A 72,089-nucleotide genomic window follows, 5' to 3' on the forward strand; every position below is an offset into this window, starting at 1 on the left:
CAGAGCCCAGCCTGAGCGGGGAGGACCGGCAGGACCAGCAACTGGGCAGAGCATGCCCTAGGGCCCTGATTCAGTGAGCTGCGGCAGTTACGAGACTTCTCAACCGACAAACACCAAAGACTGCTGAGAAGGTTAGTGGGAAAAGCTGTGGGAGTGGAAGGAGTTTGCGGTTCAGCTTCCAGCCCCGGGGGCAGCGGAAGTGGGGCAGCCAAGGCTGTTGTTGCTTCTGGTCCCAGGCCCACCTGGTGGGAGGAATTAAGTGGCGGATCAGAGCAGGAGTGCACAGCCTGCTGAAGATCTAAGCCCAGTCCGGGTTGGGGTTGGGGCAGGAGCAGTGCTGGTGTGGCAGAGCTGGCACCTCCCCCCCAAATGTGGAACACATGAACTCTCTAGTCTACAAGCAGTCATACCCCACTGAAAAACTCAAAGATCAAGTTAGTTGGCTGGGAATATGGCCATGCAGCAAAAACGCACCGAGATTCAGTCTCAGACTTTGGATTCTTTCTTTGCTGACAAAGAAGACCAAAACATACAGCCTAAAGAAGTCAATAAAGTGCAAGAGCCTACACCAAAAGCTTCCAAGAAAAACATGAACTGGTCCCAGGCCATAGAAGAACTCAAAAAGGATTTGGAAAAGCAAGTTAGAGAAGTAGAGGAAAAATTGGGAAGAGAAATGAGAAGGATGTGAGAAAACCATGAAAAACAAGTCAATGAATTGCTAAAGGAGAGCCCAAAAAATACTGAAAAATACACTGAAGAAAACAACACCTTAAAAAACAGACTAACTCAAATGGCAAAAGAGCTCCTAAAAGTCAACGAGGAGAAGAATGCCTTGAAAGGCAGAATTAGCCAAAGGGAAAAGGAGGTCCAAAAGACCACTGAAGAAAATTCTACTTTAAAAATTAGATTGGAGCAAGTGGAAGCTAGTGACTTTATGAGAAATCAGGATATTATGAAACAGAACCAAAGAAATGAAAAAATGGAAGACAATGTGAAATATCTCATTGGAAAAACCACTGACCTGGACAATAGATCCAGGAGAGATAATTTAAAAATTGTTGGACTACCTGAAAGCCATGACCAAAAAAAGAGCCTAGATATCATCTTTCAAGCAATTATCAAGAACTTCCCTGACATTCTAGAGCCACAGGGCAAAATAAAAATTGAAAGAATCCATCGATCGCCTCCACAAATAGATCCCAAAAAGAAATCTCCCAGGAGTATTGTCGCCAAATTCCAAAGCTCCCAGATCAAGGAGAAAATACTGCAAGCAGCCAGAAAGAAACAATTTGAGTATTGTGGAAACCCAATCAGAATAATCCAAGATATGGCAGCTTCTACATTAAGAGATCCAAGGGCTTGGAATACGATATTACGGAGGTCAGTGGAGCTAGGATTAAAACCTAGAATCACCTACCCAGCAAAACTGAGTATCATGCGCCAAGGCAAAATATGGATTTTCAATAAAATAGAGGAATTTCAAGCTTTCTCAGTGAAAAGACCAGAGCTGAATAGAAAATTTGACTTTCAAACACAAGAATCAAGAGAAGCATGAAAAGATAATCAAGAAAAAGAGGAAGAAAAAGAAATTGCAAGGGACTTACCAAAGGTGAACTGTTTTGTTGACACTCCTACATGGAAAGGTGACAAGTATGATTCATGAGACCTCAGTTTTAGGGTAGCTGAAGGGAATATGCATACATATATGTCTATGTATATATATGGGTGAATGTGTATGTATGTATATATCTATGTGTATATATATATATATGTATATGTGTGTGTGTGTGTGTATATATATATATATATATATATATATGTATATATATATGGAGAGAGAGAGAGAGGGGGGGGGGGACACAGGATGAGTTGAAGATGAAAGGAAGATATCTAAAAGAAATAAAATCAAATTAAGGGATGAGAGAGGAACATACTTAGAGAGGGAGATAAGGAGAGATAGAATGGGGTGGATTATCTCGCATAAAGGTGGTAAGAGGAAGCAGTTCTGTGGGAGGAGGGGAGAGGGCAGGTGAGGGGGGAATGATTGAACATTGCTCTCATCAGATGTGGCCTAAGGAGGGAATACCATACATACCCAATTGGGAATCTTATCCCACAGGAAAGAAGAGGGAAGAAGATAAAAAAAAAATGGGGGGGATGATGGAGGGGAGGGCTGATGGGGGTGGGGGTAGTCAAAAACAAACACTTTTGAAAGGGGACAGGGTCAAGGGAGAAAATTTAATAAAGGGGGATGGGTTGGGAAGGAGCAAAATATAGTAAGTCTTTCATAACATGAGTATTGTGGAAGGGTTATACATAATGATACACGTGTGGCCTATGTTGAATTGCTTGACTTCTTAGGGAGGGTGGTGGGAAGGGAAGAGGGGAGAGAATTTGGAACTCAAAGTTTTAAAAACAGATGTTCAAAAACAAAAAAAAAATGTTTTTACATGCAACTAGAAAATAAGATACACAGGCAATGGGGCATAGAAATTTATCTTGCCCTACAAGAAGGGAAAACGGGATGGGAGGGGAGTGGGGTGACAGAGGGGAGGGCTGACTGGGGAACAGGGCAACCAGAATATATGCCATCTTGGAGTGGGGGGAGGGTAGAAATGGGGAGAAAATTTGTAATTCAAAGTCTTGTGAAAATCAATGCTGAAAACTAAATATGTTAAATAAATAAAAAAGAAAAGAAAAAAAAACATACGTTTCCTTTATTTTTTGCTTTGTGAGATTTTTTTCTTTCTGTAATGAAATGTGTACATTGACACAAACTCTTAATCTATGTTGATTTATGACTTAGAATTTTTTTAAAAAGTTTTTTTTTCTTCAGCCTATCAACAATTATTAGGAGTATCAAGCTTAACTATTTTTGCTCATGCTATTGTTTAGAAGTGGGGATAAATAAGTATGCATTTTATATACATACCTGGTTCAAATCTTTTGTTTTAAGATTCTACACCTAATTCAATAAAGTTTTAAAATGAATTTTACTCAAAATATTATTGATGATCATCACCTTGAGAATTCCATAGTATAAAATCCTATTCTTTAGGTAAGGAACACATTGAATATTTAACACAAGGGAAAAAAAATATTTTGAGATAGAAATATTCCCATTGGTGACAAATTTCTCTAATTAAACTCTTTCTTTGGTAGCACTTGGAGCTCTTTAGAGGAAAATTGTGAGATATATCTGTCGTATAGGTTACTATTTATTATTTTAGTAGACAAATGGAACAGAACTGGAAATATCATAAATGTCATGCATATGACTTTTATAGGCAGGAGTAAAAGACTTTCATACAAGGGAAAGACAATCCTGACTGATATAAGTTTCAATGAGGAGATAGGGTTAGGGCTGCCTCAGATCCTCCCCTTTTACAACATCATAGGAAGATGAGATTAGTGCTAAAGTAATGGGATCATTGCACATATTTACCACCCTTCCCTGTGGGCTCCCTGGCACTTATCCCAGAGGACTGGCAAAGTAGAAACATGGGGTCACTCGGACTGAATGGGCTGACTCTGTACAGGAGAATGCTATGAAACTTTAAAAAAGCTAAAAGTTAACTACAAAATTCATCAAATATTGAGAAAGCAAACATTTTTACTTAACAAATTTATCAATACAGATGAAGTCAAATACTTAAATCTTGGAAGGATAAAGCAAAAAAAAAAACTTTTAAATAAAATCCACTCTTTCCCCACCCTTCCAAAACACAGCAATGCATTTTTTTATATGATACAGATGTATTTATACCTGAGAAGTAAGAATGGTTTAATAATAGGAAAAAATGATTAAAAAGAAAAGATTGAGAATCACATAACTATCTCAATATATTCAGAAAGGCTTTGATAAAGAATAATACTCATTACTACTTTAAATTCTAAAATACATTGGTCCAGACTAGTGATATTTAACATACATGCATACACACATATGTACATATATATACATACACATACATGCACACACATACCTATTATCTATATATCTATACCTATATCTATATCTATATGTGTGTGTGTTTTCAAAAGTAACACCAAAAAGTAAGTGTTATTTTCAATAGGGAAACACATTTTCACAAAGAATACACGAATAAAGAAAGTATAACATTGAATTATCTGGACCCTACTGTCTGAAGGATAGGTGTATTTCATTTCTACTCTTTCCAATTGTTTCTCTTGTACCTGAGGCTGGTGGAGGGTAGAATGTAATTCTGATTTCTGTCATTGGCTCAAACCCACACTGATCATGTTACCCATAATTCTGAGGTTTCAAATCATCCTGGTCTGTTTAACCACTAATAGTTCGATTAGGTTTTATAAGTGAACATTTACTTCAAAGGCAGAGCCAGAACAAACATTCAAACACATTCCTTGCAACACATGGGGTGAGGGAGTGAATGAGGCCTACTAAATCACTTCATATCTGAGGGAAAAATGTGCATTACATTCATGGTTTAGCTTAGGGATGTCCAAAATGAGGGCAGTGGGATTTATGCACCCACCTACAAGCATAGAAATTTGCATAAATGCTTTAGTAAAGGAAGCTGAGCTACTGCAGAGCTCTCACTAAATGGCAAATCAAAATATATTGTCTATTGTTTCAATAAAAACCTAAGTTTGGGCAGCCCTGGTTTAGCTCATTTCCTACTTAACATTAGTACCAACAAGTTCCAAATCCAAAAGTTTTACCCTCCTCTTCTCTCCGGAGACCCTGACTGCTCAGGACTTCCCTGCTAGGCTGACTGCAAGATCTGGCCTGCTCTCCTGGGTTCTAAGCTCCCCATGTCTCAAGCTCCCATGGGACAGCTAGTCATTGTGAGTTCAAATTCAGCCTCAGATGTTTACTAGATGTGTGACCCTGGACAAGTCATCTAACCCTGTTTACCTCAATTTTCTCATCTGTAAAATGAGCTAGATAAGGAAATGGCAAACTGCTCCAGTACCTCTGCCAAGGAAAAGGACTCAACCACAATAAGCTCCTGTTTGAGAACTTGACCCCCAACATGTAAACCTGAAAAACAAAACCAAAAACAAACATACAAAAACAAATGAAGTAAGATCATAACCTCAATACTGAGTAGAGGATTATAAGAAGATGGAGGAGTAGGTCAGAAAATTCCAAAGTCTCAAGATTTTCCCCCACTAAAGAGATAAAATAGCACCTTAGGGTGAATAAAGTGCTACTAAAAATAAATAAGAATGGGAGCACAATAGGGGTCTTCCTGGGACAATTCCAGAAGATCAGAAGAAAAATCCCAGGATGAGGTTTGGTCCTAGTGAAGAGTAAACACCTCCAGGCTAAAGTCCCCTTTAACAACAAATAGCAAACCCTGGGGTTAGTTGGTTTAGGAGACTGCCTCAGACCCACCCACAGCAACTTTTGCTTCCCAGAGTTAGAGAGGGCAGTTGGGCCTTTGAGCTGGGGAAGATCAAGGGAAACTCTGCTGACACTGAATGCCAGACCCAACTAAGCTGTGGGCAAGAAGAGACCAGCATATGCCCTGTGAGTGCAGAAGCAGTGGGGCAGAATGTGGGCACTTACAGAAGGTTGGAGGTTTGACTTTGTTTCCAGGCTAGAGGGGAAAACTGAAGATCTGGGACAAGAGGCACCCACCCCCATATCCCAGGGCTAGAGGTGATTACAAAATTAAACTATTACCACAAAAAAAGTGCACAGGCAAAGGAGAAAGAATCCAACTATAGAAAGCTATCATAGGAACAGAGAAGACTGGGGTTCAAATTCAGAAAAGGATGTTGAAGCAAAGAAACACCCCCAACAGTAATGTCAAATGGTCACCTGCCCAAAAAGAATTCATAGATGATCTTAAAAAATGACTTTCGAAATCAAAAGAGAGAGATGAAGGAAAAACTTAAAAAAAAAAAAAAGAATTATCCAAGAAAAATAAGAAGATTTTGAAAGGAAAGCCAACCAACTAGAAAAGGAGATCCAGAATCTAAAGGAAGAAAATGACACCTTGAAAATTAGAATTGGGAAGACAAAGCCAGCAGGATTTATAAGAGATCAAGAAATAATTAAAGAAAATTTGAATAAAGAAAAAAATAGAAGAGAAAGTGAAACACCTTGTAAGAAAAACAACAGATCTGGAGAAAAGATCAAGAAGAAAAAAACATAAAAATAATTGGACTGACTGAAAGTTATGATCAATAAATGAATCTTGATATAATAATGCAAGAAATAATTAATGAAAATTGGCCTGAAGCTTTAGAACAATAAGGGAAAGTAGAAATAGAAAAAAATACATTGATCACCACTTAAAAGAGATCCTGTGAGGGAAACTCACAGGAGTATTATAGTCAAATTCTGAAACCTCAGCTAAAGGATAAAATATTAAAAGTAACAAAATTAAAACATTAAATATGATGGTGCCACAATTAGAATCACACAAGACCTAGCAGCAGAGATATTAAAGGACTGCAGGTCTTGGAACACTATATATCAAAAAGCAAAGGAACTGGGGTTCCGAACAAAAATGTTATACCCAGCAAAGTTAGGCATAATCCTTAATGAAAAAAAATGGATATTTGATCAACTGTCAGACTTTCAAGACTTTGTTAAAAACAAACAAACAAAGCTGAACTTAATAGAACATATGACAAAAAAAGAGCCAAGAGAAACATAAGGTACATACAAAAGAGTGATTACAAGGGATTTAATAAGGACAGACCTTTAACTTTTCATATATGCAAAAAAGACTACAACAACATATGTTTAAGATTCTTATTAATACTTGGGTAGCTCATAAGAAAGATTGGGGTAAACCTGAGTATGATATGACTTTAAAAAGCAAAACCATTTAGGAACAGCTAAAAAGAATAATTATTTTATACAAATAAAGTCTAAGAGGAAGAATTGATACAAAGGAATTAGATGGGGGAGGAGGGCTGGTAGTTCTGGTAACCTTTCATCAGGAACAATACATATATATTTAGAAGAGTACAAAAGTCTTCTAAATTCAGAAACAATAAGATAGTAAGGGGATAGGGAAGGGAGAGAGCACAAGGGAGGGACATTTAGAGGGAAAGGTGAGGGAACAGGTAAAAGGGGGATATAGAATGGTGTTTAGATGAACGGGAATGAGAGGATAAGGGAGGGACCTGTAGAGGGGAGGGTGGGGGAATAGGTTATAGGGAGTTATAGAAGGGTTTTTAGATTTATGGGAATGGGAGGATAGGGGAGGGATCCTTGGAGAGGGATAGACAAGTAATAGGAGGGCAAGGTAGCCAGTAGAAGTACAGAAAGCAGGACAGATGGGAAACAAGAGATATGCATGAACATAAAAACAAAGATCAGGAATAAACTGTATTTGGGAAGGTAAATGTCTGTATATGTATGTATATATGTATATGTATATATCTATAGATATAGAGAAATATATCTGCACTTAATTGGAGCCATCTGGGGGTGGGGAGGAGAAAAACAAAGTAAAACAATGCACAGCAGAGAAGAGAAGGAAACTTACAAGGAAGCAAAGAAAAGATGTACAGCTTTCTTTTTTGCTTGTTTATTTATTTTTGTTTCGAGCATCTCAGAATATAGTCTATTTTTGCCTTTTTTATAATTAAGATTTTTTATTTTTGGTTTACAACACTCAGTTCCACATAATTTTGAGTTCCAGATTTTCTTCCTCCCTGCCCCCCTCCCTCCCCAAGATGGCATGGAATCCGATATATTTTCTACTACATATAACTTGGCATTGAACTTATTTACACAATAGTGAAGTTGTAAAGAAGAATTGGGACCAATGGAATGAATCATGAAAAGGAAGAAACAAAACCAAAAAGCAAAACAAACAAACAAACAAAAAAAGCAAAAGAGAAAAAAAAAGCGGGCAGGGGTGGGGGGAAGGCGAGCATAAAGTGTGCCTCAGTCTGCATTCAGACTCCATAGTTTTTTCTCTGGATGTAGACAGCTCTCTCCATCATGAGTCCTTTGGATTTGTCTTTGCACCTTGTATTGCTGAAAAGAGTGAAGTCTATCAGGGTTAGTCATCGCAGAATCCATGTATTTGTGGTTGTGTATAATGTTCTCCTGGTTCTGCTCTGCTCACTCAGCTGTATATCGTGTAGGTTTTTCCAGGTTATTATGAAGTCCGTATCATCCCCACTTCTTATAGCAAATAGTGTTCCATTACCTTCATATACCACAGCTTGTTCAGCCATTCCCAATTGATGGGCATCCCCTTGATTTCCAATTCTTTGCTTCTACAAAAAGAGCCACTATAAATATTTTTGTACATATGGGTCCTTTTCACACTTGTGAAATATTTTTATACACTCCCAATTATTTTATAGTGTCTACAGTAACTTTGAATGGAATTTCTCTTCCTATCTCTTGTTGTTGGGCTTTGTTAGTAATGTATAGGAATGCCAAGGATTTATGTGGGTTTCTTTTATATCCTGCAACTTTGCTAAAGTCTTTTATTATTTCAAGTAGTTTTTTTACTTGATTCTCTAGGATTCTCTAAGTAAATCATCATATCATCTGCAAAAAGTGATAATTTAGTTTCTTTGCCTATTCTAATTCCTTTGATTTCTTTTTCTTCTCATTGCTACAGCTAACATTTCTAGTATCAAATTGAATAATGGGGTGATAATGGACATCCTTGTTTCATCCCTGATCTTATTGGGAATGCATCTAGCTTATCCCCATTACAAATAATGCTTGTTGATGGTTTTAGATAGATACTATTTATAATTTTATGGAAGGCTCCCTTTATTCCTATGCTTCCTAGTGTTTTTAAAAGAAATGGGTGTTGTATTTTGTCAAAGGCTTTTTCCTCATCTATTGAGATGATCATATGGTTTCTGCTACTTTTGTTGTTGATATGATCCATTATGTAGATAGTTTTCCTAATATTGAACCAGCCTTGCATTCCTGGAATAAATCCTACCTGGCCGTAATGTATTACTCTTGTGGTAAATTGCTGCAATCTTTTTTCTAATATTTTATTTAAAAAGTTTGCATCAATATTCATTAGGGAAATTGGTCTATAATTTTCTTTCTTTGTTTTAACTCTTCCTGGTTTGGTTATTAGTACCATATTTGTGTCACAGAAAGAATTTGGTAGGACTCCTTCTTCCCCTACTTTCCCGAATAGTCTAGAAAGTATAGGAATTAATTTTTCTTTAAATTTTTGATAAAATTCACATGTAAAACCATCTGGCCCTGGTGATTTTTTTCCTAGGGAGTTCATTGATGGCTTGCTCAATTTCTTTTTCTGAGATAGGGTTATTTAGGAATTTTACTTCCTCTTCTGATAACCTGGGCAATTTATAATTTTGTAGATATTCATCCATTTCCCTAAGATTTTCAAATTTATGGTCATACAGTGGGGCAAAATAATTCCTAATTGTTGTTTTAATTTCTTCTTCATTGGAGGTGAATTCACCCTTTTCATTTTTGATACAGGTGATTTGATTTTCTTCTTTCCTTTTTTTAATCAAATTGACCAAAAGTTTATCAATTTTATTGGTTTTTTCATAAAACTAGCTCTTTGTTTTATTCATTAATTCAATAGTTTTCTTAGTTTCAATTTTATTGATCTCTCCTTTGATTTTCAGTATTTCTAATTTGGTATTTAATTGGGGATTATCAGTTTGTTCCTTTTCTAGCTTTTTCAGTTGCATGCCTAATTCATTGATCTCTTTTTTCTCTATTTTATTCATGTAAGCATTTAGTGATATAACACTTCCCCTAAGAACTGCTTTTGCTGCATCCTATAAGTTTTGGTATGTTGTCTCATTATTGTCATTCTCTTGAATGAAGTTATTAATTGTTTCTTTGATTTGTTCTTTATCCCACTCATTCTTTAAGATTAGATTATTTAGTTTCCAATTAATTTTTAGTGTATTTTTCCTTGGTTCTTTATTACAAACACTTTTTATTGCATCGTGATCTGAAAAGGATGCTTTGACTACCTCTGCCTTTCTGCACTGGATTGTGACAATTTTATGCCCTAGTACATGGTCAATTTTTGAGTATGCACTGAGAAAAAAATATAATCCTTTTTATCCCCATTCAGTTTTGTCGAGAGGTCTATCATATATGCCTTTTCTAAAATTCCGTTTGCCTCCTTACCTTCTTTCTTGTTTATTTTGAGGTTAGATTTATCAAGTTCAGAGAGGGGGAGCTTGAGTTCTCCCGTTAGTATAGTTTTGCTGTCTATTTCTTCCTGTAACACCCTTAACCTCTCCTCTAAGAATCTGTATGCCATACCACTTGGTGTATATATGTTAAACAATGATATTGCTTCATTGTTTATGATACCTTTTAGCAGGATGTAGTGTCCTTCCTTATCTCATTTAATTAGATCTATCTTTACTTTTGCTTTGTCTGAGATTAGGATTGCTACCCTTGCTTTTTTTTTTTTTTTTACTTTAGCTGAAGCACAATATATTTTATTCCAGACTTTTACCTTTACCCTGTGTGTATCCCCATTTCAAATGTGTTTCTCGTAAACAGCATATTGTAGGATTATGGTTTTTAATCCATTCTGCTATCTGCTTCCATTTTATAGGAGAGTTCATCCCACTCACATTCACAGTTATGATTACTATCTCTGTCTCTTTCTCCATCCTATTTCCCCCATTTATGCTTTTATTTCTCCCTTTCCCCTTCCACTCCTCAACAAAGTTTTGCTTTTGACCACCACCTTCCTCAGTTTTCCCTCCCTCTTGATTCCCCTCCCTTATCTTACTGTTTTCCACTTGCTACTTCTTCCCTCCCTTCTGACCACCCCCCTCCCTTTTCTTCCCGCTTTCCCCTGATACAGCCTGTAGGACAAGTTAGATTTCTATATTTGTCAGGGCTTGTTATTCCCTTCTTCAACCAAATCTGGTGACAGTAAAGCTCAAATACTGCTCTTCTCCCTCCCTTCTTTCCCTCTACTATCATGTATTTTTGTGTCTCTTCATTTGATGTAATTTACCCTTTTCCATTACCTCCTTACCTCTTCTTCCAGAACGCTCCCTTTATATCTCTTAATTATGTTTTTTTCCATATATCAGTTATTTTATACAGACATCCACAGTCTATGTGTACCCCTTTCAATTGTCATAATAACTGTACTATTCTCAAAATTGACATATATATGCATATATATGTATATATAGATTAATAAGATTTGTGGGGCTTTCCCCCCCTGTTTTATGTCTCTCTTGAGTTTTGTATTTGAAGATCAAATTTTCCATGGAGTTCTGGCCTTTTCATCAGGAAGGCCTGGAATTCCCTTATTTCATTGAATGTCCATCTCCTTTCCTGAAAAATTATGCTCAGTTTTGCTGGGCAGTTGATCCTTGGTTGTAGTCCTAGCTCTTTTGCCCTTTGGAATATCATATTCCAATTTCTCCTGTCATTTAATATAGAAGCTGAGAGATCCTGCGTGATTCTGACTATAATTCCATGATATTTGAATTGTTTCTTTTTGGCTGCTTGCAATATCTTCTCCTTGACTTTGTAATCTGAAATTTGGCTGCATTTCTTGGAGTTTTCAATTTGGGGTCTCTTTCAGGGGGTGATAGGTGGATTCTTTCAATGGCCATTTTACCCTCTAGTTCTAGGACCTCTGGGCAGTTATCTTTGATAATTTCTCCAAAGATACTGTCAAGGCTCTTTTTCATTGTGGATTTCTGGTAGACCAATAATTCTTAGATTGTCTCTCCTGGATCGATTTTCCAGATTAGCTGTTTTTCCAATCAGATGTTTCACATTTTCTTCTATTTTTTCATTCTTCACATTTTGTTTTACTACTTCTTGATGCCTCATAGAGTCATTAGCTTCCACTTGCTCAATTCTAATTTTTAATGAGTTGCTGTCTTCATTTTGCTTTTGAGTTTCCTTTTCCAATTGGTTGATTTTACCTTTCAGGGTGTCATTGTCTCTCTTTAGATTCTGAATCTCCATAGCCATTTTGCTGATCTTGTTTCTTAAAGACCTGATTTCACCAGTGTTTTCATTTCTATTTTTTTCAGTTTTTTTTTTCTTTTACCTCCCTAATTTGTTTTTTAAAATCCTTCTTTAGCTCTTCCAGTGATGCTTTTTGGGCTTGAGTCTAGTTCACATTCCCTTTTGAGGTATCAGATGTAGGTACAGTGTCAATGCTATCCTCTTCTGAATTGGTATTTTGATCATCCTCCTCTCCATAAAAAGAATCAATGGTCCTCAGTTTTTTCCTGTTCTTCTTCATGTTTGGTTAGCTTTTTCCTGGGTTTATGGTGGATTTATGCTTTGGGGGCTCAGGGATCTGTGTCCAAAGTTTCTTGTTCTGGGGATTGTGAGTCTAGTTATTGACTTTGTGTATTATAGTCTTCAATTTCCTGAGGTGTGGGGGAAGTGTCTGGCTGCCTGAAGTCTCCTTTTCCCCTCGGGCTGCTCTCCAGCACTGTTGCTCTTCAGCAATGGTCTCAGCTGTTTGTTGTCTGTGCTGGTGTCTGCCACTTCCCCTGGCTGTGCAAAGGTATGTCTGGGCTCCTGGTGTTGACCCCTGCTGGCTCTGCTCCTCTGGGAACTCTCACTGCTCCGCCACTGAAGCCCCATTTCTGTCTCCTCTATTCCAGCATTTTTTTCCTGAGGAATTCTCTGAGTTGGGGTGGGGGGGGCGGGAAGGATTAGAGCCATTTACCTGGCCATTATGTCTCCCAGAAGTTCAAGAAGGTGCATTTCAAATCCTTTGGGCTGCAAACCTCAGGAGTAGATGTCTCATGGCCAGAGGCATTGCGCTGCTGCCTCTCATCACTTCCACAGACTCTTGTCCTGTGTTGGGAGGCCTGGGCATCTCTGCTGGTTTCAGGTGCCCAGGTTTCTCCAAGCCTGTTTTGCTGGCTGGTTTCTGCAGCTGCTTCTGCTTTGGTGCTGTCTGCTGCCACTCTGCACACTGAGCACTCTCCCAGCCTACAGATCTGTCCTGTCGACCTTTCGCACTCTCCTGGCTTGGAAATTTGCCCCACACAGACTTCTAGTGCCTTCTAACTCTCTCAAATCTGCTCATATTCATGTTTTTAGAGGACTCTGACAGAACATGTGAGAGAACTCCAGTAAGACGCTGCTTTCACCTGGCCATCTTGGCTCGGCGCCCTGCCCCCCCAGATGTTCAGTTTTCAACACAATGTGTAGTATTTATCACACAGGCTTTCTTGAAATGAAAATTTATTGTTACATATTTTTAATCCTCTTTTAAGGTCTGTTATGCATATGGTATGCTTCCCTCCCCCCACCCCTTTTCTCTTACTTTGTATTTAATTTCCAATATTTTTGTGATATATTTTTGTTTCTTTTCACAATTCTGTATTTGTGTTCTGATGTTTGAGTCTAAAAAAAATTTAAAAAAATTGAAAACATAAAAACCCCTGAAGAGTGTTTCTCAGGGTACATGGCCTAAGAGGAGGGAAAGATGGATAGCAGTACCTTCTGTGCCCACTGCATGATCCTTGGTTGGAGCAGGAAAGAGAAAGACTGTTCATTAGGTAGATTTAAAGATCTAGGAAGTTTTGTCTATGCAATTAGTGGAGAAAGGCTACTATCAGTTATGTGGGAGGTCATAATAGAATATCAATTCATGCACAAGATCTGCTTCAAAGAAATCGCTGGTCTCCAGGACATGGGTGCCTCCTTTTGAAGTGGTTTGGGCATGTGCCAAACCCCTGCTACATAAGGATGGCTATTTTCACAACTATCATTTTATTTACCCCGAGAAATTCAAGGAACAAAATTTTTAAAAGAGAGAAAGAATTTAAAACCATAAATAAAGATGACAAATACAAAACAAATCAATTTCTATTTGTGATATGTTGGTTTATTTTTAAAAATCCCACAAAATCATTAATGAAATTAATTGAAACGAAGTAGCTTAAACAAAGTAATAAATTATGAAGTAAAACAACAATCAACCACATTTCTATATGGTAATAGCAAGATCCAAAATGAGAATAATATGAAGGAAAGTTCCATTTAAAATAAGAGAACTATTCATAAAATTTCTGACAGTCTACTAGAGGACAACTCTGTATACAAAATAACAAAATAGTCCTTAAAGAAATAAAGAATGATTTAAATGCTTGGTTTGGAGAAATAATATATTCATTTTGGGCTTTACAAATAAAACAATACTACCAAAATTAATTTACAGATTTAATGACATACCAATCAAATTACTGAAGGAATATTTTTCAGAGCAAGACAAAATAATAACAATTTATTTGGAGGAATATACAACCTAGAATATCAAGAATTAATAAAAATTTGGAATAAAATGGGAATAGAACTTCCATAAATCAAACTATTATATAAAGCAATACTCATTAAAACTATTCAGTTCGATTTGAGTGGAAAAGCAGCATAATAAAACAGATACGACATGGAAGAATCAGAAATAATTGAACTAAAAAACCCAGAATGGAATAAACTTAAAAAAAAATAAGTCACCTAGATTAGAACTTCTTACTTGACAAGAATTGCTAGGAAAATTTGCATGGGATCTGACAGAAATTTGACAGAAATTTTAACACAAAATCAAGGGCCATAAATCATAATATATTTGATATGAATATATGACCTTTATAGTAAAGATCATATTATCTTTTAAAATTAAAAAGTACCAGAAAACATGAATTTCACAGCAATGCATTAGCAATGAATTCTTAATCAAAAAGAATGTATGAGTCATTCAGAAATACAATGTCGATAATATTGATAACTTGAAATTGAAAACTTACTTCATGAACAACAGCAAAAAAAAAAAAACAAAAAAAAAACAAAACTAGAATAAGAAGGGAAGCAGTCTATTGGAGGGGAAATTTTAATTGGCTATGTCTGACATCAGTCTAACAAACAAAATGTAGGCGCCCAAGAGAAACATATCAGCAAAACAACCTTTTCCTAGTAGATAAGTGGTCAAATGATACAAAATATTCTTAAAAGAAAAATCATAAACTATTAAAGACCACATAAAATGCTTCAAATAATTAAGTAAAACATCCGTCAAAACAATTGTTTGGTTTCCCTTCATAACATCATAAAATAAAACATTTAGAGCTGAAAGAGACTTTCAATGTCATTGAGCTCAAACTCTATCATTTTATAGATGAGGAAACTTAGGCTTAGAAAAATTAAATGACTTTCCCAGGGTGATGCAACTATCCCAGGGTCATGTCTGAGGCACAACTCAAGCACTGGCTTTATGACAAAAGTCCATTGCTCTTTCCACTACACCATGCTGTGAATTAGCAAAGGTGCACTATTGTGTGTGGGTCCAAACATTCTGGAAAAATAAAATGAAACTTTGCAGGGAATGTACTAAATGGATAATCATTGATTCAAAGATTCCATTGCTAGGCAAATATTTCCCACGGAGGATAATGACAAAAAAAAAAGATCCACGTATATTAAATTGTTTATAGTAACTTTTTTTCAAGTGGCAAAGAACTAGAAAGAAAATAAATGCCTATTAATTGGGAAATCATTAAATACACTATGGTTAAAAGAATTTTACCATGCTACAATAACACATGGATGTGATGAAGATTATTTAAACTAATGCAAAGAGCTATAAGCGGAACCAGGAAAACTATATGAAATGACTATTACAAGATAAGTGGATAGAAAAATATTAAAAATAAATGCTCTGAATTGTTAATAATCAAGCTTGGACCAAAAGAAGAGATATAAGAAGTTATCTCCTTTTTTTTCCTTTGGGGTACAATGGATATGGAACATTGTAGATAATGCCTGACTTTTTGAATGTGCTAGTTTTTCCCCGATCTTCTTTCTTTTGTTCTTTGCTATTAGGTATAATTCTCTATGAGAAGAACTAGGGAGGGATACACTGGGAAATGTTGATATGTAAAAAAATAACAAATCACTAGAGATTTATTTTTAAATGTTTTCTAACCAAGGAATAACACAGTGGGAATAATAGCTCTCTAGTCCTCCATGCTATGCTTTGTTTAATTTGGGCTAAGATCCCGTTATGTTACTTAGCTGCTATCTTATTATTTTCACTTATATTGAGCTTGCAATCCACTAAAACTCTCACTTTTTTTCCAGACAAATTATCTATCCATGTCCAAGATACATTAACTGACTTGCCCATGATCACACAGTTAGTGATTATCTAATGTGACATTCAATCCAATGTCTTCCAGGCTTCAATTCAAACTCCATCAACAATAACATGATTCTTCTTAATAAAGCTTTGGTATTAGTAAAATGTGGGACTCCTCTTACATATCTAAAAATAAGTTTTATTTGATTGGTAGAACTATGTAGTGATGGACCTCAACACATTTATCTAGGTAGATCTTCACATGGTAGAACCAACCCACCCATACTGTGCCCATACCCATCACTGTGCCCATAGTGGAATGGGCATTATAGCATCTGCAGGATTATGTTCTTTCTTAAGATATCATACTAATGATAAGGCATAAGAGAAGACATGTGGTAAGTTTTTATACATTCTACTATTGAATTTTTCAAAAACTAAAACATTGTGTTCTGACTTCACAGGGTTCTAGCTCCCTGATCTATGAAATTACTAACAATTGTTTTGTGACAACTTCTGTGCTTATTCTTTAATTCACAGATTATTTTTAATTTTTACATTGATCCTCTTAATGATACTCCTTATAAAGTATTAAATACAATTTAGAAGAACACAAACAAAACAAGACAACCTACTAGCTTTAACTTGTTTTTATTCCAACTTATTTCCAAGTGTATAAGGTATCCGGTCATGTATGTGATGATTATTTCACCATGATGTGTGGATCTTCCATTAAAGTACTCTTCTGATGACTCATTCTTATATCATGATGTCTCAAAATATATGAGACAACAGAGAGTAAACTCTGACAGAACCAGGATACTTGAGAAGATCACAGTAAGGGCTACATATTGGATCAAATTTCTTTTCTCCAAGGACAAGCCTAACTAGCATGGAGAGACTCGTCATTAGAAACTTGGCTACCAGGTGGTTATGATTATCATTTTTTTTGGTGGGGGGTGCAGCTACTCATAAAGACATTCTTCTAGGGTGTGGAGGAGTTGTGATCTATTTTTGGAGAAGTTTAGAAATATCTACATAGATGAAACACTGACTATTGATGCTATGAATTATAACATATAACCAATATGAATTCTGGGAGTCCAAATCCCAACTCAAATTCAAAATGGTAAGTCATGACTCTTGAGGGTTACTATACCTCCCCATAAGGATTCTAAAGTCTTCCTGATGGTTTAGGGTTCTTTTCTAATGCTATCAATTTGAACCCCCATTATGGCATGTTCTTCCCCTTATCAACTAATCAACTAAACCACTTATACCTTTGATACCATCTAGCAATCTATTGACACACTAAATATCCATATATTTGATAATCAATAAATATATTTAACTTTTACAAAGGAGTTTTTCCTGAAACTATGTATCAGGAATATAAATGTATCCTTCTAAACCAGGACATACTCTTCCATCTACCACCTCAGTCTTTAAGGACAGCAGGCTTAATCCTTAAATAATTTTTATAAGCATTTACACTACCGAAATCATTTCTCGGTACACGATAACCAATGTACATGTCTTTGTTTATGTGACTGAGTGTCTTGACTACCAGAAAGACATATTTATACCCTTTAACAAGCAGGTCGTTCCTTGTGGCTAGATCATTCTTGGGCTTGGTTGCTTGATATCTGATGGCTTGTCTGGCCTTTCAATACCTCGCAATGTCCTGTAATAAAGGAACATGTAAACAAGAGAATGATGAAATGTCTTCCTCAGAGACCATATGCTCATTGGACAACATTTTGAAAATTATTGGGAATTATGGCATCATAACACTGGCTCTTTGAAGTTCAGACAGTCATTCTTTCACATGGTGTCCAACAGGAGAGACGTTGATTCCCTCTGCTGGATAAATTTTTGTATGTACTTATTTCACAACTTAACAGCCAACTAAAAGACTTCATTACTGTGCAGCAAGTGGAGAGGAAACCATTACAGAATACTTTTGTGTGGGCTGAATCAAAGGCAAGGTCCCTACCATAGACACCAACATGCACTTGTTTGGCCAGTTCCTCCATCACAAATGCGTGACCATATTTACATGATATTTTTAGAGTAATAAGATTTATTTGAAGCCTTGGGAACTATGTTTGTGCCATATTTCCCTTATGTCAAGTAAAAATTCATCTAATAAAACTTGCTGAGATTCATTTGACTACTTTTCCTATGACTTTTCCAAACTTCGGTGAAATAACAGAGACCGTCACTTTTCTGTTGATGCTTTCTCTTGACCTGATGAGCTTTATTGCTTCGACATGAATTTTTGCAAACTCAGACAAAAAGAACATACCCCTCTGTCAAGTGACATATTTATTTTATTGCATGACTTGTTGAGCTTACCACTTTTACTAGGAAATAAACATTATAGAAACATATTTGAAAAACAATTCAGATTGAATTCATGGGCTAATGGATATCACAATGTTCTGAGTAACTGATGGCAAAATGTATCAAAAATGTTTAGAAGAATTCTATTTTTTATGAAATTTCACAAATTAATTAGCTAGACAAAACTGTCAACTTTCAGTATAAAAGTATTTTCAAGGGGAAGATGATATTTCTATGAATAGTTAACATTAAAATGAAAAACCAAATTATACCATTTTTAGCCTATCAAGTTCTACATGATTTTGCCCTTTGTGAAGATGCACCATAATTGTTATTTACATGTGAGAGCACATTCTGTCAATCCTACTTCTTTATGCAAATGACAGGTGGAGAATACTACTTATTGCCAAGCATAGTGTGAGCATGTACTTGGCACATTTTCAAAAATAATTCTCCTTGGGGTCATCAGAATTTTTTCAACCTTCTGTTTCTCTTAAATGATGATAAAAAATTCAGTGCCTATTTTCTAGAATACTTTGGCTTCAAGTTAGCAGATAAATGTGACCAGAGTTTGGAAATGGCACATGTATTTGAACTTCCTGTCCCCAAATTAAATTTAATTTAGGTGTCAAGATGAAGTGGATAACCTGATGTGCCAGCTCTGATTTTTCAAGGACAAATATTATGACTTTAAGGAATATATCATCAGTACTTGATGCTAGAAGTGCTCTAGGCATGCCTTACTTTAAACAATTCATGTGTCCCTCAAAACTGCCTAAAAATTGTGTAAATTGAATTATATTTTACATGTATTGAGGAACTCACTATTTAAAGAAACCCTGTAGTGAATTAATCCTTTAGCAATGTGGACATTCTTAATATATCTTTTGTAAGTTTTATTTTATTTATTTTTGGCCACTGATTTACACACACTAATCATAATCTATAATTTGGAAAAGAGTGCTGCTCTGAGACATAGATAGGAAATTGGGTTCCAGTCTAGATGTTGTCATTAATTATCTATAAAAGTGTTTTGATACAATATGTGGTATGAAAGAACACTGAATTTGAAATCATAGAAGCCTAAGCTGCAAAACTGGATATCATCAAATTTAACCCTCCTCCTTTAGGAAAAAAAGAAAATAAGATCCAAAGAGTTTATGTGACTTGGTGAAAATTATAGAATTAGCAAGGGACTCAGTGGAAATAGCTCTAGACCTAGTGCCAGAAAGATATGAGTTCAAATATGAACACAGACATTTACTACTCATGTGACTCTTGACAAAATCATAAACTCTGGCTGCTTTAGCTTGCTCTTCATATGTAAACCAGGCATAATAACAGGACTCAACTTTCAGGGTTGTTATGAGGACAAAATGCAATGATATGTTAAAAGCACTTTGCAAAACTTAAAAGCTGGTAATGTTGTTGGTGATGATGTAACAAAGACAGAATTTAATTCCAACCATAGAATAATGCTGCAAGTATTGGATTAGGAGTCAAAAGACCTGAAACCAAATCATGCTTTTGCAATTTACTACATGTATTAGCTTGAGCAAGTCACTTCCTTTCTCAGGGTTTCTGTTTCTTCACTTATAAAATAAGGGAGGACGGGTAAGAATATATGATTTTAAAGACTCTTTCTAGGCCTAACATATCATGAATATTAATATGAGGAATAGTATGACATTCCTCTGGGGAAAATACAATTTACTGAAAAATCAAATTAATTATTTGATAATAAAGGCTTTAACTAAAATTTAATGGGAGAAAGATCTATAAAACTGGAACTATAGAAAGAAATTGCGAAAAAAGATTCATAGTGGATGGATGCCCCATTAATTCTTAGGAGAGAACAATAGGAGAGAGTTCTGATAAAAATTCATATCTGCTTTCAAATGTCTATAGCACAATATTTGGAGTCAGGAAGGTAGAAAGGTCAGAGTTCAAATCTTACCTAAGATTCTTGCTGAATGTGTAACTATGGGTAACTAGAGGTTTTCTATCCCCTCTGACCCTGTATTTCTAAATTTTAAAAAGTGTCAAAATTAATAGTATCTTCCAGTGTTGTAAGGATCAATTAAGATCATCATCATCTCAATGTACAGGTCTCATAGATTTGATGATGTGGTGCTCATGCCTAAAGAATGACAACAAACAGGTAAATTTTATTTTGAACAAACAGATAAGAAATGTGGAAATAATTCATGAAGATCAAGAAAGCAGAGATTCTATATACCTGCAGATAAATTCATGAAATTGAGGAAGGAAATGTGGTGATCTTTGGGATGAGCATAAAACAAAAGAAAATAGAAGTGATATTATTGTGTATGTCAGATTGATTTATTGATACATTTAATAAATATTTCTTGAGAGACTGTTATGTGAAAGGCACCGTGCTAGAGGCAAAAGTGGTAAAAGGCATTGCACTCATCTTGTTATATTTGATAGTCTAAATGAGAGATAAATTTTGGACAATTATAAAAATATGAAATGCAAATGGTCAATAAGAGAGGAACAAATTAAATATTATTAGAGTTCAGAGTGGGGTTAGATTATTTTGGTTTCAAGAGAACATGGAAAATTTTATGGAAGAGAGGGTTTTGGAAAATGGGCTAAAATTTAGGTTTAATAGAATATTAGGGATTCTATCAGTAGAATTTGGGACCAGGTTATAGGAGCTGAAAAAAGTCATGCAAATTTAAAAAAGAAGATACTGCTATTAGGGGTATGGCATGTAGTCCAGGTTGAGTGGAATGTAGATGCAACTTGTATGGTAATGGGAAGCACAAATATACCAGCTAGGCTGTGACTAGTTAACTGGGGATCATTGTAACTGTAATTGGTGATAATAGTAGCTGAGTTTTGATGTAGTTCTAATAGGCATGTGTGTGTTGGCCAACCCTGTGCCAGTTTTACCAATTAACTAGCCAGACTGAGTTGAATACCTAGTTAGACTTAAGAGAGATTTTATCTGTATCTTTAATATCTGAACTATTATCATATGGATGAAATTCAGATTTCTTTTTTATAGTCCTGGAGGGTAAAACTCAAATTCTTGGATGGCAGATTTTGGGAAATCTCTATACTCATCAGGATTTTCACAAAAGAAAATGAGGTGTATCGTATAATAGTCCCTATTACAATCAGAGGCTATATGATTTTGTTAGAGTTTTTGGGTAGTGATTCCAATATTAGGAAGAGTGTTATATAATATTCAATTACATTTTCAATTTTATGATTCTATAATTTTATTAGCACCATACTTTTAATTTATGGAACTAAAAAAATCTGTGAACACTATATAAATCCTCTAAATAAAAATATAAATTATTAGTAAACAGTCTCATCTTATTGTCTTTCTCATAAGACCTAACACATTTCTGGATAACAACTAGATTTAAAAAAAATTAAAATCCTTTTAATGTAAGTAATTGGGGAAAATTTTTAACATTTCTCAAAGCAAATTTGTCAGAAGGTAATATTTAACTATTCAATGCTGCATTAACAGAGAGGAAGCATAAAAGTGGATACTGTCCTGGCATCTGAGTCAACAAGAACTGACTTCAAGTTCTGACTCAGATATGTACTGATGCAAGACTCAGAGCATGCCAGTTAACCTCACAAGACCTTAGCCAACTATCTAAAATTGTCATTTCCAAGCTATTGTTGACTTGTATTGGTATAAAGTTCAGAGGAATCTGCCTTGCCAAGAGTTAATTCTCTATTTAAAGGAAATAAGAGGGAATTATAAAGGCTTTTTCTACATCAGCAACAGAATCATAGAGAGGGTCATTTTACCATAATGATTATTTCTTTACTTCAGGAGACACACGCTCTCTAGCTTAAAAGAAGAGGTCAAAGTTTGCCTTGAAAGAATTGTTACAATGAATTTATAATGTATTAATGAGTTGAGTTCTATGCCAGGTGTATGAATTATAAACACTTGTATGATTAGAAGTATTATAACACTTGGGGGAAAACAACAACAAAATGTAGAGCTGATTTAGAAATATATATATATATACATATGCACATATATATCATTATGTATCATTAACATTTAAAAATAGGTATACAACTAGGAGATATGATAATAATGAGAATATATAACAACAGAACTAACAAATTCAATAATTAAGTACAAATATGAATTAGTGTTTTGGGGAACAATACTCTTTCATTTTGATTTTAAAGCCTATTTAGTCTTCAGTATTGGGAAAAGTATTACTATAAAAAGTCCCTTTGAACAGCATGTAAAGAACAAAAAAGATGAAAATAAATGCATACACACATATATAATTTCAGTTTTGTGATTCAGTATGTTTGTTTCACTGTTTTCTCTACTACAATAGGGACATGGTATTTGTCTGTTGCAATAGCAATTACTATTAATACCTCTCCTATGCAAGAGGTATTAAAATACTTTTACTTTTGAAAATTCTGAGAAAATTATACATAAATAAAAACCAAAAAGTAATAATTAGTGGTCACATTAGCTTAATGACACATATAATGAGGCAGATACATTTCAAAAAGTGGAACAAGAGTTCAAGGTGAAAAATAAAGTCATCTCTTCAGTGGACCAGTGATAATAAACATTGTTGGAGTGAATGAAGCTTCTGAGACAAGAGTGAAATAGAGAAAGTATTTAACTATGGCATACAGAATAAGTCTAGGAATGTCATTAGAATGTGACCCCAAATTATGGAGACCTAGGACAAGTATAATGATTTGGATAACATGGCAGGAAATACAGTATTTAATAATTATTTTGGAATTGAATTGAACTGAGAAATCAAAGAGTCTCTGAGGAGATAGGATAGTTGAAAAAAAAAGGTGTAATTAGGTGAAATAAGGGAAGAGGGAAATGAGGCCTTGAGCTTTAGTTAAGAGATCATTGTTGAGGAATTTAAGGAATATAATTTATTGGAATTTAGAGTAGAGAAGCCTTACTGAAATGGACCAAGAGTTGTCACAAGAAAAATATCAAAATTACTATACTAAAATCACATTCTCAGTATAAGAGCCTAGCTGCTCTGCTATTTTCCACAGTTTTGAAAAGTATTATCAACATCTGTGATGGTATGTAAGTAGCACCTTTTAAGGGAGTTGGTATAGATATTAATTAATGAATTACTGAATGCAAAGATGAATTTCCTAAGGAAATTTCTTCCTTTTCACCCCTGATCTTGCTTTATGTATAATTTCATAGGCATAAAATATTCTAAATTTTAACTTAAAATGGAATATATACATAATTTTTTCTAGGCAGCAAGGTGAAAACAGTGGATATAGTGGTGGGCTTGAAGTCAGAAAGTCATGAGTTCAAATGTGGGCCCACTAGCTGTGTGCCCACTAACTGGGCAAGTCATTTAATCATTGTCTACCTCAGTTTCCCATCAAGAAAATGGGGATAATAATAACACCTATATCCATGGGTACCTTCCTACCAAACATGAGGACATTAATGACCTAATCAACCAGCATTACCTTATGAGCAGATTCGGTGGCCTTTTATTAGTCCTCTAAGATCTCTTCTAGTTATAAATCTATGACTGTGATCCTTATCATTTTAGCCCTTTCTACAATTTGGAAATGATTGATCATGGTTTTCTGGATACTGTGTCCTCCATCATAACCGGTTTCTTCTCCTGGAGAATTAAGCTCTCTTTTTTTCCTCCTTCCCTAGCTATAGAGCCTTGTTCTCTTCCTTTTCCCCTCTCCTACTCTACCACCATTTGTACATGCCTAAAATTTCTTTTTCCTCTTCACACTCTGCTCTTCATACTTTCTCCAAGGGTAAGCTTATTCACTGCTACAGCTCCAACAATGACCAAATCTTGACCTCCAAATCAAACAAAAAGTACCCAGCAAGCATGTTCTGTGTGCCAGACTTTACCGGGGCACTGGGAAACAAAGGAAACAGTTCCTCTCCTCAAAGAGATAACATATATAACAGAGACAACATAAGTATATGTATATTCATGCATATGCACTTATACTCACATATATATGTATCAAAGTAAATTTGGGGCTTGTGAAGCTGTTGGCACCAGCAACAGGAAGTATCAGAAAAGCCTTGGGCACTCTTCTATACTCTAAATGCTTACAAGGCATCTTTACTGAATGTCTTGCTGGTAACTCCAACTCAGCATGTCTAAAATTGAGTTTGTTATCTTTCCCCAGAATCCTACTCCTTACTTATGTCTTCACTATTTTTGTTAGCAGCACCTCCTTTTATCCCGGCTTCTATTTGAAAATCCTTGGTTTTATCCATTTATTTTCTGTCTCCACATTCTATATCTAATCAGCTGCCAAGTTCTATTTTTTTTTTTTGCTATCTCAGTAATATCTCTAATAGTCTCCTTTGTTTCATTTCCCTCTGAGATTATCTATGGCCTTTATTACCACTAGCCCATTTTTCCTGTCTCTCCTCTCTAACTCAACCCACCCTGTATATTTTTGCAAAACAAATCTTGTACAAAGATTTAGTTAAACTTATAACAGGTTTGATTAGCTTTCTAATGTCTAAGCACATACAACTTAACCTCTTTGTCATGTTCTTTAAGAACTTCTCATAATCTGTTTCCAGTGCATCTTTCTAGTCTTATACTACTGCCCTCCATCTACTCTATGAGTGAGTCAAATTGCATTCTTACTAAATCCACCTTCCATTGTCTTTTCTGACATTGTTCTTCAAGTCTGAAATGTCTTCTTTTCACAATTACCTCTTGAAGAATCCCTATTCTTCAAATATCAGATAAAATACCTCCTCCATGATGGGAAGTATCTGATTATTCCAGTTAGTTGTAACTTGACACAAGCCTTGCACTGAGTGCAATACCTAGGTTTAGTCTCTCTTCTTTCCACATCAAGCACTATTGTTTTGTCTCTTAGCTTTTTCTGTGTGTGTGCATGTGCCACATTCTCTTTAAGCTCCAAGAGGGTAGATGGGAGTCAAAAGCTTCTTTCAATGTTGAATTTTCCTCATTGTCTGTACCCAATAGAAATTTAATCTATGGTGAATAACATTGAATTTTTATTCATTTATATTATTTTAATATCTTCATTTTTACTGTAACAATCAAGTGAATATTGTTATTCCAATATCTAATGCCTATTTATTTCTGTAGTTCTTAAAGCATATTTCACTTTAAGCTAACTAAGACAGGCTTTTAAAATAATTTAATGTCATTCATTCTAACTTTCTGGAAATTCATAAGGCAATAACCACTTTTTGTCAGTGATAGCAAGAAACTAAAAACCATTTTGCTAAGACATGAAAATTTCCTGATTTTTATCATGATTAAATTTATAGATCTAAAAGGTAGTTTTAACAGAGTATCTATTGAAAATTATGGAACAGAAATTCTTATTCCATCCTTACTTTGGTGTTTAATTTCAATATATAAGTTTGTTAGATAAAGAAATGGGGTATTCATGGAGCACAAGTACTTTTGACATGAGGGCTTGCAGAGCCCTTTTCTGGGCTGTTCATTCACCTTTGGTGTCCACTTGTTATCCAGTTCTCACCTTTGGTTTGAAAAAGCTATAGCATGCATAGACCACACCCCAATAAAACCAAATGGGATAAATCATCTTGAGGGTAAATAACAGACCTTGCACTGATTGGTGAGTTAGGGAGATGTCTGCCTCAAGCATGACTTCCCCCAGTGGAATGGGCAGATGAGAACAATTTGTTCCACTAGCCATGAAGCAGGTATTGTGGAGTGCTTAGAGCCTGGTCAGACATCAAAGACACCAAGGTCATCCACCATGTCCAGGGCCACCGCCAGTTGTTTTGACTTTTGTTCTGCTGCTGGACTTTAATGACTCTGGAAGAGAGAGTGACAACTTTCTGTAACTCTTTCTCACTTAAATTCATTTCCTGTGCAAGTCAAGACATCACCCCATGGTGTCATTGATTCTCTTCAAAAAGGAAGGAAGAGTAACACCAACAACACCAACATATACACATTTTATAGCTACATACTCTCTCTCTCTCTCTCTCTCTCTCTCTCTCTCTCTCTCTCTCTCTCTCTCTTTCTCTCTCCAGGCACACACACACATCTATACATATCTGTCTATATCTATGTATCTATTGTCATTTGGGGATCATGGCTTATTACAATAGTAGAAAGAAAATGTCAGCCTCTAAGTTCAGGAAGACATAGGTTTAAAATTCATTGCAGATACATACTGAATGTATGACTCAGGTCAAGTTACTGAAATTTCCAATGCTCTAGAAAGATCTCTGTGATTATAAGTGGCAGAGAATATGGAGACCTTCATAGGTAGACAGAATCCCTTTCCTTGAGAGTTCCCCATGGTAATGAAATGATAGGTCCAGTCCTTATCCTAGGATTTCTTTCTTTTAAATTCATCCCTCTCCAACCACTTTTGGGAAAAACAGTGTCTTCCACTTAATGATGAATATTCTTACTCATAGTCATACCCTTCATGTCTCGGTGATTCTGAATTATTGTAGATTTTTGTCTAATAGCCATTCCTCGACCCTCATATCTAATTTCTTATTCCCTTCCCCATCTACCCCCCCCCACCCAAATTTCAACCTAACACCACCCAGCCCTTTCACTGTACCCTCCGGAATGCCTATTCCATGGGCAACAAATATCGCTTCATGCTAAATCTTTTTTTTTTCTTTTCTCACTCCTTCCATCTCACTGGGTCCAGATGGCTCTGAAGGAAAAAGTGAGGCTGGTGATTTTGCACAGCCTTCCCTGACTTAAATCCAACTTACTTGTAAGTTATTGCATTATCTTGCTGATGCCATGGTCCTCTTCAAGAACAAAGGACAACAACAACAACAACAACAGCAATGACATTTTACTCCTCATCATGTACTCTTTGATCCAGTGACACTGGCTTCCTGGTTGGTCCCCAAATAAGATATTCCATCTCTCTGCTCTGGGGATTTTTTTAAGCTCTTTCCTATTCTTGGAATTGTTTCCCTCTTCACATCTACCTTTAGACTTCCATGGCTTCCTTTAAGTTCTAACTAAAATCCCATCTTTTGCAGGAAACCTTTTCCAACCACTTTTAATTTGAGTCCTTTGCCTCCATTAATATTGATTCTTTCTATTCTATCCTATATATATTCTGATTTGTTTATTTTTGGTTGCATGTTACAACATCTTCCATTAGATTATTAGCTCCTTGAGGGCATGAACAGTCTTTTGCTTTTTTTTTGTATCCTCAGGACTTAGCACAGTGCCTGGTGTATAGTAGATGCTTAATAAATGTTTGCTGATTGATTAATTAATTGACCTCACTATCAAGAGGTGAGTAGTATATTTCACCTTTATTTTTTTTTTGGATTTGTGGTTTACATTTATCAGAGTTCTAAATCTTTCCAACTTATTTTTTCTATAATGTTATCACTGTACAAATCATTGTTTTTCAGTTCACTTTGCTTTGTATCAGTTCATAAAGGATTTCCCAGTTTCCTCTGGAATTGTGCATTTCACTATTTCTTATGATATGATATATCATTATATTCATGTACCATAATTTATTTAGCCATATCCCCATAGTAGACAGTCTCTTAGCTTCCAGTTGTTGGTTACCACAGAAAGAGCTGCTATAAACATTTGTGTATATATTTATATTTTTCTTTCTTTCTTTTTTTTTTTGATTGCTTGGTCATATAGACCCAAGAGTGGTTTAGCTGGATTAAAGTATATATACAGTTTGATACCTTTGACATTTTTGTCAGTCTGATAGGAATAAGCAGGGACCTCAAAGTTCTTTTCATTTGAATTTCTCTAGTTACTAGAGATTTAGAACATTTTTCCTATGATTGTTGACTACTTGGATTTCTTACTTTGAAAACTACATGTTCATATATATTGACCATTTATATCTATTGGGGAATGGAACTCAGCTCTTTCAAATTTGAATTAGTTCCTTGTATGTCTTTCAAATGAGACCCTTATCACAGAAATATTTTTGCAAATATTTTCACAATTATTATTTCCTTTCTATTTTTAATAATTAAATTTGTGTGAAAGATTTTAAATTTTATATAATTAATGTTGTCCATTTTGTTTTATGTAGGGCTATCACTTCTTGTAATGTCACTGCAATGGGAAGATCTTTCTTGCCCATTAATTGGCCTATGTGACCTGCTTTGAGCCTGAGTCACATGGAGCCTGTGGTGGGAGGAGCTTGTTGAAAGGGTGAAGCAGGAAAGAGTGGAGATGAGAGAGAGTGAGGCAGAACTGAGAGCAAGAACTGGGAGAGCTGAGGCAGAGTAGCTAGCATAAGTGAGAGAGAGGGGAATTTTGCCTAAGGGAGCTTGTTTGTGCAGAGGCCTGATGGAGGGAAGGCTTACGGATAGCGGTGTTCCCTGCATTGGTAATGTGTACAGATTTCTTTGTTACCATAGTGGATTTGCTTTCTGGTATCTGAATAAATTTGAACAACATGGCCAGCTCATTGGAGTTGCACTCTCTGAAGCAGAGTTTGAATGCTTGGCGATTTAGTTCAAGTAAGGACCTCAGTGTCTGGAACCTTATCCTGCCAGGTGATCTTCAGAATCCTCCTAATTCAAATGGAAGCCATTCAATTTCCTGGCATGGTGCTGGTAGACTATCCAGGTTTCACAGGCATACAACAAAGAGGTCAGCACCATAGTTCTATAGACCTTCAGTTTGGTAATCAGTATAATACCTCTTCTCTCCCATACTTTCCTTTGGAGCCTCCTAAACACTGAGCTAGCTCTGGCAATGCATGCGTCAACCTCATTAATCAATGTGTACATCCCTGGAAAGTACATACCCAAGGTAAGTGAGCTTATCCACAGCATTCAAAACTTCTTCATTTGCTATAACTGATGGTTCCACTTATGGTTGGTGTGGAGATGTCTGATGGAGCACCTGTGTTTTCTTGGTGTTGTTAGGCCAAAATTAGCACAAGCAGCAGAGATTTGATCCATACTTCATTCCATTTCAGTTTCAGAGGCTGCGTTGAGTATGCAATCATCTGCAAACCGAAAATCATGTACCAGCATTCTCTCCACTTTGGTCTTGGCTTAAACTCACACAGGGCAAGTGTTCACATGGTGGCAAGAAGAAGTGATACAAGGACACTCTCAATGTCTCTCTCAAGAACTTTGCAGTTGATTGCCTGACATGGGAGACGTTGGCACAGGACTGTTCATGGTGTTTCCATATCGGAGAAGGTGCTGTGCTCTATGAGCAAAGCAGAATTGAAACAGCTCAAAGGAAACACAGAAGACACAAGTCTGGCATATCCACCCCAAATGTTCACATGGAATATCTGTGCCTGACCTGTGGTAGAGCATTCCAAGCTCCAAGCTCATATTGGCCTGATCAGCCACAGTCGAACGCATTGAATCCTGACTCAAGTATAGTGATATCATTTGGGTCCTCTTTGAGAACGGACAGCAACCAACCAACCAATCTGAATTAATATCTTGGTTTCTTTTTTTGAGGAAGAGAGATTGTTATATTTTGCAATTCAAAGCTGTAAATATGCCTGCATGTTCATAGCAGCTGCTGTTGGTATCACATGGGCAATATATTTGGGATCACAAACAGGATTGGAAAATATAAAACCTCTACTTGGAGACAGGAAGGCTCTAGGGAAAGAAATGGGTATCCTGGGATGGAAGGATTTACCTTATTCCTCTCTGGTGAGAGAATGGGCTAAAAGAGGATTTTGTGGAAACTGGGAATGGAGGCTACAGAAGGGAGAACCCAGAGGTTTAGAAAGATGTTTGCAAGGAAAACCAATAGAACTGAGTAAAAATGGCAGGAGTGTGTAGAAGAGGATGAGCTTTGTTAAAAAGTTATCATTTTATATGTAAAAGCAGAGATAAATTGCTGGAGGAAAGGGTTCAGATGAAAAAGGAGTTAGCTAATTTGCATGAGAAGCTTTCTATGCTACAGCACTCAAATTTTCCTTTAGAAGAGAATGCAGCTGGGAGTTTAGCTCAGAAAAAGAAGAGAAAAGTAAACAAGGGTATGGTGCATATAACCCTTTCACATGCTGGGCCTGATTGGGACCCAGACACCTGGGAGGAAGATGCTTGGGAGGAAAATGAAACAAAGTTAGATGAGGAGGCTTCTAGGAATGCAGACATTTGTCCATTACTATGAAGGACACAGGAGAACAGGGCAGGGGTGGCAGGAGGGGAGGCACACAGTGTTTAAGGAAGTAATTGAGGATTTTACTCACCAGGAAGTCATAGATATATTAAGTTGATTCACCCCCCAAAATGGGAGAATCGTTAGTATCTTGGATGGTGAGAATCAGTGACTAAGGGGCCTGAGGAGTAGCTATAGATAACAGAGACCATTTGAAATTCATAGGTATTAGAATAAGTTTGTACAATAAGCTATTAGGGATTACCATACTCGAGGAGGTAACAATGGAACTAATGTGTTAGCTTTAGCTGCAGAAGGATGCAGTAAGCAGTACCCCACTGACTCTATGTGGCCTAGTTGAGACAGCAACTGATATATGCTTAGAGACTGTATGAGAAAGTTAAAGGAAGAGGTAATGAAAACTGCAGTTATGATTGGAGATGCAGATGCATATCACAACACTCCCTTAACAATTTCTCATAGCAATATAATAGTGAAGACTCCTCCTCCTGCTTATAAGCATGTAATTCTGAATCTAGTAATTGGGGAAATAGGGCACCCTCTTTCAGAGGTGCTAGATAAGATTGCACAGTTAGGTGACTTAGGGGAGTGGGGAAAAAGATAAATTTCCTCAAGAGAAAAAGCGCAAATATCCAGTGGATCGAAAGTCAGAATAGATTAGTAAGAAAAGAATTGTTTACTGCTTTTTTAGGAGCAGTGATAGATTTTGGAAGAATAGATGGCATTCCAACTAATGAACTATATAAGATGTACAGAGAAAAGGTACTTAATATTAGACCAAATAGGGAAGTAAGAACTGCCCCTACAGATCCTCCTGAATCATTGTATCCAAGTTTGTCACACCTTCAGGGAGAATAGGAAATAGGCTGAACCACAGCACAGATTAAAGAAATACACAGATGGGATTACAGAACCCATATCAGTTTAACCATATACTGGAAAAAATGGATCAACTACTGTAACTAGGACATTGATAGATACTGGGGCAGAGGCCTCTCTTATGTATGGAAACCCTAATAAATTTAAATATGGAACTCCTATCACCATCACAGGACTGGAAGGGGCTGAAATATAGTCAGACAAATTAAATTTACAATGAAAATTGGACAATTACCTAAGAAAGAATATACTGTGGTAATTGTACTCATTCCTGAATACATCATTCGAATAGATATATTGAGAGGTATGGCTTTAAATTTATTTGAGGAGAGATACAGAGGAATTAATACAATTAATACAATTTTAGTGGATAAAATAAAAATGGACCCAATCACTTCATCTGAACCTTCTGAAGTTATTACTTTAAAGTAGTATCATGTGCCAGGTGAGCAAAATGAAATTACCAATACTACAAAGGAATATGTTGAGGCAGGAGTGTTAGTCCTTACAACCACTCAATGGAATAATCCTGTCTGGCCAGTATGAAAGTCAGATGGGATGTGGTGGATGACAGTGGATTATACACAATTAAATAAGGTGACTCCTCCCTTGTATGCTGCTGTTCCAGATACTGTTACCTTAATAGAAAGGATCAAGAAATATGATGAGACTTGCTATAAAGTTATTGATTTAGTCGGTGCTTTCTTTACCATCCCAATAGATTCTAAACAATGGGACCAGTTTGCTTTCAATTGGAGGGCAGACAATATACTTTCACCCTCTTGCCACCAGGATATCTGCATAGCCCTACTATTTGTCATAGGATTGTGACTGAACATGTGGATGAATTAGAACTACTACATCAATGATATTACAACACAGGGAAAAAGTACAAAAGAAGTGAAGAAGAGTTTGATGCTTTTAATTGAGCATATGAAAAGCAAAGAGTAGGAAGTTAATCTTGCAAAGGTTCAAGGACAAGCTCAAACAGTAAAATTCCTAGGCATACAACGGAATAAAGGACTGCAAGAGATTCTCCTACAAGCCTGACAAAAGATTCAAGATTTTCCTATCTCTACCAATAAGAAAGAGGCCCAAAAGTTTATAGGATTATTTGGATATGGAGACATCGCATTCCACATTTAGAACAGATTTTGAAACCCTTATGTAAGGTTATTAGGAAGAAATATGAATTTGATTGAGGACTTCAGCAGAGTAAAGCTTTTGAGGAAGCCAAGGCTGCTATATAGGTGGCCCTAGTTTTATGGTCTATGCAAAGTGGCCCAGTGGACTTACAAGTGACTATACTGGATGAATATGCAAAGTGGAGTTTATGGCAAAAACAACAAAGCCAAAGTGTATACTCAGGATTTTGGTCTAGGAAACTCCCTTCATTTGAAGTTGAATATACCCCTTTGGAAAGCAGTTGTTAGCTGCATATTGGACTTTAGTAGAGATTGAACAATTGGCTCTAGGCCATGAAGTAATATTAAGGCCTGGAATTCCAGTTATGACCTGGGTAATGAGTACTACAGTTTCCCACAGAATTGGACATGTGCAAGAGGCTAGCATAATGAAATGGCAATGGTACATTCAAAACAGATCTAAAATAGGCAGAAGTAGAGTTTTTGCTTTACATGAATCTATAGCTAACATAGATACTGAGGGAAATGATATACTCCCTGAACCAAAGCAACAGTTGGTACAGTCCTTGGTACAATGGAATGACAGCTGTGATGGACTGACTGAAGAGCAAAAGAAACATGCATGGTTTACTGATGGGACAATAAAATATTTGAGCCATAAAAGACATTGGAAAGTAGTAGCCTATAACCCATGCACTAGGCGGACTTTGGAAAGGTGGAAGTAGTCAATATGCTGAACTTATGGCAGTACATAAAGCTATTAAAACAGAACAAGTAGGACAGTGTCATATATTTACTGATTCATGGGCAGTAGCTAATGGGTTAGCTACATGGATACCCATGTGGAAAAATCAAAACTGGGAAATTCATGGTAAATAAGTCTGGGGTAAAAAATTATGAGAAGATGTATGCAACATGGCTTTGGTTACAAATTTGTCAGTTTTTCATGTAGATGCTCATGTGGCCCTCACCACACCAGAACACGAGTACAATGCATATGCTGATCAACTAGCAAAGATTGCTACTCAACATATTGCCCCTACTCTGAAACCAACCGAACATCTGGTACTAGGAAAATGGGCCCATCAAACAGCTGGCCATTTAGGGGTCCAGGCCACACACCAGTGGGCACAAGATCAAGGTACTAGTATCTCTCATTCATTGTTAAAGCAGGCAGCAGAGGAATGTCATATATGTCAACTGGAAAAGGAAAGAACTGTTCCTCAGGTAGTAACTGGAGAGACAGCAAGAAGAAAAGTCCCAGCCAAAATTTGGCAAATAGATTACACTGGACCCCTACCCCAAGATAAAGGATGCAAATTTATATATACTTGTGTTGACACCTATTCAGGTATACTAGTGGCTTGTCCTTATAAGAATGTGACCCAGAAAGACACCTGCAAAACTCTAGATATCATAATTTTATGTTATGGAACCCCAATACAGATTCAAAGTGATAATAGGTCACATTTCAAAGTTAATGAAATGAAGAGATATTTTAAATTAAACAATATAGACTGGATATATCATATTCCACATTATCCACAAGAATCTGAGTTAATGGAAAGAATGAATGGATTATTGAAAGAACAGTTAAGGAAGTTAAGTTCTAATAATTCTTGTCAACTTTGGAAAGATAATTTCTTCACTGCTTTATGTAATTTGAATAACAGACCATTGGGGAAAAGTACACTTCTAGCCAGAATGATGACCCCAAATCTGCAAATTAGAAAACAGCAAACACATAAGATCCCAAATATTGAGTATTGCACTGTGAGGCAAGATGTACCAGCACTGTATCCAGAAACACCTGGTTGAGCAGGATATGATTTACATTGTATAGAAGACTTTTGGTTGGATAGAAAAGAAATAAGGAAAATCTCTACTGGCACATATATGAGAATCCCTAAAAATAATTTATTACCTAAATCAGGATTAGCAGCTTGAGGAACACATGTATTCGCTGGAGTAACAGACTGTAATTATCAAGAAGAAGGTATTGTGATATTTCAAAATTTAGGTAAAAAGCCTATGCAGTTTTGTAAAAATGATAGAATGGTTCAAGTGATCATTATTCCTTGTGAAATAGTACCTCTTGTGAAAACTGACCCTCCTTCCAAAATAACTATCAGAGGGACTGAAGGGTTTGGTTCTACTGATAGAATAAAATTGGGTGCTAAAGTGTGGGTAAAACAGAAGACAGATGATGTTTCAAAGGCTGTGAAGATTATACCACATGGAAAAGATAATACTGTAACTGCTGTTTATTCAGGAGAAGATGATTACCAAATTGTGCCCTTAACTCATACATTTTACCACGAATAAGGTTGTGATAGTGGGTTCATAGGCTCTAGAAGCATGGCTGATACTATATCAACCCTGCTTCTGGTTGTTGTCTCTTTATTCTTTCTGGCTTTTCAACTTGTTTGCTAGATTTATATCCTGTAGGCTTAGTGCCCTCTGCTTATAGAAGACTGACTGCTTAAGCTGGATGTCACCCTCTGTCCAAGACTCTGATGCATCATCTCTGGACCTGGCATCACCCAAGCTCCAGTTGCCAGATAAAGAACTGACCCCTTGAATGGGACGTCTTAGGGCAGGGACAGATTTACATGCAATCTCAGCAGGAAGTCATTACAGAAGAAGAGACCTTCATCCCTTACCCCAAGGGATTTTGGGTCCCATTCTTTTGAGGTAGAGATGATAGGGTACTTTTTCTCAAGCCCCCACCCTAAGATTTTGTTTTATGTGTCTATTTTGTATTATCCCTGTTTTATTGTTGTGAAGTTACATTGATACCAGTTACCCCTAAACTCCCATTGACCCATGTAATGGACATGAAAGATGTTGGGCCAAATGTACTGTTAATACAATGGGAAGATCTTTCTTGCCCATTAATAGGCCTATGTGACCTGCTTTGTGCCTGAGTCACATGAACCTGAGTCATATGGAGCCTGTGGTGGAAGGAGCTTGCCAAACAGGTGGAGCAGGAAAGGGTGGAGCTGAGAGAGTAAGGCAGAGCTGGGAGAGAGAGCTGAGGCAGAGCAGCTAGGATGAGTGAGAGAGAGGGGAATTTTGCCTAAGGGAGCTTATTTGTGGGGAGGCCCGATGGAGGGAAGGCTTGTGGATGGCAGCACTCCCTGCAGTGGTAATGTGTACAAACTTCTTTATTACCATGGTGGATTTGGCTTTCTGATATCTGAATAACTATTTTGGTTTCTTCTTTAAAGAAGAGAGTTTGTTATAATTTGTGGTTCAAACCTGGAAATAAGCCTGCATATTCATAGCAGCTGCTGTGGGTATCTCCTTGACAATATACTTCTTTAGTCATAAATCTGAAAGCTTATTTCTTTTTTTGACTTGCTAATTTGTTTATGGTGTAGTTTTATGTTTTAATCATGTAAACATTTGGGAAATATTTTGTTACATGTCGTGTGGTATTGATCTAAACCTAATTTCTGCCCCACTACTGTTCAATTTTCTCAGTTTTTCTTAGCAATTAATGAGTCCTTCCCCATTCCCCCTATAAGTGATCACTGTGTTTGTTAAATACCATGCTATTATGTTTATTTATTTTAGTGTATTATATACCTAATCTGTTCCCTTTGTTAGGCTTTCTTTTTTTAACCAGTACTCAATCATTTCAATGATTATTACTTTGTTAATACAGTTGGGATCTGGTACTGAGAGAGGTCCTTCCTTCCCACTTGAAATTCTTGACTTTTTGATCATCCATATGAGTTTTATTATTTTTTCCTACTTGCATAAAACATTGTTTTAGATGTTTGCTATAAAGATCTTATATATCTCTAAATCCTGTATTCCTGTGTAAAGGTCATCTATTTGGAATTTATGAAATGCTTTGGCTCTATGCTGTAGAGGAGTAAGGAGATGAAGCACTTGTTTTTCAAGCTAGTTTTAGCTGTTGGACTGATGTCATGGAAACCATGAATTGGAAGGGATCTCTGAGTTTACATAGTCCAACTATTTTCCCAAAGCATTAGATTAGTAGTAGGAGAATTAAGTGGGATGGACCAAGTGAACCTGAAATCTAGGCAGAAGAGAGAAGAAGGCAGAAAGAAGGCTCCACATGGAAGGCAAAATCATCAAAATTTATATTTGCTGAGGACAATCAACTCTTTACCTTCCATATAAACTAATTAAGACTAATTTTTTTCAGTTAACTTGCATATAACAATAAATATTATTACACAATAGTCATGGGCATTGTTAATTTTTTTAAAAGCTTAGTCTTCAAGGTAACTAAAACACTGTCCCCTTAAAAATAAGATTACTCAATGTTTACAAGTAGAAGGTAACCTATGGTAATGATAACTGGGTTCATAGTCACACAACCATATTTTGGGGATAATGAGAAGCCAATTTGCTTTAAACTGAAGTCCAGTGGTTGGTAGATTAAGCCTGTAAAAGCTCTTAGAAATAAGTTATAAGAGGGGGCGGAGCCAAGATGGCGGCTGGTAAGCACGGACTAGAGTGAGCTCCGTACCCGAGTCCCTCCAAAAACCTATAAAAATGGCTCTGAACCAATTCTAGAACGGCAGAACCCACAGAACAGCAGAGGGAAGCAGGGCTCCAGCCCAGGACAGCCCGGATGGTCTCTGGGTGAGCTCTATTCCACACGGAGCTGGGAGCTGGGAACGGAGTGGAGCAGAGCCCAGCCTGAGCGGCATGGACGATCCAGACCAGAGGCCGGGTGGAGGGGGCCCTAGCGCCCTGAATACGTGAGCAGTTACCAGACCCCTCGACTCACAAACACCAAAGACTGCGGAGAAGGTTAGTGGGAAAAGCTGCAGGAGTGGAAGGAGTTCGCAGTTCGGCTTCCAGCCCCGGGGGCAGCGGAGGTGGGGCAGCTACAGCTGTTGTTACTTCCGGCTCCAGGCCCACCTGGTGGGGGGAAATAAGTGGCGGATCACAGCAGGGGTGCACAGCCTGCCAAAGATCTGAGCCCAGTCTGGACTGGGGGTCCTTGGGGAAGGAGGAGTGCGGCTCTGACAGAGCTGGCACCTCCCCCCCAAACGTAGAACATAGAACTCTGTAATCTACAAGCAGTCATACCCCACTGAAAAACTCAAGGGTCAAGTTAGTTGGTTGGGAATATGGCCAGGACGCGAAAACGCGCCCAGATTCAGTCTCAGACTTTGGATTCTTTCTTTGGTGACAAAGAAGACCAAAACATACAGCCTAAAGAAGACAGCAAAGTCATAGAGCCTACAACCAAAGCCTCCAAGAAAAACATGAACTGGCCCCAGACCATAGAAGAACTCAAAAAGGATTTGGAAAAGCAAGTTAGAGAAGTAGAGGAAAAATTGGGAAGAGAAATAAGAAGGATGCGAGAAAGCCATGAAAAACAAGTCAATGACTTGCTAAAGGAGACCCAAAAAAATACTGAAAAATACACTGAAGAAAACAACACCTTACAAAATAGACTAACTCAAATGGCAAAAGAGCTCCAAAAAGCCAATGAGGAGAAGAATTCCTTGAAAGGCAGAATTAGCCAAATGGAAAAGGAGGTCCAAAAGACCACTGAAGAAAATACTACTTTAAAAATTAGATTGGAGCAAGTGGAAGCTAGTGACTTTATGAGAAATCAGGATATTATAAAACAGAACCAGAGGAATGAAAAAATGGAAGACAATGTGAAATATCTCCTTGGAAAAACCACTGACCTGGAAAATAGATCCAGGAGAGATAATTTAAAAATTATTGGACTACCTGAAAGCCATGATCAAAAAAAGAGCCTAGATACCATCTTTCAGGAAATTATCAAGGAGAACTGCCCTGATATTCTAGAGCCACAGGGCAAAATAGAAATTGAAAGAATCCATCGATCGCCTCCGCAAATAGATCCCAAAAAGAAATCTCCTAGGAATATTGTTGCCAAATTCCAGAGCTCCCAGATCAAGGAGAAAATACTGCAAGCAGCCAGAAAGAAACAATTTGAATATTGTGGAAACCCAATCAGAATAACCCAAGACCTGGCAGCTTCTACATTAAGAGATCGAAGGGCTTGGAATGCGATATTCCGGAGGTCAATGGAGCTAGGATTAAAACCTAGAATCACCTACCCAGCAAAACTGAGTATCATGTTCCAAGGCAAAATATGGACTTTCAATAAAATGGAGGACTTTCAAGCTTTCTCAGTGAAAAGACCAGAACTGAATAGAAAATTTGACTTTCAAACACAAGAATCAAGAGAAGCATGAAAAGGTAATCAAGAAACGGAAATTGCAAGGGACTTACTAAAGTTGAACTGTTTTGTTTACATTCGTACATGGAAAGATGATGAGTATGATTCATGAGACCTCAGTATTAGGGTAGTTGAAGGGAATATGCATATATATATATATGCATATATATGTTTATGTATATATATAAGTGAATGTGTATGTATGCATGTATCTATGCGTATATGTATGTATGTGTATGTATGTGTATATATATATATATGTAAAAGAAAGAGAGCAGACATAGGGTGAGTTGAGGATGAAGGGAAGAGAGCTAAAAGAAATAAAATGAAATTAAGGGATGAGAGAGTAACTTACTGAGAGAGGGAGATAGGGAGAGATAGAATGGGGTGGATTATCTCCCATAAAGGTGGTAAGAGGAAGCAGTTCTAGGAGAGGAGGGGAGTGGGCAGGTGAGGGGGGAATGAGTGAACCTTGCTCTCATCAGATTTGGCCTGAGGGGGAATACCATACATACTCAGTTGGGTATCTTACCCCACAGGAAAGAAGAGGGAGGAAGATAAAAAAAAAAAAAATAAAAGGCAGGGGGATGATGGAGTGGAGGGCAGATGGGGGTGGAGGTAATCAAAACAAACACTTTGGAAAGGGGACAGGGTCAAGGAAGAAAATTCAATAAAGCAGGATGGGTTGGGAAGGAGCAAAATGTAGTTAGCCTTTCACAACATGAATATTGTGGAAGGGTTATACATAATAATACATGTGTGGCCTAGGTTGAATTGCTCAACTTCTTAGGGAGGGTGGGTGGGAAGGGAAGAGGGAAGGGAATTTGGAAAAAGTTTTAAAATCAGATGTTCAAAAACAAAAAAACTTTTTGTATGCAACTAAAAAATAAGATACACAGGCAATGGGGCGTAGAAATTTATCTTGCCCTACAAGAAAGGAAGGGAAAAGGGGATGAGAGGGGAGGGGGGTGATAGAGGGGAGGGCTGACTGGGGAACAGGGCAACCAGAATATACGCCATCTTGGAGTGGGGGGGGAGGGCAGAAATGGGGAGAAAATTGGTAATTCAAACTGTTGTGAAAATCAATGCTGAAAACCAAATATGTTAAATAAATAAATTGCATTAAAAAAAAAAGAAATAAGTTATAAGAAAATTACTTCTCATTCAATTGCACCAGATTTCTGACATATACAAAGCCATAAAAATACTGGAATCACATTCTAGGGGCCAAGGACAATGTGTTTCATTTAAAAAACTTTGTTTTTTGACTATGCATTTATCATTTAATTCACTGGATTGAATATATATGTAATTATAGATTCTGGCTAGCTACACCCAGAACTCTCTCAAACATAAGAAAATGCCCACAACAACAACACAGACCTCAATATTTTAGTAATCATTAGCCATGGCACATGTCCTGAGGGAGATATCAGAATGTGTAGTTAGTATGCCTTACTTTCTCATTTTAAATTGGATTTGTTAAATTATATATAGAGTTTAGCTGCTTCTTTGCTGTCTTCCAGATTTCATTGTGGGGGCTGAGCCTACCTCTGGAGGGATGAGCATTTGAAGTGCCAGAGTATGAATGACTGACTTTAAGCATAAGTAATTCTTCTGTCAAAGCTTTGACAAGTCATTTGTTGGAAAACCTATTCTACTGATTGCAATCTACACTTAACAGATGTGCCATCCAGGGATATGTCAGCTCTATACCAGAATACCAATTAATGCCAGCCAGAAGGAAAGAAACAGTAGTTTTCAATAGCCTTATTTAAAATGGTACTATAGAGTATATTTCCTTTTGTGGAAACATAAATTTTTTTGTATTTCCCCAATTCAAATAGAAGCACTTTTCATCACCTTTACTGACCTCCTTCTAATTTCCTTCCTCCCAGTACTTCCTCCATGTCACTTTTTTCCTCCTTTTTTCTTTAGTTTGCAAAAATGCACTGCATTAATCTATAAAAGATTTATTATAAAACAGTATGTTCTATAAGTATTTTTTAAGTTCTCTACTAATAATTAGCTTATAATTATCTACTACATAGAGAAATCAAGTCAAGAAAGAATTTGGGCATTGAAACTTTTACAATAAAAACATGATAGACTTTAAACAGGACCAGTACTGTCTTTCCTTTGTGGCAATGAAGGGATAAATATTTTAAAAGAAATTTTGAAGGATTACTCAAGCACCAATCTATGCTCTTCCTGTTACGCACCAGATGAAAATGGTTGAGCCTAGGAAGACTACAAAGAGATCATCTCAAAATATTCATGGTTAGAGGTACCATGTGCTGTTTTTGGCACTAGACAAAATCAGTTATGAAATGAAACAATCATAAATATCATTTTTGCTGAGGAAGAGTTATTCAATGTATCAGAAACTTACAAAGATTATTTCATAGTATATTTTATTTTATTCTATATTTTCTATTTGATATCCAAAACTAGTGACCTGAGAGAACCTTTTTAAGAATAAAAGTTAAAAAAAATACCAAAGGAAAAAAAAGATAAATATCAGTAAATATGGATTCCAGAATCATCTGTGTGTGTGTGTGTGTGTATATATATATATATATATATATATATATATATATATATATATATATATATCATGTCTTCCTCTGTCTCTCATCTTTATCTCTCTCTCTCTCTCTCTCTCTCTCTCTCTCTCTCTCTCTCTCTCTCTCTCTCTCTATCACTCCCTCTGCCTCTATACCTACATCTACATCTATCTCTATTTATCTATGAACATCTATCATTATATTTATCTATCTCTATATAATCTTTGTCTACATCATCTAGTCATCTCTCTCTCTCTCTCTCTCTCTCTCTCTCTCTCTCTCTCTCTCTCTCTCTCTCTCTCTCCCTTTGATAAATTGAATGAGGGGCAGTTTTGGTATTATGGATAGAGAGCTGGCCATGGCATTATGAAGAACAAGGCCCAAATTTGGGCTCAAATACTTATTAGCTATGTGACTTTTGGCAAATAATTGAACCAAGAAATTATCAAAGGCATTTATCAATATTGGCAGAAGGAATTTTCACCCTGGGACTTACCAATACCAATTAAATCATATTTTAAGCTTCTCTATCTCCCCCAAAGAGGTGGCAGAGAGGCTAAAAAGGGAGGAATATACATGAAGTAAAGCTCTTTTAGTGGTATATCTATATGGTCCTATTGCCTGATTTGAAAGACATATCATTCTACTCTGTCTTTGGCACTGGTGAGATCAAGGATATTCTCTACAGTGACCATACTGTTTCAGTTGCTTAAAATGAATGTATAGGCAATCAATTGAATGATAGATGTTAAAGGGCAGAGAATTTTTTTGTTTGTTGGTTTGTTTCCCTTTGCATCTCTAGGACCTAAGCCTGGCAACCATATAATAAATGCTTCCATTGTTCTTTTGAGGTAGCAATCCAATAGCATATTTCTATGGTGAAAGATGCCAGCAATATCCATATTTCTTTTTCTTCCTAGAAAAGCACTTTGACAAATATTAGTTTCACTGGTTTCTCATCATCGAAATGCAACCTTTCCATAGGCACCAGAGGGAACCTCTGGTGCATTATCAAACATGGTATCTCTCAGAAATCTGGGTATTTTGTTTCCCTCTTATCTAATTCTTTGAGACTGGGGGAAAAACCTCAGTTTCCTCATCTGTATTATCTCTATGCCAACACAGATGGGGTGGAGGAGGATAAAAGGAAAGTAGAGAGGAATTTGTCCACTTAAACTCCAAAATGCTTTCTAAACTTCTGAAATATATATTTATTTTTAATTCTTAAAATTGTCATTTTAAGCTACTAAAGTTATCAGTAAAATCCCAGCATTTATATCAAACCATCTGATTAGGGTCAAGATAAAAAAAAACTAGGTATGAGCATGTCATAAAGAGAAATATTTGGGATGTGAATATAATATTGCAAATAAATTATTCAGTAGGCTATGAATGACATAGCCTATTGACCTTTTCTCTTGATACAAGACACATATTTTTTGGTGTCAGTTGTGGAATGGTTGAAAAATCATGGTATATGATTATAATAGCATACTATTGTGCTGTAAGAAATGAAGAAAACAACATTTCCAAAGAGACTTGAGAAGACATATGGAATAATGGGGAGTGAAATAAGCAAAACGAGAACAATTTCTTCTATAATATTTATATCATAAAAGTGACCAATTCTGAAAGACCTAAGAACTCTGATCATACAACGCTAAAAGAATTTCAGTGTATTAATAAGAAAAATTCTACCATTTACATAAGAGTGAGATAATGGAGAAATGTGGAAAATAAGAAAGATATGTATTTAGATGTAGATGATACAGGAATTTTTTACTGTATTTCTACAGAAGCCTTTCCTCTCTCCCTCCCTCCCTCTCTCCCTTCCTCCCTCCCTTCCTTCCTTCCAAAGGGCAAGTAGGAGGGATTAAAAATATGTTTGACAATTGAATTTAAAAATTAAAAAAAAATAGAAGAATTTTAGAAGTTCAGAAGTTTTTCTCCTTAGCCATTTCTGTGATGCTAAAAGGATTTCTATAGGCTCACTACAGATCACAAGTTTGTAATTCAGAATTTTATTCCAAGTTTCAAAACTATTATAAATATCCAAAAGGATTTTTGAAGAAAGATAATATCTGCATCCCGAGAAAGAACTGATAAATAGAAGTATGTATAGAAGAATTATATACACACACACACATATGAATACATATATATACACACATACACACCTATTTGTGTCTTATAGTAGCCATCTCTAGGATGGAGGGGAGGGTGAAGGGAGAAAAGAGGGAAAAATTTACATGATAATTTTGTTGTATATTTGAAAGAAATAGTATGTTTTGCACAGCAGATTTGCAGTTTCATGTGCAATCATCTTTTTTATTGTACTATGTTATGGAAATGTTTGTTTTATTCCATAAATTTAAAATTATAAAAACAAACTAAAATAAGATTATGTGATATAGGATCAATATACTCCTTCCCCCAGGAGAATATAAGCTCATAGAGATTAGATACTGATTTCCAAATGTACAGTGCTTTGCATATAGTAGGCATTTAATAGATATTTATTAATTGAATCTGAATTAGTAAAATAACAGAAATGCAAAGTCTTATCTGTACAGAAAGTTTATATAAAGTCGTACATCCCCAATTGTGACTTTTCCCTGTAAGAATTTGGGGGAGAGAAGAGGAGGAGGAGGAGGAGGAGGAGGAAGAAAAGAAGAGGAAAGATAGAGACACAGAGATAGGCAGAGTGAGACAGAGAAATGGATAGAAGGAGAAAGAGGCAGAGAAAGACACAAAAACAAAGGCACAGAGAGACAGAGACTGAGACAGACTAGAATAGGTTAAGATAAATAAAATGGAATTTACTAAGAATAAAGTTCTATATTCTAATTTTAAAAAACCCTCAAGTACACCAATATAGAATCAAGGAGGCATATTCAGAAAACTGTTAATTAAAAATGGGGGGTATTTTTCCAACTTCAAGCTCAATATGATTCAACAGAACTCTGACAGCTGTAGAATGAGACATATTTTTGGATATACAGAATGTGAAAATTCATTTGCTTGACAATGCATATTTGTTTCAAAGGTTTTTGTTATTATTTTGGTTCTTTTAGTGTGGCAAAGAGGATGGGGAAAGGAGAGAAAATAAATATTTCTAATATGTTATATATACACATACACACACACACACACACACACACACGCACACTATCATTTACTATAGTATGGATGGTGCCCAGAACATTGTCCGAATTTCATATTTTCTGATATCTTCCAACCAGAACTGTACTGTTTTATATAGTTTTGAGCACCAGATCTTAGAAAGAGACAACTGCAATGCATCTAGAGATTGAGCAGGATGATGAGAACAAAGGAGGCCACACTTTGCAAGGGTGAGTTTAAAGGCTAACAATAATTTAGACTGAAAAAGAGAAGACAGGTGGTGTCTCCAAATTTCTGAATACATACCCTTCATTGCATGGCTCTGATGTAATGCCATTAAGTTCTGCAGATGGAATCTTGGAAAAGGGATGGCGATTGATCTTTCCTCTCCATTTTATTTCCTACATTTAGTGGCAAGTGCTTCTCTAAATATCTGATTTTTCCATATTGGGGAGGATAATAGATACAATATATAAAATTTGCATGTCAAATGAGATCTATTTAAGGTTATTCTTAAATCTAACTTTTACATGATAATGCTATTTCATCAAGTTCACATAACATAATTTGTTTGGTTGGTTCTCAATTAATGGGCACCCTTCACCCATAGTTTTCAGTTTTTTGCTAGAATCAGATGACCTAATATAAATAAATAATTTTGTACTGGTCCTTTCCTTTTGTCTTTAATTTCTCTGGGTATAGTTCTAGTTACTGTATCACTAGCTCAAACTTTATGTACAACTTAGTGATTTACTGGGGTATAATTTCAAATAATTCTCCAGAATGACTAGTCTACATCACTACTCCACTAACAGCGAATTAGTGTACCTCTTTCATGGCTGCCCCATGACAGTTGTAATTTTTCTTTTTTTTTTGGAGGGGGTCATATTTGCCAAGATGATGGCGGTCATGTAGAATCTCAGAGTTGCTCTAATACATATTTCCCCAATTCTTAGTGATTGAGAATACCATCTTATGTTTTTGATAGCTTGGACTTCTTTGCTCAAAAACCTATCTTTTGCATATCTATTTGGAATGGCTTTTGCTTTTATAAATATAAATCAGTTCCTTATACATCTTGGAAAAGGAAACTTTATCATAAAAACTACCAATGTGGTTTCCCACTTAATATTTTCTGTTATAATTTAACTGTAATCCTTTTATTTGTACATTTAACATTTTTATATAGTCAAAATTTTCTAATTTTTTCTTTTTAATTATTTCACCATATTTCTCATTGAATACAGGCACAGTTCTCATGAGCTCAGAGGGCCTGCTATGTTGGATTCATGTGATATTTGCTGACATGAGGGTTGCTTTAAAATTAATTTCTTTCTACATAATTTAGCCATCTTCAATTGTCACTTTCAATGCCTTATTATTACAGAGCACCTTGTAGCACTAAAATAAACATAGAAGGCAGTATAATAATTGAATCAGTTGAAAGTGACTCAAAGGAAGCATTAATTCTCACAGCTCAAAAATACTATGCCCAATTACCTTTCAGGACCTCACTGTCCACTGTTTTGTCCCAGCATCAATCACAGTAAGTAGAATGTCCACTAAGATCAGACTTGTGAAGACATTTCAATTTCAGTTAAAAATATTTAATAAATATTTATTTCACACAAGGATCTGTGCTAAGTTTTAGAGTTCCACAGATGAAATAAGAAAAGTGTTTTTCAAAAGTTCTTTGATTTTGAGGTCTAATGTCCCAGATGAATAGGGAGGATGGTTGACATTTACACAGTGCTATAGGAAGTTCTAGTGGAGCTAGAAGATCAAGTGGGAAGATATTTAGAGAGAACAACATTCTTTTCTACTATGGAGATTTCCTAGAAGTGATATTTGATACACAGGTAATTAAATGATAAAATATTTGTTAAAAGACATACATTAATAGATTTATATTTACTTTATGGCTATGGTTTTCTTGCTTCTATATGGAATTTTAAAGTTGTAGAAAAGGAAGAGTAAAATCTAATAAAGTGACCTTGTAAGAAGGTTTCAATGTAGGGAGTCCTCTGCTCCTTGTAGAGTGACATACAGCAAATAGGCCTGAAGTGATGATTCAGATCAATGGAAATGGCTGAGAGTTGTTCTTGGTGGTGGTCACTCATTTTCTTTTTCTTTTTTCCAAAGCAAAGACATTTAATGAAAAAATTAGGTAGACAGTGAATTTAAGTGCTTATTTTGTAGCAGGTGCTTGAGATAGTGCTTGAGATACAAATAAAAATAGTAATAGTAATAACAGCTAAAACTTAATAGTGCTGTAAGGTTTGCAAAATGTTTTACAAATATTTTCTCATCCTCACAATGATTCAAGATGATCCCAAAGAACTGAGGATGAAAAATGCTATCTGCCACCAGAAAAAAGAACTAACTGAATACAGATTGAAGCATACTATTTTTTCACTTTCTTTCCTTCTTCATTATCTCATTTTTTCCAACTCTGGGAGGTCAAAAATGGCCTGGAGCTCGGTTTCTGGATAAGAAAAAGGGAAAGCTCATTCATCGGGGATCAGCATTGAGAGGATGGAATTCTGGTAGGAGAGAGGGGAATGAAGATAATGGGCAGAATGCCATCCGAGAGGTCAGTAAAGAGAGAAGTGAAGACATTTCCCCTAGAAACCTGAGGCATGGTCATTCATTTTCAAAGAAGACCAGTGACATCACCCTTGCTTCTGAATTAGATTTAAGTAAGGCAGAATTTCACACTTGTCAGTCTCACTCTCTTCCCAATTCATTGAAAGTCTAGTGACAAGATAAAAGTCAAGACGACTGGTGATGGCCCAGGATGTAGTGGATGGCCTTGGTGTCTTCCATGTCTAACACCGCAGAGTGCTTAGAGCTTGAGTGAAAGTATAAACATGGTTCAGGAGGTTAGCATCTGCTGATAACTGTGGCTAAGTTGAGCAATTTTATTAGATGCGGCAGCCATAAATTCATCTAAGATGTAGCAATATTTCCATGTCTGTGATAAGAATCTAGTCTAGGAAGTGAGAATTACTGTAATTTTGACCTGCTTTGCCTCTATGACTCAGACACTCTAATGGAGGGTCCTGGAAGCCTCAAATAATTATCTGTAACCAGAAGTGCAGAGCGACTCATGCTTATTGGATAGTCTTTCAATTGCTGCAAAGGTTCTCTATGAGTAAAGCTTAGAGTATGTAACATCTGCCCTCAATCAGGAAAGTGGGATGTAAAAACACTCTCTATGTGGTACCCAATGTTGCTTGGCTGTCTGAATGCTAATGTCTGATAAAAACTCTGGCCAAGAGAGAACAGCTAATAACAGGTGTTGTGTTGATGGCAGAGTTATGGCATGTAAACTCCAGGCAATGCCAGGTTTACAATGTTCTTGTATCCTGACAGCCATCCCAGAAATCCAATTGGCAGCTCAATTCAGATTTCTACCTTTGTTAAGGACCTGTAGAAATATTTTGAAAATTAAAACAAACTCAGATTCCTATCTCCTCATAAAACAGAAAATCATCAATATTAAGATACTAACTTCTCTGACTACAACTTTTTTGAATACCTTTTCTTCTTAAGCCTTGCCTAATGTTCAATGAAGAGTAGACCTCAAAATATTTTGGAATCATATCTTCTAATCCATCCAGCAATCTGAAAGCAGTTATTTCATGCCTACTCTGTGTCAAGAACTCTTTTACTTGCTGTGGTTATAAATACATAAGTGATGGTCCCTGCCCTTAAGGAGTTTTTAGTCTCTTAGGGAATCTAAAGAATATTAATGTGATTTCCTTAGCTTACTTTTTCCAGAAAATTCAACAAATAATGAAACAATTTCTATGGTCAAGACATTAACATTAATTCCTACTCATTAATGAAAATTTAATATGTTTTCTGCTTCATGAAAAGCAAATAAAAGTGGACAAGGAGGATGAAGATACAAAGCAAACAAACAAAAAAAAGCAAGGTAAAGATTCCAGTGTCCAGCCAGGTAGTTCTCAAGGTGATCCACAGTACTTAGAAGGGAAGAAAATTGGAGTTAAAGAGTTTTCACAAAATAGACTCTAACCCTAAGGCAGCTTTCTGTCCTATACAGAAAATTTTGTAATTCTCTATATGGAAGAAAGTAGGCCTATAATTCCTTCTAACTCTAATAACAGTATCCAACACTTATATTGTATTTAAGATCTACAAAGCATTATGTATGATTATGTAAACCTTATAATACTCCTGTTGCACAAATGCTGTTATCCCAACTTTGGTTATTGTTCAGTCCTTTCACTTGTATTTGACGCTTTGTGACCCCATTTTTGGTTTTCTTGGCAAAGATACTGGAATGATTTGCTATTTCCTTTTCCAACTCATTTGACAGATGAGGAAACTGAGGCGATTAAGTGCCTTGTCTAGGGTCACACAGCTAGTAAATGCCTGAGGCTAGATTTGAACTTAGGAAGATGAATTTTCCTGACTCCGGGCCCAGCACTTTAACCACAATGACACATAGCTGCCCCTTTTAAAATTAAAACAAAACAAAACAAAAAACCAAATGATAACAAATCTCTCCAAACAAAACCAAAAAGAAACAAACAAAAAACTAAGGCTGAGAGACACTAAATGACTTGCTCAAGTTCTTATAGCCAATAACTATCTGAGGAATGATTTTTATTCGGCTCATTCTGCCTCCAAGTCCAGTGCCCTATCTCATTAATTCAACTTTAAAGTTATGTCATCAAGCACATATTAAGCATTTACTTTGTGCTAAGCATAGGGCTAAGTGCTAACAATAGAAATATAAGCAGAATGACATCCCCTGCAGTAAAAGAACTTGCAATCTGGTAGGGGAGAAGAACACATAAAAAGGGGCTGAAAGGGGGGATAAAGTTGGAGGGGGACTGAAATAAGCCCCCATAGGGTCATGATAAAGTCCTGGGGAAGTGAGTCATTAGTGCAACTATAAGTCTGATAACACTATGGAGTTCCCCAAACCTCATCTAAAAGATATCTGCTTTCATCTTTCCAGCTTTTACATCTCCTACATGGATTTATTTGATTCTTGTATCTTGAATTAATGATCATTTAATTATTGCAAGGACACAGTCACAAAAATCATCTTTCTCTTTTTGGACTTTATTTCTTGACAACTAAATGGCAAGGCATACAGCATGGCCGATGTATCTGAATTTTCTTATCTATCTTTTTGCTTGTCATCCATATGGGAAGTCATATTCAGATCTAAGGAAAGGCATTATACCAATATCTTCTAAAAGATGTGGCATCTACTCCATCATAGATTTTAAATTTAATTTGTTTGTATCAACTTTTAAATTAACAGCTCCTTTGTTTCATAATCCTTCATATTTTTTTTTCTATCAACACCAGTCAGAAAGTAATCTAGAATGCCTTTCTTAAATTTTCGGTTAAGTAATCTAGACAAGATCCAACTGGGTGGGGAGAGATGTGGATCTTTCTTTTTAGAACCTCATATTGTTGTAAAATTACATTTGCTCAATTTGTTGCCAAGGTAGCATCCTCCAATTCAAAGTCTCACATGAAAGTATTAGGCTTTTCAGTTTCTTTCTTGGAAGATTAATGAAGCAAAGCATTGACGGAAAACCAGTTTTAACTGAAAGGAAGCATTTTTCTCCAAAAACTTGGCAGTTTGCAAATTGCTTTATTTTTTTCAGACTGAATTGCAGTTAATATATTGTATTAATTTAAATATCATCCATTCTAACAGATAATAGTAGGGAGAATGGTTCATATAATTCAGAAGAATGAATGACCTTATTTTACCACCTGTGGTTATGTTGAATCGACTTCTCTGATGTTGAAGTTTTGAGGGAAGACATTTCAAAACCCATTGGATGATAAGGAATCTGGGAGTATGTAATGTTTCCTGGGGCCTGATTTACTGTACCATTCCACTGAGGTATCCAGATGCCTATCCTTTCTTTTTTTAAGTGCTTAATAAATGTATATTAAATTATTGAACTGAGAAAACTGAGATCCAGGAAATTTAAATGAATTGCTGAAGGGCACACAAGTAATAAGCAACAAAAGCAGGATTGGAAACCAGATCCTCTGAAACCAAAACCAATGCCCTTTCTACTGTACCATATTACCTCCTTAAACCATCAACAAAATAGTTCTTTGTCAATCTCTCTTAACAATGGCTATTTTTTAAACAAATTTATTTATTTATTTTTAGTTTTCAATATTCACTTCTATAAGTTTTAAATTTTCTCCACTTGCCTCCCATTTCCCTCCCTAAGATGGCATGCAATCTGATATAAGCTCTAATTATACATTCTTATTAAACATATTTTCACATTAGTCATATTGTATAGAAGAATTAGAATAAATGGGAGGAACCATGAGAAAGAAATAAAACAAAACAAAGCAAAAAAAAGAGAGCAAATAGTTTAGTTTGATCTGCCTTCAGACTCCATATTTCTTTCCCTGGATGTAGGTGGCATTTTCCATCATGAGTCTTTTGGACTTCTTTTAGGTCCTTGAATTACTGAGAAGAGTTAAGTCTATCAAAGTCAGTCATTATGCAATGTGACCAATACTGTGTACGATGTTCTCCTGGTTCTGCTCGCTTCACTCAACATCAGTTCACATAAGTTTTTCCAGGTTTTTCTGAAGTCCACCTGCTCATCATTTCTTAGAGCATACTAGTATACCATTATATTCATATGCCACAACTTGTTCAGCCATTCCCCAATTGATGGGCATCCCCTCAATTTCCAGTTCTTGGCCACCACAAAAAGAGCTGCTATAAATATTTTTGTACATGTGGGTCCCTTTCCTATTTTTATAATCTTTTTGGGATACAGCCTTAGAAGTGGTATTGCTGGGAGAAAGGGTATGAACATTTTTATAGCCCTTTGGTCATAGTTCCAAATTTCTCTACAGAATCATTGAATCAGTTCACAACTCCACCAATAATGAATTAGTTTTCCAATTTTCCCATATCTTCTCCAGTATTTATCATTTTCCTGTTTTGTCATGTTAGCCAATCTGATAGGTGTGATTTGGTATCTCAGAGTTGTTTTGATTTACATTTCTTTAATCAATAGTGATTTAGAGAATTTTTTCGTATGACTGTGGACAGCTTTAATTTCTTCCTCTGAAAATTGCCTGTTCATATCCTTTGATCATTTATCAACTGGGTGCCTTTCCAAAGGACACTATAAATTTCCTAATCAAAACAAGTGGTAAAGTGTTCTCTGTATTCTTTTCTGATCCTTTTGGTACACTAAGTACTGTGAACCTCCTCCTCTTGAAAGTCTTTTTTTAAAGTCTTTTTTCCTTTTTGTTTTTGTCATGCTATCCTGTTTCAACTATTATTCCTTTTATCATTTCCCCCCCTAGCTCCCTCACTGGCTTCTCTTCCTCTTCTGACTCCCTAATTTTGGATACTTTTTGGTGCTCTTTCCTTGTCTCTCTCACATTCTCTCTTGGGGATCTGTTTCATTCCCAGGTCTTCACCTTTTCTATGGATGCCACCCAAATCTATACCTCCATCTTTAGCATCTCTTCCAGGCTTCAGAGTCTTATTTTTGCTGCATCCAATACCAAAACAAACAAACAGAGAAACTGAATCTCTCGTCTTTCTTCTATCTGAATAGCAATTGAGAATAAATCTGTGATTTCATGGGTAGAGAGAAATCTCAAATGTGGAAACTTTTATCAATCTAGACTAGCAATTTCCTTATAAATTAAACTCTTAGAAAGGTGTATAGAGCACAAAGAGGCTATAAATAGTTTGTTGAAAGTCATATATCTTCAGGATACATAAGACATAGGAATTAAAGCCAAGTCTTCCTTACTCTGAGATAAGCTTTCTATATACTGTGACATAGTTGTCCCATTCTGGATAGCAATTCAACAAACGTTTGAATAAAGGAAAAGTGTTTTTCTCACCCATCCACGTGTGCTGGTAATGTTTTCCTTCCTCATTTTTGCCTCTCAGAATCCCTGGTTTCCTTTAAAAAATCATTCCAAATACATATTTTACAACTGAAGTCTTTTAATTCCCACATTGGCTGGTGCTCTCCTTTTCAAATCTATCCTGTATTCATTCCCTACACATTCTCTACTTGTATATTTGTGATGGTTGTCTCTACCATCAAAATGTAAACCTCTTGAGGAAAGGGTCTATTTCACTTTTGTCTTTGTATTCATAGATATTAGTGGAGTGCCTGTCATATAATAAGATCTCAATACATAGCTGTTGATTGATATTTTCAAGCTCAGCATCCTGAAATTATTCAGCAGGTTCTCACAGGACATGGTTTCCATTTTATCATCTTTGTTTCCCTCTTTTGGACATATTCTGGTCCAACTATTCCTTTCTTATATTTTCTCCAGAATAATCTCTCCTTATTAGCTCTAAAATTTTTGCCTACTTAATCTTAAATTCACATACTCTTTTTTCTCTGACATCACAAGTTATCTCCTCTTTTGATTCCTAAACCATTTCCGGACTCACCCAACTTCTCTGCCATGGCTGTGGATCTTAAAATCTTTTGCTTTCTCTTGCTTCATGCATGTCTTCTCTAATCTTAGCTGGTTTGCCTTCACAAAAATTCTCCCAATAAAATCACATCAACTGGCTCATTCCATTGGGCTTTGTTGCCTCATTAACATTTTGTCCCAGACAAGCATTGAATCTTATTGCCCTGCAACCACAAGGTTAGGCCTCACTGATGCTTTTATTGAATATATATTTCCTCATTTTGTTCTTATCATTAAGTTCTATCTTTATTCATTCATATATCTATTCATTTAACAAAATATTTGTGAAATATGTACTCTATTCCAGGCATACATACAGATTCTGGGGAATACCAATCTCTCTGACCAGTTCTTCTCTGTTTCCTTTTCTGAATCCTCATGCAGATCATATCCTCTAACCAAAGGTAGACATTCCTCAGGGTTCTTCTGTCTTGGACTTTTCTTCTTTTTATAGACTACTTCACTTCGTGGTCTCATCAGCATGGACAGATTTCATTACTATCTTTATTCTGAAGATTCTCAAATCTACCCATTCTCTGCTAACCTCCAATCTTGCATCTCCAGCTACATTTCAAACTGGAAGTCCAGTAGAAATCTTAAACGTAACATATCCAAAACCCAATTCACTTTCCTTCTCCTTAAATTCTGACCCCATCCTATCTTCCCTATTATTATAGAAGTTAACACCATCCTCCCAATCCCTCAGGCTTACAACCCATGAGTCATCCTGGATTCTTCAGTATCTTTTCTGCTCTCCCACTCCCATATCCAATCTAGTGGATTGGGGGGAGAGAGAGAGAGAGAGTGAGAGAGAGAGAGAGAGAGAGAGAGAGAGAGAGAGAGAGAGAGAATGATTAAAGGAGTGATCTCACAGACTCAAATATAAAGGATTAAAAGTTGACAAGGAAGAGATATTGTTTGGGGGGGAGTGATTTAGAGTATTGTAGAAGTGGGGGGGGAGTGATTTAGAGGTTATTTTTTGTATAGAATTAAAAAGATGTAAAGAACAGTATCATTTTATTGTGTGAAATATGAGGAAAGGTACTCTGCAAATACAGAGGGATAAAGGAGTGTTGTGATCAGTTTGAGAAGAGAAGAAATGACTTCTGGGAAGCTAGATAGAGAGTCAAACATGGAAAATAAAATGATTGATGTGTGGAGGTGATGAGCTTGTTAAGGGTACACAAATGAAATTGTGGCATATTCATTCTTCATGCTTATGTCACATTCTCCATCTCACTAAGGAGCAGTGAAAAAAAAATGGTGAAAGTAATGAGAGCTGAGATTTGAAAAGGTATGAGTAGGGACAAGATAAGGGAGGAGTAACAAAGGTAATATAAAATTGCCCTGAGGGGGAATGGACCATGAGACTGCTACCTGAGGTTTCAGTAGCACAGTCAGTCTCATCTGTGTACTTCTATGCTTCTGATCTTGTTCTCTTTAACTGTACTAACATCAACTGAGTTGAGAGGTATATTCTGACATTGATATTTTGCCCTATTCTAAGCCATTCACGTCATAGCTGATGATCCATCATCTTCCAGGGGGTGGCCTTCTATGTGCCCAGCATGAAATGAATAATTATACTTAAATATATGGAATTAATTATTAAAATGGTCTCCACATCTATAAAAGCAAGACATGCCACTATCCCTCTCCTGTAGATAAAGAAAACTGAAGAGTGAGTTCTGCCATAGTTTTATTCTCCCTGGTCTGAGAACTTGCTCAATTTTTAACTGGACTTGTTTGGACTACTTAGACCAGCTGGGTGACAGTAAGGCTCCCCAGATTGTCGATACAGGAGAAAGCTTAGATTTCCCAGATAATCTGCATTGGAAGAAGTTTACTCTAGCTAATAAGCAAGAGTTCATTATGCTACTTTCTAAATTATAGTCCCCACTGACTAAAGCTTATGTATCAGTGATTTGGATGTTGGCACTAAAGGTATCAGAAAGCATGAACATATTCAGAAAAGGAAGGAGAATGTTCATATATTGAGGAGGAGAGACAATAGATGGAAACAATGCTACATGGTCACCTTTTTATATGAAAATGACCAATGTAATCTTCCTCTGTAAATTTTTTCTTTTGTTTTTTTTTTTTTTGGTGGGGGTAGGACATGTATATTGGATGAATCCTCTGTGGACAATTTATAGAAACACATAGAACAAAATTGTATGTGGGCCTGCAACATAGAAGGCACTAAATATATGCTTATTGACTGACAGACTAGATAGTATTGAAATATACTTTTGAGGCTCTTGATGATTAATGGGACCATTTCTCCATAGAAGAATCACTAAATTCACCTTTTCTTATTTAAGTGGCCTTTACTAAGTACTTAATAAATACTTGTTGACTGAGTGACTCACTGACTCTTTAGATTGCTTAGTATTTATGATTTATTTTTATTTATTCATTATTTCCATTTCTGGAGAGATTTTTATGGATCATCCTGAACTGAGTACTTTTTTATGCATGTTGTGATATTTTAACAGGCATATGATATATAACATCTTCTGCAAATCACTTCTATGATCAAATCCAGAAAAATGAAATTCTATGTATATTTGTATATAAGTGAGGATATTAGTCAACATCTCAGGAGTATGATTTTAAGGCAAATAGGTGTTTAGTTACTTGCTATATGTACTTTGGGGATTTAGAGTTGGCTATTTTAGTTTATAGTTGTCATATGAATAACTCTGACAGAATAGAGCTCAAGAATTCCTAGGATACATTTTTATAACTTTAGAAATAGCTACTGTGAGAATGCACAAATAAGGATGTGTTGGAAATTTTGCAAATGTTAGCCAAACTTAGATCATTGCATGGAATTTCATATTGGCAGAAGACTCTTCAAAGTTTAGAGATGAAAATGTGTTCCTACAAAGGATGGAAAGAGATTGTATGGTCATAAATGTCAACTGATATTTTTTGATGGAGCTGGACCTACAGTTTCATTGGCATAAAGTTCTTCTAGCATAAAAATTCCCTCCTTTGTTGCAGTTTGGCTTATCATCTGTAAACTATATTATTGGACAGTTGCCTAGGAGACCAAGAGTTTAAGTGACTTGCCCATAACCATGCAGCCAGTATGTGAGCAAGAAAGGATTTAACTCTCTCTAGGAGTCACATATATAAAGAACTTTATAAACCTTAATGCATTGCATAAATGCTAGCTCTGATCCTTATCGTTGATTTAGGGAAGGTTAAAGTACTTCAAAGATTAGTCATATAAAGAAAACAAATTACTATCATTATAATCCCTTGTTTATCACTTATGCGGCAAAACAATTCAGATAAAAACCATAGTGTAGAAGCAAAAATAAAATCAGATATTAATCTGTTAATCATCTGTTGAATTTGGGTCATACCCACTTTTTATAGTAGTTAAAATTCTGTTTGTGTTTGCCATGGAAAAGAAAAAGATAGGCTACTTGGTAGTTTTTGTTGAAGACATTTTCTTTCAAAATAAAAATAAATTTTGATTTAAAATGTTGTCATATATACCTGTCCTTGGCACTTAAAATTTACACTCTATACTTGATCACTTTTGCAGCCTAATAAGTGATAATTAATCCTATTTATACTTAACGATGAATCCATATCCTTCTGAATGCATATAATACTGCAAACCATTTCAAATCATTTAAGCAATACCAAAAATTATAGGGAAAGTGAAAGGTAAAACCATTATGAGGACACATAGATGGCTCTCATTTGCATATTCATCCTTTCTGAGTGAGCAGTAAAGGCTTACCTGGAAATGGTTTATCTTTTCAAATGTTGTACTGGTGGAAAGTCTTCTGTTGTGGAGACCTTATGATTAGTTTCATGGATGCCTTTGTAGACAGAATATTCACAGAAGTAGAAAAAGGTAATAATCTACACAATTCACCTAAAACATATGTTCCTAGGCAAAAATGACTGTAAGTTCCATGAAGGTAGGAGATATCTGATCTAAACATTATATCTTATTCAGAGTCCCATATTTAGTAGATATTCAATGTTTGGCATGAAAGTATTGTACTAGATAGAGAGCTGGGCTTACGGTCAGGAGACCCTAAGTTCAAATCTGGCTACAAACACATATTATTTGTTAAATCCAAGGCAAATCACTTAACCTCTGTGTGCCTCAGTTTCCTGAACTGTAAAATGGAGATAATAATAGTACCCATTTCCCAGGGTTTTTTTTCACAGATCAAACAAGATAATCATTTTAAAGCATGTAGCACAGTGCCTGGCATATAACAAGTGCTTTAAATATAAGCTATTATTACTTATTTTTATTATATGGTTCTTGAATTGAAAAATTATTTTTATTAGTTACATTTCTCCAACTTCATATACCCTTCCTTTTCAGGCTTATCTGCTCTTGGGAACCAAAGCTTGAAGGGACAGCCAGATTGACTGGCACCAAGATTTGTTTCTTTATTTCTCAGCTTGGTTCCTGTTTTATTTATTACCCTTTAAGGTTTGTTGAAATCTCTTTAACACTGGCACTAGTCCTCCCTTTTAAAATTCCTGACTATCTAATTCTTTTCTCACCTAGAGATTAAGTGAGACTGGAATTATTTAAAAGATTTACTAACATTAAATAGAAAAATAGATTAAAATAATAAAATTTGAAAAATAACAGATGTATCAAATTAGAGATAATAGAAATCTTAATCTTAATGAGTTGGCACTGGCTTCCCAGGCCAATGAGCTGTCATCTACCAAGGATTTGGGTCTCACCTTGATAATTTATAGACTTTGCTTCAGTGAAAATAGCTTTGGTTCCCACCTACAACTCCAACAAGAAACCCTGGCTCTGCTTGTTTTAAGCTGGTAGCCCCAAGATCCTTCCATCAATTTCCTGCCAGTGCTTTCAGATGCCAATAGTCTATCCAGTTTAATGCATCATGGATTGATACCACCAAAACACACAGACACATACACATCCCTATAGGAATATTAATCTATTTCCTCCCAACTTTATTATTTTACATACAGTTGAATATATAACATCTGTATTTATAGATAGATCATCTATAAGATTATAACATTTAGAACATTAGAATCATCTGATTTAATTCTATGAGTAGAAAGAGAGTATTATTTTTTCAAAAAGCCCTGCCCTCTATGCAGTTACCTATGTGCTCATTGAAAACAAACGAACAAAACACCGCCACCAACAAAACCATTTAATCAAAATTTACCTGCCCTATGTTCTATCCCTTTAATTTCCTAGTCTCTGTTTCCCAAGATAAACAAACAAACAAATATATAAAGATAACAAATCTGATCAATGATACCATGCTGGTATGTGAATAGAGTATCTAGCTTCTCAGAGGAACCATTCAGAGGAATATTCCAAAGTTAATGCCATTCTTTATTTGTTTAGTCCATATGAGCGTCTCCAGTGGCTAGAAAGGGAACATAGATATGGGGAGAGATAATGGTTGAGAGTTTGGCATCCATCATGGAATCACACAGCATATTGAGTCTGTGTGTGTGTGTGTGTGTGTGTGTGTGTGTACACACATACATATGCATATATACATACATACATACACACACATGCACACATCACATATATTACATTATTAAGCATTGTGCTAAGCACTAGGGACAGAATGAAGGATTATGAGGCACATGTTCTTGACCCCCTGTTTAAATAGAGTATAGTGAAGGCTTCCCCATGAATGTGGCACAGGGACATCATTGTGTGGCTTAAAAGGAGACAGAATAGTCATCTCTAGCCTCCTTTCCCCTTTAATTGCTTCTAGGACACTTTATTTCCTTTCAGGAGAAGAAGCAGGAGGTTGGGGCCAGAAGCTTGGATACTCTGCTGTCCTCAGAGACAGGGTGTATCTGGCTAGAATTATATCTATCAGATCCCTTAAATATTATTAGTCTAGAGCAGGGGTGGGGGAACTGTGGACTAGAGGCCACATGTGGCCTCCTTGGTCCTTGGGTGCAGCCTTTTGACTTAGTCCAAGTTTTACAGAATAAATCCTTTTGTTAAGGATATTCATTGTGTGAAGTTTGGATTCAGTCAAAGGGCTGCACTTAAGGACCTTGAGAGCCACATGTGGCCTCAAGGCCACCTCATTTTCAGGTTTAAGCTAAATTCTGATCACTATTTATTAATGGAGGATTTAGGACCCCAAACATTATATCAAAGACATGACTCGCTTCCCACCAAATATTAGATCCACAAAGAACATACATAGCCAATAGCAAAGAAATCCATTTATCCAAGTTGATAGCAAAACAGAACTGGGCCTGAAGTCAATAAGACTCATCTTCCTGAGTTCACATCTGGCTTCAGGCACTGGGTAAGTCGCTTAGTCCTGTTTACCTCAGTTTCTTCATCTGTAAAATGAGTTACAGAAGGAAATGGCAAACCACTCTAATATATTTGCCAAGAATATCGTAAAGAGTTGAATACAACTGAAAAATGACTGAAATACAAGACAATACAGAGGGAAGGAGCTTTCACATTTGGAATAAAGAGAGAGGAGAGGAGAGAGAGGGAGGGAGGCAGGAAGGGGAAAGAGAGAGAGAGAGAGAGGAGAGAGAGAGAGAGAGAGAGAGAGAGAGAGAGAGAGAGAGAGAGAGAGAGAATTTCCTACATTTCACCCAAAGAGTAAAAAGAAGTTCTCTGAATTATTTAGTATAGCAAGCAGAGGTAGAGTGACCTGATGGGGATTGCCAGTCCTCTTAAATGGGCTTCTTACCTGAGTCTTTTCCTTCAGTTACCCAAACAGGGATTGGCATCTTTCATCTTCTCTGTCAGAGTTGAAATACAGAAGTGCCTGAAGATACTTGAGATACCTAAAGTGACTCTCCAACACTAAGAGGAATAAATGTCTTCTCTCTCCAATTCTACGCCACCCCTCATGCAGGTGTCCAGCAATGGTGATTATCTCAACCAATAAGGAGAGAATTCCATACCAATGGACTTTGAGTCTGCATTTCAAAAGGATCTGAAATGAACTCTCATATCTACCCTTGATCCTCTCCATTCAGAGAGAGGGAGGGTCATAAGGGATAGGGAGCTATGGAGGATATTTGAAATTTAGAGTTCATGTGATCTCTCAGGAAGATGAGTTTCTGTAGACGATGATGAAGTCCAGATAAACAGAGTGGTGGCACTAGTTTCACCTTTGCCAAGACTGTCCCCATGATGAGGTGCTATAAATATATTAAACTTTGGCACCAAGTTCAAAAACAAAACAACACACACACACACACACACACACACACACACACCACCACCACCACCACCACCACCACCACCACCACTACCATACCAGTGCCAACACCAACACCACTACCATTACTACTACCTTGCAATTTATATATCATCTTGAAATGGTTGTTTTCTTTAAGAAAAACAATGTATTTGAAAAGTATGAGTGATCACTATACCTGTCCAACCTTATTTAAGAAACTTATGTCAAAATTTCCCTTAAGAGAGGAAAAGCTGGCTTGGGTGGAAAGATGTGAGGAAGCAGATATTGCATTCATGAACCCCAGCTGGTAATAGGATATCACCATAGTGAGGAATTTTGAAACAGAATAACATACAGTAAGCCTCCGTGCTGTTTTATCAGTGGGGTTCTGCAGATGAGCTGTCATGAACACTTGACCTGAAGTTCTGGGGAAAACAAACAAACATTTATTTATTAGCATATATAGGTATATGTCCTTGAAGAAGGACTGGATTAGGAGTTAGAAGTCCTGGGTTCTAGTACCACTTATGTTATTTACTAGCTATATAAACCATATGGCAACTTAACAGGACTGTGACTCTCAAATGTGATAATATACATAAAGCACTTTACAAACTGTAAAACACTACACAAATGTGAGTTGTTCTTGATAAAGGAAAATGATTTTCATCTTGAGTGACAGAAAGTCTTATGAGACTTTTTCTTCTTTATATTAAATGCACTATGAACTATTGCACAGATTGATAAAATAATTATTTTTTTAATTTTTGCTGTGATGACAATGAGTGATTATGATGATGATGATGTGAACTAGGGCAAGTCATTTAGTCTATAAACCTTATTTCCTCCCCTGTAAAATAGGATAATAATATCTGTTCTGTCTACTTCATAGGATTGTCAATAGGCTCAAACAACAATCCTTGTGAAACACTGTATACACAGCATAGCTCAGCACAAATAGAAGTTTGAATTATTATTAATTTGAGGAGTTTTTTTTTCTTTCCTTCGAGATCTCTGGATTTTGAAATTAAAAGTCTGAAATTTGTGTAATAACTCTACCATTTAATACCTGTGTGACTTTGGGACCATCCCTATCCTTCTCTTAGCCTGAGTTTCCTTTTCTATAAAATGTGAATAATATTTTCTCTACCTACCTCTTAGGGATGCTATGTGGGTGAAACAAACAAACACGAACAAATCACTTTACAAACTCTAAAAAATCAATGCTATGGATTCAAATTACCTATACAGTTGTTTATAGTGTTTTCATTGTTATCATCATCATCATAATCATTTTTACTTCCCCACTGAAATTTAATGCTAAGGTTTCATCTTTTCATAGAGGCGACCCAGATGTCTTGAAGGTTTTGCTAGTGGAGCACAAGTGTTAGCAGGTGCTACTAAGCTGAAAAAGAGAGTAGTGTCCCAGAAGCAAACAGTGTTTTTTTTTATTTCCCACAAAGCTAAATTCATAAAGATGCATTACCAAAGGAGTGGCCACCAGCTAAATTCAGAAAGATGCAATATCAAAGGTTTGGCCACCAAGCTATGTTTTTTTTTTTCAAACATGCGGATCATAAAAATGACCAAACATTTTCTTTTTTTTTTTTTCTGGGAGATGGAAATTCATATTTTATTGTTAGCCACCTAATAAAATGACAAAAATGAACAGCTAGTTATGATATAAAGTTCATTTGCAATTATTGCTTCATTTTAAAAAACATTTAACTAACCTTTGTACCCAGAGAATTTCTTCAAATGTGACTTTATTTTCTTCTAGCACTAGTACACCAGCTCCACTCTCATAGAAACTCTATTGATTGATTGACCTGTGTTGCTCATTTGAAAATCTGCCAGATAGAAGAAGAGCAACATAAGTGGAAGATCAGTTAAAACTGGAAAACAGCCTCGATACCACAATAAGAGGCAATATGTTTTTTTTCTGCAGAACATTTGTGATGGTCTAGGAAGGTCTCCAGATGGTTTGCAATTCACATGTCCAACAATTGTGGTTTTTAAACAGCCTGGCATTTGCACTACGTTCTAACATCTTCCTCATGTAATTATACTGCTGATGCATGTAACAGGGGAATGAGGGAGCTACTACTCTGGTATAGACAGAGTTCAAATGAGTGTATGCACGTGCATTTCACCATCCATTGGGCATCTATTTGAACTGAAATGTTGAACCCTTGTAGTAGTTTGGAAACAATTTGAGAACAGTTTGAAAAACTGCAAGAACATGTTGCACTGAATCAGGTGTGATCAGCGTTTTATGTAAACACCAAAAGAAAACCAAATCATTGTGTGTATGATCATGACAATTATGAAACTCTGCAGAAATAAGTCTATAATGCATCAAACATGCACATGCTTATTGTCACTGAAGAAAGCTATGTTTGTAACACAATTGGGCAATTATTTGTTAAGTCACCATTAAATAATTTTTTTTTAAATGCAATTTATTTATTTAACATATTTAGTTTTCAGCATTGATTTTCACAACATTTTGAATTACAAATTTTCTCCCCATTTCTACCCTCCCCCCCACTCCAAGATGGCTTATATTCTGGTTGCCCTGTTCCCCAGTCAGCCCTCCCCTCTATCACCCCCCTCCCCTCTCATCCCCTTTTCCCTTCCTTTCTTGTAGGGCAAGATAAATTTCTACGCCCCATTGCCTGTGTATCTTATTTTTTAGTTGCATACAAAAACTTTTTTTGTTTTTGAACATCTGATTTTAAAACTTTGAGTTCCAAATTCTCTTCCCTCTTCCCTTCCCACCCACCCTCCCTAAGAAGTTGAGCAATTCAACCTAGGCCACACATGTATTATTATGTATAACCCTTCCACAATACTCATGTTGTGAAAGGCTAACTACATTTTGCTCCTTCCCAACCCATCCTGCTTTATTGAACTTTCTCCCTTGACCCTGTCCCCTTTCCAAAGTGTTTGTTTTGATTACCTCCACCCCCATCTGCCCTCCCCTCCATCATCCCCCCGCCTTTTATTTTATTTTTTTTATCTTCCTCCCTCTTCTTTCCTGTGGGGTAAGATACCCAACTGAGTATGTATGGTATTCCCCCTCAGGCCAAATCTGATGAGAGCAAGGTTCACTCATTCCCCCCTCACCTGCCCTCTCCCCTCCTCCCATAGAACTGCTTCCTCTTGCCACCTTTATGGGAGATAATCCACCCCATTCTATCTCTCCCTATCTCCCTCTCTCAGTATGTTACTCTCTCATCCCTTAATTTCATTTTATTTCTTTTAGATATCTTCCCTTCATCTTCAACTCACCCTGTGTCTGCTCTCTCTCTTTTACATATATATATATATATATATATATAAACACATATATATATACACACATACATACACATACATACATATACACATAGATACATACATACGTACACATTCACTTATATATATACATAAACATATATATGTATATATATATATATATATGCATATTCCCTTCAACTACCCTAATACTGAGGTCTCATGAATCATACTCATCATCTTTCCATGTACGAATGTAAACAAAACAGTTCAACTTTACTAAGTCCCTTGCAATTTCTGTTTCTTGATTACCTTTTCATGCTTCTCTTGATTCTTGTGTTTGAAAGTCAAATTTTCTATTCAGTTCTGGTCTTTTCACTGAGAAAGCTTGAAAGTCCTCTATTTTATTGAAAGTCAATATTTTGCCTTGGAACATGATACTCAGTTTTGCTGGGTAGGTGATTCTAGGTTTTAATCCTAGCTCCATTGACCTCCGGAATATCGCATTCCAAGCCCTTCGATCTCTTAATGTAGAAGCTGCCAGATCTGGGGTTATTCTGATTGGGTTTCCACAATACTCAAATTGTTTCTTTCTGGCTGCTTGCAGTATTTTCTCCTTGATCTGGGAGCTCTGGAATTTGGCAACAATATTCCTAGGAGATTTCTTTTTGGGATCTATTTGAGGAGGCGATCGATGGATTCTTTCAATTTCTATTTTGCCCTGTGGCTCTAGAATATCAGGGCAGTTCTCCTTGATAATTTCCTGAAAGATGGCATCTAGGCTCTTTTTTTGATCATGGCTTTCAGGTAGTCCAATAATTTTTAAATTATCTCTCCTGGATCTATTTTCCAGGTCAGTGGTTTTTCCAAGGAGATATTTCACATTGTCTTCCATTTTTCATTCCTCTGGTTCTGTTTTATAATATCCTGATTTCTCATAAAGTCACTAGCTTCCACTTGCTCCAATCTAATTTTTAAAGTAGTATTTTCTTCAGTGGTCTTTTGGACCTCCTTTTCCATTTGGCTAATTCTGCCTTTCAAGGCATTTTTCTCCTCATTGGCTTTTTGGAGCTCTTTTGCCATTTGAGTTAGTCTGTTTTTTAAGGTGTTGTTTTCTTCAGTGTATTTTTCAGTATTTTTTTGGGTCTCCTTTAGCAAGTCATTGACTTGTTTTTCATGGTTTTCTCGCATCCTTCTCATTTCTCTTCCCAATTTTTCCTCTACTTCTCTAACTTGCTTTTCCAAATCCTTTTTGAGTTCTTCTATGGCCTGGGGCCAGTTCATATTTTTCTTGGAGGCTTTGGTTGTAGGCTCTATGACTTTGTTGTCTTCTTTAGGCTGTATGTTTTGGTCTTCTTTGTCACCAAAGAAAGAATCCAAAGTCTGAGACTGAATCTGGGCGCGTTTTCGCTGCCTGGCCATATTCCCAACCAACTAACTTGACCCTTGAGTTTTTCAGTGGGGTATGACTGCTTGTAGACTAACGAGTTCTATGTTCTACGTTTGGGGGGGAGGTGCCAGCTCTGTCAGAGCCGCACTCCTCCTTCCCCAAGGACCCCCAGTCCAGAGTGGACTTAGATCTTCAGCAGGCTGTTGCACTCCTGCTCTGATCCACCACTTAATTCCTCCCACCAGGTGGGCCTGGAGCCGGAAGTAACAACAGCTGTAGCTGCCCCACCTCCGCTGCCCCCGGGGCTGGAAGCCGAACAGCGAACTCCTTCCACTCCCGCAGCTTTTCCCACTAACCTTCTCCGCAGTCTTTGGTGTTTGTGGGTCGAGGGGTCTGGTAACTGCCGCAGCTCACATATTCAGGGCGCTAGGGCCCCCTCCGCCCGGCTTCTGGTCTGGATCGTCCACACCGCTCAGGCTGGGCTCTGCTCCACTCCGTTCCCAGCTCCCAGCTCCGTGTGGTATAGACCTCACCCAGAGACCATCCAGGCTGTCCTGGGCTGGAGCCCTGCTTCCCTCTGCTGTTCTGTGGGTTCTGCCGTTCTAGAATTGGTTCAGAGCCATTTATATAAATTTTTGGAGGGACTCGGGTACGGAGCTCACTCTAGTCCGTGCTTACCAGCCGCCATCTTGGCTCCGCCCCCATGACCAAACATTTTCAAAGGGAGAGATCTGTGTCGGTGGAGAGTGTACCCAAATGGTTAAAATTACCACTTCAAAATAAGTATTATTATTACTAAATAGCACATAACATGGTACATGGAAAATTTGCAATAAAGGTAAAGATTAAATACTTGGTTATTGACAGACACAGAGGTAGAATAAGAGATAGAGATAGACAAAGAGACAGAAAGTGGGGAGATAGAAGAGAGAAAAGATTTGATTTCCCTTATGAAAGCCACACTGTTTATTTCTAAATTCAGAACACATTTCTCCTCTGAGTTTTCTGTATATCTTCCCCTATCTCCTCAAAAAAGCCCCGTGGCTGAAATTGGTCCTAAAAGAATTGGCAGTTGAAGAAGTAGCCAATCTGAAAAGATTTCTTTTTTTCCAGAATTTCTAGAGGCACCTAAGTTTTTCTTCGTAGTTACCCGAGCTACACTGAGTTAAATCTGAATGGCTTTCAAATAAAAGCAGCCCCTTTACTGCTATGTAGCTGCTTTATTTTGCTTTGGCAGAGTTATAAATAGTTGTTTTGAATACAAAACCAAATACAATATTCAGAAGTCACGTCTGCTGTAGAGCCTGGGACTCTTAATGAAATTTTGAAGCAGTTTGAGCTTTGGAGTTAGCTGGGCTTCTTCACCCAGTGGAGTGTGCATTGGGGAGCTCAAGAACAAACCCCTGTAGCCTAGATTACCACAGGAAACACGAAATACTTGGACCACAAGCTCAGCACTCATGCCACATGAGATAGATGCTTTTCTGTTTCATAAACTGAGAACCATGTGTGATGATTTTTTTATTACTGTTTTCCTTGGTCATGGGGAAAAAATAGCTAGAATGAACCTAAGGCACTTATTATGCAATACTAGTCCATCTACTTTCTAAAAATTGTATTGTGGTACTGCTTTTAATTCACTAGGCTGTTGTAATTATAGCATAAAGATGTAAAGTGAAGGGGAACATTAATATCAGGCAATTCAGGTTCATATAAAGGATAGGGCTGGCAAAAGATTGTGTAAGCAACACGATTATTTATGTCATATGGGGTTGTGAAATCATCTATGACATATATATACACATATATATGTCTGCATATATCACATTTCTATCTTATTATTGTTTTGAATGATGTGGGATGAAATTATACATATATTCAAAGTACTTTTTAAATTTATGTATCTGAAGATATTTGTGTGGTAAGCTGGATTCCAATATGTTCAACTATTTTTGTTTTGGTGGGGTAGGAAAGTTTAAGTTATAATTTTCGTTACCTGCTCTGATTTATTTTTTTAAATAAAGTACTGTCAAAATTTGGTCTTATATGGACACTTCCAACTCACAGCCTTTTTTTCATAATTTCAGTAGCTTTCACAGTTCAACTTAACATATATGGAGCCCTGTGACTAAGGCAGAAAGGAGAAGGAAGGAGAAACCCACAGCTGCCACTTTCTTCCATTATAGACAAATTTCATCACCACTGATTGATCCCCTCTCCAGGAAGAACACAATGTCTATATAAAGAGAAACCAGTTGCAGAAGAGGAATTGGCCCCAAACATTAAGATTCCTGTCAATGTGTGTCTGTTAAGTTGATATGGTCTGTGCCATCAGCGTGCTTGGAAGGAACTTTGCTGATGAACTTGCTCTTGTTGACAGACTCCAAGGAGAAATGATGGTTTTGCAACATGGAGGCTTATTTGTCCTGGCTCCTAAAATTATTGCAGAAAAAATTACTGTGTCACTGCCAGTTCTAAGATAGTGGTAGTCACTGCAGGAGTCTGCCAGCATGAGGGAGAGAGTCATATCAATCTGGTACAGACAAATGTGAATTTCTTTAAATTAATTTTTTCCCTAGATTATAAAGTATGGCCCAGAAAATGCCATGAATGTGAATTCCAACCCAGTGGATATTCTGACTTATGTAACCTAGAAACTGAAAGGTTGTCAATGCAGCATGTGTAAGGAAATCTGGATTCTGCAGAAATCTTGTGTCTGAAATCTTGATATTCAGTCAAGCAGTTGCTACAGGTGGATCCTGGGAGAACACGAGGATTCAAAAGGCAATAGCTAAGGGGAAAGAAGTGAATATGGAAGGTTTTTCTGCTCCAGGACTTGAATCTAGGAAATAAAACTGATAATATCAGTGAAAAATGTAAGGGATTTTATACCACATCACACCTATCAGATTTGGCTAACATGACAAAACAGGAAAATGATAAATGTTGGAGAAGATGTGGGAAAATTGCAACATTAATTCATTGGTGGAGCTGTGAACTGATCCAACCATTCTGGAGAGCAATTAGATGTGCATACCCTTTGACCCAGTGATACCACTTCTAGGGCTGTATCCCAACAAGACCATGCAAATGGGAAAAAGACCCACATGTACAAAAATATTTTTAGCAGCTTTCTTTGTGGTGACCAAGAACTGGAAATCGAGGTAATGTCCACCAATTGAGGAATGGCTGAACAAGTTGTGGTATATGAATGTAATGGAATACTATTGTGCTATAAGAAATGATGAACAGGTGGACTTCAGAAAACCCTGGAAAGACTTATATGAACTGATGCTGAATGAAGTGAGCAGAACCAGAACATTGTATATAATAACAGCCCACGTTGTGCAACGCCTGAATTTGGTAGATTTAGACCTTCTCAGCAATTCAAGGAACTAACACAATTCCAAAGTACTCATGTTGGAAAATGCCATCCACATCCAGAGAAAGAACTATGGAGTCTGAATGCAGAGCAAAGAAGACTATTTTCTTTTTTGTTTGTTTTTTGTTTTGTTTTGTTTTCTCATGGCTTCTCCCATTTGTTATAATTCTCCTCTACAAAATGACTAATGTGAAAATATGTTTAATAGGAATGTATATAGAGAGCCTATTTGCAGATTGCAGGCCGTTTTGGGGAGGGAAGTGAGAAAATTTAAAAATTATTGGAAGTGAATGTTGAAAACTAAAAATAAATTGATAAAAAAAAGAAAGTAAAAAAAACTGTAAGGGATTTTATAAGCTGGTGATTGCAATTTTCTTTAGAGTGATCAAACTTAAAAGACATATTGCCTTAGGCTATTGGATTAAATGTTCCTGATCTAATTGAGGCTATGTTAAAAAACAATCCATTCAGAACTCCTGTTGTCCTAACTATGATGAAGAAGATGCGTGGCATTGTAAAAGATAGTTTCTTAAGACTTATTTGTATTCAGAATTTACCAGAGACTGACCAATATTACTGACCAGAAGCTGAAAGGTGATGAGGGGGCTCACCACAAAAGAATACAGATTCTTTGTGTAACTCCACAAAAGAACTTAAATACCTACATCGTCTTAGCAATATTCTCTAGAAAGGAAGGAAGTAAGCATTTATTATCTGCCTATTTGCCGGTCACTGTACAGAGTGCTTTTCAAATTTCTCATTTGATTAAATAAACCTGGGAGGTAGGTACTACTAATATTCCCATTTTTCAGTTGAGGAAATGGACAGAAGTCTAATGACTTGCCCAGGGTCATAAGTAAGTGGTCAGAATCAGATGTGAGCCCAGTTTGAATTCAGATCTTCTTGACTGTGGGCCTAGTATTCTATTCCTTGTGCCGCCTAACTGCCTTGGGCATGTAATAGTTTACTAATATATGCTTGACTGTGGACACTATTTTTTTCACTCTCAGCATTATTTTTCTCTTTTCATACTTAACTTTGACCACAGCATCCAATTATATACCTGATTAAAAGACTGTCTCTATGAACAACTAACCTACTACTATAAGTGTGCTCCCTTAAAAAAAAAAAAAGACTTTTAGAAAGAATGCTGAGGCCAGTATTCTGAAAGAAAAAAAAAATCAAGCACACACAGGTAAGGTCACGCTTACATTTTCTGGAGAAAGTGATGGTAGACTATTTGTTATTTAGGAAATGCTGTCTATGGGTTACTGTGTTAAAATTATATCTTGTTCTGTCCCACTGACTACCATGCTCCCTTCTAGTCAGTATAGTAAATAAGTTTATATATAACCAGCAAAAAGAAGCAATAGCAGGAAGTAAGATTGCAAAGGGGTAGCAAGAAGTCATGTACAAGCCCTCCCAAAGTTCGAAGATACGTATTTACAAATTGTTTCCTACATTCAAAAACACATCCTCTTAATATTGGCTGAATCAGAGGAGGTCAGGGCCTTTTGGTCCTGTGATACATAAATCTCAGACAAGTTCAAGTCACTCCCAATAACACCAGCAAAGAAAAAAAAATTGGTGCTAATAATTTGGAGATGATGTGGATATGTTAATGAACCAAACCCAAGGTGACAGAGATAAGGGTTATTCTGCCCCTGTAAAAACCCCGTAACAATAAGACCTCCAACTCCTGCTCCCACAAGCTCTCTTCCATCTAATTGGTTCTGTACTTTCAAGTGCTCCTAACTAATCCATGGTAATGTGACTCTGTGCCTCTCCTCCTCACCATCCTCTTCCTCACGCTGCTTGGTTCTCATCACTATCCCATCCCCTTTCCCCACATCATCTGCCTTTGTACTCCGTTTCACCACTTATTTCTGTACTTTCCATGCCATTCACCCTATGCCCTCTATGTCTTATTAGTGTTGTTGTGGCCTCACTTTCTGCTACCATTGTAGTCTTTTCTCATAAGTACCCAAAAAACCAGGTGTGCCTGTCCCATCTCATAATCACATGAATTAATTATCAGTTCAATTACAATATGCTTAATCATAATAAAGTACAGGTTAAAGCCATTTCTGGGGCAAGAAGACTGACCACCACTGGGGGAAACCTGTTTCTTTGTCTTCGCTCTTCACCTCTTCACCTAACAAGGTTGCCTTTACTGGTCACATGGTTTGGATAAGATGTGAATTGCTGTCTCCACCTCCCCTGCTTCCCCTCTTCTGCTTATGAGGAGAACTCTCCCTTTCTCTTTCTAATGAATCTTGATCTGTTATAGGCCTTACCCTCTGCCTGAACTCCTAGACCTTGAAATATACCCCACCACTGCTCTCTTAGGACTTCTGTGTCTTCCCATCTGCCCTTCATTTGAACTTTCTTTGGTGTGTTTTTTCTCCAATTCCATTCTTGAAGACAAGGACTCTTTTTTTGTATATACTCTCTATTTGTATCCCAGGCACATAGCGTAGTGCAAAGCACACTGTAAACAATCTCTTTCATCCAGGAATACTTTGATGAATCTGTAATCCCACCAATGTTCATACCCTTTCCCATGGTGAAGATTAGAACCTATGAATGTTTCTTCAATTTATGTGACTCATTTCATAAATTCTCCATCATGGGTTCATTCAATGTGTTGGGAGGTTTTCTCTAGATTTCATGACGTTACATAGATATTAATAGCACAGACAGGTTGCCCATCTTCTCTTCTGGCTACCCATCTCTTTGATTTCATCTTTCTTACCATTATTGGTATGCAATTCTTTTTTTGCAATATGGTGCTGACTATTTATATTGGAAATCTCTCTTACATTTACATTTTGGGTTGAGAATATAACTATGTCAAACACATAGTGACAGGCATTACTTTTTATGTCTCATTTAATTTTTATAATCAGAGGACCAAAGAGCAAATTATACTTTCTTATTGTATTTTTAAAGACATATTTTTTTTTCTTTATTTATTTTTAGTTTACCACACACGGTTCTACATAGTTTTGAGTTCCAGTTTTTCTCCCCTTCCTCCCCCCTCCCTCCCCAAGACGGCATGAAGTCTCATATAACTGTCATGTATAACTTCGCATTGAATTAATTTATGCTCTAGTCAAGTCGTGGAGAAGAATTTTGACCAATGGAATGATTCATGAGAAAGAAGAAACAGAACCAAAAAAACAAAACAAAACAAAACAAAACAAAACAAAAAAAAACCCCAAAAACAAAAACAAAAGAGAAGCAGAAAAGGCGAGCATGTAGTGTGCCTCAGTCTGTATTCAAACTTCGCAGTTCTTTCTCTGAATGAAGATAGCATTCTCCATCGTGAGTCTCCTGGAGTTGTCCTTGCCCCTTTAGGTTGCTGAGAGAAGCGCAGTATGTCAGGGTTGGTCCTCACGGAATCTACATATCTGTGGCTGTGCACAACGTTCTCCTGGCTCTGCTCCGCTCACTCAGCATTATGTCGTGTAGGTTTTTCCAGGTTGTTATGAAGTTTAAGATGTGCATGGGAAAACTTGTAAGAAAGCCTTAAAGATTACGATTTAATGTAATGAACAAATAATTTTCTATAGTCACCAAATCACTAACATAGTGGAATCTTTGGCTATATGTTTTTCGTGACTGAAAAGATGCAGTGTTTTAAAAAAAATCATTTGTGAAAGAATGCTTTTTTCTCTTCTCATAGCTTGATAGGATGCTCTTAGCATGTGTATAGATATTCTTTAAAGGATTTATAAAGGCAGGAAAGTGTGTGTATGGCAATTATTGCTATTTTATCAATTGATTTTATTGATTGTAACACAAAAATAAATGCATA

The sequence above is a fragment of the Trichosurus vulpecula genome, chromosome 1 (genome assembly GCF_011100635.1).
Source record: "Trichosurus vulpecula isolate mTriVul1 chromosome 1, mTriVul1.pri, whole genome shotgun sequence".
Classification (NCBI taxonomy): domain Eukaryota; kingdom Metazoa; phylum Chordata; class Mammalia; order Diprotodontia; family Phalangeridae; genus Trichosurus; species Trichosurus vulpecula.